Here is a 71,223-nt window from a genome sequence, read left to right on the forward strand (position 1 = left end):
TCGTCCCAGTGGCTTAATTGGGCCACGAGATATGACCGCCATGATACCCAGCGCCTGTAACTTATACCCAGCGCCTGTAACTTTGGCTAAACATGGGCTTGCGGTTTCGTCAAGGCGTTCATGGTTTCGGTTTCATCAAGGCAATAGCGTCTATGGTAGTTGTCTTTGGCTTAGCTGCAAGGCTGCTGGCACAACGCGCCTTCTCCGCCTTTTTTTTTTTTTTTTGCCTTTCTTTGCGTTGCATTTTCGAAGTTTTGTTTTCCGGTGTGGGTCACTGCACCCTAACCAATCGAAAATGCCCAAAAGTAATTTCTGGCTCATAGCAAACAGATACAATAATATTGTGATGAAAAATTGTAGTTTATTGGAGGCGAACATCAATTTATTCGCCCACTTTTGGCGATCCTAGCTTTTCGTCCTGCAACTTTCCGTAGCTGCATGTATTGAACAAACAGGGTCTTGGTCGCTTTGCCCACGCTTTTTAATTCGGTTTGCTTTTGTTGTGTGGTACCTAATTACTCATTTTCGCATGTCAACATCAGTTTGCTTTGCTTAGTGAAAGATAGTCCAACATTAATCATGCCCTCTAATACGCTCTAGGTACGTATTCTACGGCGTATATTAAGCTACGCTCGCAACCCTGTGACGGCCAAAGACAAAACCATGTTCACCTTTGCATGCGCCGAAACCACTGTTCGATAGAAAAAGTTCAAGCAAACATCTTGTTTTACGGAATGCCGCCGTGAGTTCGCAGAAACGCTGCCATTTACCGGACAGGAAGCAAGGCCTGTTATCCGATCTCTTTCGACTATGCGCGTGAGGTTTGACCTTTGAACGATAATAACGCGGTGTGCTCGCTGGAGCCGAAAGTAAATAACTCCGCATTTTGTAAACCTCCAGATATAGCACAAGAACCACTTTCCTGGACCACAGTAGGTTCTAGTGCATGGTAGAACGCCTGATATGGTACATACATAAAACGTAATCGGCAAGGGACTAGGGAGGCGCCATAATGCTGTGAAATGGTGTTACATCTGCTCCAAATAGCATTTCTAGCTGTTCCAAGCCTGCTACAAAAGGCACTTTTGCCTGCTCCCAGGACTGCTCCCAAACTCATGTACCCTGTTCCACCCATGCAACAGGACAAAGCTGGACGAAAACTTGCTGGGCTGTCACCACACATTGCCAGTGACAAACCAAAGATGTGTGCTTGCGCAATTTGTTGCGCGACTGCCTTCGTTGCATCTTCCTTCATCTTTAGCACCAAAAAAAACAGTGACACGAAAAAAACTTCACTTTCTTTTATTGGTGGTGGCAACAGTAACAGTGTAAGACAAGCTGAGCAGCACGAGTACTGATCAAACCAACATAGACATGCACGAAGGTGAGAACAATACATACATGGTAGTGCAAAGCACATTTGTGCTGTAGCAAAGTGTTTTATTAATGTGGAACCAAAATGTAGCGCAGTGCTCTAAAAGCACAATTTCAAGGGTGCATACAATTATGCACAGCTGAGCAGGTAGCTGTGATTAGACTTTGACTTGAGGGGCCTAAAAATATGGGATTTTGGGTGTAAACCAAATGTGAGGAATAAACAGCATTGCAAATAAAATTTCTAAAATTTTGAACCCCAGTTTGAATGGAGCAATGCGCTTGCAGCTTTGGTACATACAGTAGAACCTCGTTGTTAAAAAAAAAGATGTGAGGGAGAAACGTTCTACGGGGAATTTTTAGTGTTCACAATTGGGAGCGTACTAACCGGGAAATTGTATGCACCGAGAACGTATTACTGTGCGAAAAAACTATTGGCAAATGTAGCTATGAAAGAACTTCATTGGGCAGAAGGGTCCTTTTTTAACCTCTTCTTTTCAATATGTTTGTGCTCATTCTTCAAAACAATAACAGTACATGCATCAAATACACACTTTGTAAACTGAACTCTCTTTTAGTTGCAGCTGTAGGTGACGCAAAGCTTAAAACAAGGAAGTCAACGAAACACCGGGACTTTTATACAACAGAATTTAGTGAGGAAACTGCCATTGGCCAGTGAATGACTGGAGTGTATTAAACGGACTCTGCAACACTCTTTGATCAGTGCAAGTAAACCTGCACAACATTTAGATCACACTGCCAGGAATACCTGAGGCAAATATTACACGTGCACGTGAAGCGGCGAGCGCGCAAATCGCTGTGAAAGACGCGGAAAAACCAATCTTGCTCTCTTCAATTTTCTTGATTATTCACCCCTGGCATGGCCTAAACAACATCATTGAGGTCATGGCTGACCTATTGACTGTCACTGGTCAACTTCGCGGCTCATTTATCGCATTTCCTGTGACGATCCACCATCGGCAGTGCTACGTACCAACCTCTTCTATGTCCGAGCCTGTATGTACAGTTTTGGCGTTTCTTTTGTGTTTTGAGTGCACGTGGAGCTTGAGTGATGAACTCAATACTCCCCTTTCAACGAAACCACTTGGCAATAAACGTTTATTGCTTCAAAAACGCCCTACCAGCCTGAGCGCGCGCTTGCGAGCAGGCAGCCATGCCTGCTTTATTGTAGCACCAGACCAGAAATAGACCCCTCCACGTTGCGGAGAAAAAGAGAAAACTCTCCGGCCTGTGATATATCGAAGGCTGCCGAAGACAACACTGCGAGCCGCATCCCTCTCCAGGAGACAGCGTGCAGCTTTCGTCGCGTTGTTCGCGGTCAAGTTGAAAGGGAGCAATTATGCGCGACTTCTCATTGCGCCTAGTTTCGGCGATAGTCAACGGATTTTCATGATTCTTGCGGGATGAGATTGGTTGGACAATAGACTACCTCAAGATACATTCCGAGTAGTCAATGGTAAGTGCTGCAGGGCCCCTTTACGAGCTCACAATGTCTACGTGTGCATGCCTACAGTGTGGGAATGTTTAGGAATGCTAGATGGTTGCAACAAGGAGTGTGCAGCTTGTCTTTCACAGCACTAACTACAAAAACATACAAAACAGACCCAACTCTCCCAAAGCTCGGCTGGATGGGGTAGTGTAAAAGGCACACAAAATTGCAAAGTCATCACGCAACATCACGTGGAATGACAGCACGGCTATGGCGGGGTGCACTTTTAAGACTGTCATTTAGCTGCGATTTGGTGGCCGCGTGATATTTGAACAAAGACGTGATACGTTAACTTCTTCATGGCACCGCTGGTTTGCATACATGCATGGCGACATTGTCAAGCAGAAGCAATTCATAAGTGTTCACCGCTGAATGTCATTTCTTCATAGCACACACTCTTAATCCACCTTCGTAGATTTGCTGACACTTTTTACGTCAGAAACACGTCAGATCAGAGCCACGTCCCCCTTCTTGGTGGTCGGGTATCCTTTTTGGCCGCCACATTGTGTTAGGACAAAAAGAAACGTGCAGTGCAGTTTTAACAATGAATCAAGTGAGCAAACACCTGCCACCTCTACAGCAAGCACACCCTCTTAGAGGCGAGCGGGTGAGGGTGCATGTGGGTGTGGCCTAGGAAGCAGAGCTCTTCGATGTAGGCAGTTGCGAAACTCCGCCTCAAAAAAGGGCCCACACCTGGACCCCTGTTTTGAATTGTATGTATAGTGGCGCCACCGCAGCCACTGCCTGCAGTATTCAAAAAACACAGTAATTACTCAAACTGACAATTTAGCAGTAAACATTATTTTAAAGAAGCATATTTTTTTTTACTTCTGTACTTTTTAAGTTATTCATTGCTTTCCTAACTGCGGTTTCTTTTTGCAATGGTTTCTGCATCTTCTCAACTGCCTGAACTGATTGGTGCTTGTGCGGGCACTCCAGCACAACTTAGGTCCGACCTGAAGTACTAAATTTGCAGTCGTCACTCGGCCTACATCACACTGTATGCCAAAACTATTCCAGTAGCTGATCCAGTGGCTCTAAATAATCCTTTCAAGCTTCCCCGTAAAGCCGTCAAAGCGAATTTTTAACTCTTTTTTTTGCTGTCGGAAGACCGCAAATGACGCGCAGCAGACGACATTGCGCAGGTGAAATGCATCTTGCTGACCACACGGTCCCATCTTTTTACTACTCTTGGTTCGTATGCATATAAAACACTTGCGTGGTTGAACACCTTGGTCTTCTGTGGCACAACAAATTTACGTCAGCACCCAAATACTATTTTCCGCTCAGGTCGTTGAGCGGCAAACCACGTTGTATAGTTTATTTTGTCACCAACAGATGGCGCCACTGTGCGGGAAAATCCAAAACAGTGGACCAATCATGGGACCACTTTTTGATGCATGGGGCCTATTGGGAGTTTCGCAACTCCTATATCAAGTAACTCAGCTAGGAAGGTCACGTAATTGAAAACTTGTTGTTGCAGCAACAACAAGGTAGTAAAGGGCACACTCTACATTTGGAGGCTCAGTTGCGAGAATTGGTGCACCACGTTTTCGGACACACCATCGCAATCACGTCAAACGATGGCTTAAGAGCTGTGCTGTGTAAAAAATGGCAGTTTCAAGGCTTGTGTGACTCAACCAACAACTGGACAGTGCCCAAAAAGACATGGAGACTAGACATGATGGCATAACACTCCATTCGCGGTCAAGAGTGCAAACACAAAGTTTCAACTGGGGTGCATGTTAGCGAGACAATACAGAACTTGTCGTGTGTAAGTTAGTACTAGTCTAGACATGTTTAGCACGAAAGGAATAAGCCAGATAAGAGAAGTACACACACACACTGTACTACATTCTCTTCTTTTCTGCTCCGCCTTTTCACACTAAAGAACACGTCTTTAGACTGTCACTAGGGACTTAAAGCAATCAGTAGCAAAGGGTAATAAAAGAAAGTGCTTACTTTGCACTAGAGACCGGTTTACGTGAGACTTGCCTTCATAACACATGGAAATGCCTGTGCACAACACACAAGCATTAAACTATTCTTCACAATGGGTAAACAGTGCATTATTGCTCTCATGCCTTTGTGTCCACATTCACTTCTCTGTAGTGTGATTTTGCACATGTCACTCACGTTGACTATACATTAGCCAAACTATCTGTTGGAGGCCTTGTTTCTAGACATCTGTTGCAGACATCTGTTGGAGACATCTGTTGCAGACATCTGTTGCAGACATCTGTCAAGGACATCTGTTGAAGGCATCTGTTGCAGACATGTCGGAGACATCTGTTGCAGACATCTGTCAGAGACACCTGTTGGAGACATCTGTTGGAGACATGTTGCACAACATGACAACAGCTCATACCTCCCCCATGTGCACTTAGCTGGCAAGCATTAGTTGTCTCAACAATCTCTCCTTATTGTACCATTGACTCGATCATCACTATCCGATGTTCCACTCGGCCACAGAAACTAACTTCAGGATTCAATGCACTGGAAAGGCAGAGGGATTAACTTACATCTTCCCCGCCCAAAGTCCACCAGTGTCACATTTTTCTCAACACACCCAATACAGGATGCTCACTGCGCATACCTCACTGATTCTCATAACGCGGCTCATTGGCGGGAGCAGTCCTCCTGTTCACACCGGGCGAGTTGTCTTCGAAGGTTGGGTTCTGGTACGTCAGGTCGTCTCTCGAACCGGTCACGCTCGGTAACGGCTCGGGGAATCCGTCGTCGTCAGGGGGTGGGGGTGGTGGTGGAGGCAGTCCGTTGGCGTCGTCGTCGTCGTCCATGGGCGGCGGAAGCTCCGGGTCATACGCGCGTTGCTGGGCGTCATACACGGGAGGTCGTTGGACGAAGCCCGGGTTGCTGTACGTCTCGGAAAAGTCGTCCTGATAGCTGCTGGCTGCCTCTTCCTGGGTAGTGTTTCGCGTCTGCCACAGCTGCTGCACGTTCCCCAAGGCTACCGCGAGGACAAGGAACATGTCTACCACCAGGACCACCACCTGTACATGGAGGAAAATGCACCTTTTGTCCTCGACTAGCCAAGCTTCATCTTGTGTGGAAGGCAGAGCTTTTTGCTCGGCTGACATAACCATCGTCATGTAAAAGTTGTTGAATTATGGTAACTCGTGCCAGTAACTCAACAACCACTGCGAACCCTCCTGGGAAACTACCCAACCCTTTGCAATGCCTTGAAAAGGACATGTTACTTTTTTGATGCCTGGAAACCCAGTTTGAAGCACATGTTAATCATTTATAGTGACCCGCTTCACTATTTTGCGGGGACCCATTGCAAATACCATTGGTAACAAGAAGACAACGGAAGCGCTGTGCTGTCTTACGTTGTCTTCTTGCTGCCTTTTCGTAACTCGCACCGTTTTATGTTGAGCATTTTTTAGCTGCACCTCTGGCTCCTAAATCAGGATTCTTTGACATTATGTGGCAGTAAAAAAAAGTTTAAGACTCAAGCAACGAACACAGTGTGTCGCAATTCTGAAGCACAGTGGATTGCTAGGCTTAGCTAGTGTCACTAGACAAAGTATAAGAGCACCGCCACTCAGGCACACAAGTTGGCAACGGCGGCCATTTTGGCGTTTATCAGTGTTGCGAGCTTCTATGGCCTTGCCGCTAACTTCTACCGGGTCATTTGTTAGCAACACTGCTGAACACTGCTGAACGGCATCTTTAGACACACTTCTTCTGCTGAAATGCCACTACACGCCTTATCTTTGATACGTGTTCGGAACGGCATCAGTCGTACGCAGCCGCAAAGCAGGGGGACAAGCTAAGCCTACCAGAGATGACCAGCTAAAACGCATAAACAAAATGGCACGGGCCCATGAACCTTCGCAGTGTAAACAAATGTCACGTGATCCGAACTGACCAATGATCATGGCGGTGGCATGGAACCACAGGAGAAAAGAGTGCCGATACTCTAACCTTCTCTAGTGACACTAGGCCTAGCTATTAGGCCTAACTGTTATGCCTAGCTATTATATTCTAGTTATTAGGCCTGGCTATTAGGCCTGACTATTAGGCCTGACTATTAGGCCTAACCATCTCAGGCCTGACTACCGTAGGCCTCACTCGGTGGGGTAGAGCAGAAAGTGAGCATTTTAGGGGCAATGCACAATTTCCTGTTGCAGTTCCTACCAGTGTACCCAGTAGGCCACATTAGTGGGCATGTTTTCCCTTGCTTTGCAAACAACTCTCTCCTATCGTAAGAGCTGAGGAAGCAGTTCACCTGAACCCAGAAGGCCCACCCTCGCTGGACTTGGTAGTAGGCCGGCTGGTCCGTACCCATGCATCCCAGGATCACCACGATCACTGCAAGAACCACTGCGGCAACAGTGGCGGAAGCGAGTCCTTCAGCACTCTCATGACCAGTGTGTGTTGCATATGTACAAAGCGATGACCAACATCACAGAAAGTACACCAATGGCAGTACTATGACCTCTGCGCCCATGCAACTTATGAACTAGTGCTGCTAGGCTAGAGTGCATGCCACACCCTCTGCCATTCCCCTTCACTACACTTCGACGACTCACTGTGAACCTGCCCCGCTTTTGGTACTCTTGAGTTAAGTGCTTTATTACTTTTTAACACAGCACGAAGTGCACTAAGAGGGAAGGGCTACACTGTGGACAAAAGAACACAACCAGAAGCTTGGACACAGTAGGGGAAAATTGCACAAGGGTCCTTGGCCTGATGTTTTCATGTCAAGGCCCATCTTCACTGAGTCATTGACGAAGGCAGGTCACCTTGCCGAAACACCGAAACATGGCGGAGGATAAAGCCCTTTCTCTATTTTATCATAGAACGTTGTACACCTAGCTTCAGTAAAAAAAATACGCTGGCATGTATGTACACACGCCCCAAAGTTCCTCCACCAAAACTTTACTTCCGGGAGCTCCAGTGGCACCAGTGGCAAGGAACCATTTCGAATGCCCATTTCAAACACCAACGTTTAATGATCTGTAAAATTAGTTCTGAGCGATGCATAAGAAAACCAATTCTCTTATTGCATTCACCGGGGTTCACAATATTGGAAAATATAAAGATTATATTTTTATGGCTAACACTGTTTTGTTTATTGTTCCTTCAAAAATGGCTAATTATCTCTAATTATCTTGGTAACTAATTTACTTACTAAAAAAATGCCATATTCGAAATCAGTGGGAAAAAGCAGCAAGACTGGCAAGTGTTGCAGAGTTTACTTAAAAATTAAAAAGAAATTGTTTTAAGTGCCTTGTCCCCCCTAAAGTGACATCTTGGTAATCAAAAACACACACAGGCAGTTCAAAAGACAACATTTCTGTCGACCAAACATTGCTTCCACACCGTGCTCCAAAGGGGTCACTCACAAGCCACGACAACAACGGTGATCTTGGCCAGGGAGAGCTGGCGGAGCTCGCCCTGGCTTCCCCGCAGGTCTCGCACGAGGCGCACGGCGATGAGAGGCAGTGCCGCGACGAGGGTGAGGAGGTGGATGATGGCCAGGGAGGCCGCGGCCGTGCTCAGGGGCGTCAGCATCAGGTACGTGATGGGAGACTCGCAGTCCTCGAAGAAGAACGGCACCCGCCGGGAGCACACGTGCCACAGCCCAAAGTGGCCCCGCTCGAGCACCGTCCCTGCGGGCAGGCGCATACACGGGGGCCAACTTTTAAAGGGACCCTGCAACTTTTTTTTGAAATCTTAAATGCCTGCAGAACGTAGTCACCCAACACACCCAGTACTTAGATTAAGGGGTTCACAAAGTACCTCAGCCAAAAATTACTGCTCTATGCCGATCAGATAACTTGTAAACTCGCTCGAAAGATTTTTCTCTCTTTCCCAGTCTTGACGCTCTTCGACGGCTCGAATTACATCACTGAGGCCATGTAGCGGCTGTTGGCCAGTTTTCTTCAGTTGCAGCAATGAACGCTTTTCGATAGCAACTTAAAAAAAAAAAAGCCTCAAAAAACAATGCAGAAACGGAAGGCGTATCTGGTGCGACGAGCAAATCACGCAGTGCTGCTCCGTGCTGGCGATAACTGTAGCTTTCGCAGTGCTTCCAGACACGAAGGAAAGAGTGAAAGTGCTTATCGAAAGTGTTGCAGGGTCCCTTTAAAGCCAAGCTTCTATGGCTCACTGGTGGCGGCCATCCCGTCACCAAAACGCACTGCAGGAAAACCAACTTTACATAATGTGTTTCGTAAAACGATGACAATAATCGAAGGCACATCAAGCGGCTCAAGAAAACGCACGCACCCCTCCGTCTAACGACGACGATGGTTGAGAGCAAATCTTTCTCGCGATGAATTCTTTCTTTGGCCAATCCCACACTGCGAGTATGTGCTACTCTGGAGGTACACACCACTTCCTTAGAGTATTCACAGCAATTCTCAGGTGTGCACTCCGTAGGCCTAAAGTTTGGGTTTGGGATGTACGGCGCGAATTGATACCTCCTGCTTGGCATTCGCTTCGAACATATTGAAATGGAGCAATCGCCAGCTTCATTACGCGGGGGATCCAGATTCGATTCCAGCCACGGGAAGAGTTTTTTAAGTGCGAATGCACTTCTTAAGCGACCCTGAATTCCGGCGACCGCCGTCCGTCCACATAGCAACAGCTGCGGGTGCGCGCGCTCCTCGTCTTCCTTGGCAACGGGGGGAGATGGGAGCGCGCGCTGCCTGGCCGCTGACATGGCACATACCCACGTGGGGGATTGGCCAGGAATCTCCTCGTCTTCCTTGGCAACGGGGGGGAGATGGGCGCGCGCTGCCTGGCCGCTGACATGGCACATACCCACGTGGGGGATTGGCCAGGAATCGGGCGTGAGAAGGGCTAATGCACCTGCTTAAAGGAGTACTGACACGAAATTTCAAAGCTGAGGTCCGCTCTAGCAATCAAGTACAACGACAACACAAATAGGTGTCTGTGAATAAATGCATCTTTCTTTCTTTGTAGTTGTGTGTGTGTGTGTGATCTCTCTTTCGCGAACATTACCGAACCGCGCAAATTCAACTCGTGCATTCGCACTTTCACATTCTTCCCCTCGGGGAAATGCGGGGAAATTTTTTCTTTCACTTCACTGATGATCATTTGATGATGATCATTCAAATCATCATCGTCAGAGAAAGTTGGCTTTCCCCGCAAAGCATATTGGCGTACAATGGCATCACTGAGGGCACTAAAGCTTCGCTTCAAAAAACGCTTCCCGTGGTTGGAATCGAACCTGTGTCCCTGGTGTTATGAAGCCGATGTCTACCTGACTGCGCCATTTTGATACAGTCGAATCAGCTTTGCGCTTCAACCATCTTTCATTTCACAAATAAGGGGCTTTGTTCTTTAATGCGGTAGTGTTATGTGGAAAAAGTTAGTGGATGGCGTCTGTAGCAGCGTAGAACGCATATCTGCAGATGTGTGCACCAGTGGCAAGGAATTATTTCGAGTACCCATTTCAAACACCAAAGTTTAATGAGCTGTAAAATTGGCTCCAAGCGATGCATCAAAAAACTGCTTCAATTATTGCATTCACCAGGATTCATAGTATTGGAAAGTATGAACTTTACCTTTATGACAAACACTGCTTTGTCTATTGTTCCTCCAAAATGACTAATCATCTCTAGTTATACTGGGAACTAATTGACCAACCAAAAAAATAATGCCATATTTGAAATCAGTGGGAAGAAAGCAGCAAGACTGGCAAGTTTCGCTAAGTTTACTTGAAAATTTAAAGAAGTTGTTTTAAGACCAGTGTCTGTGACCTTGATGAGCACATTACGAACCCACCTTGCTCCGTCTTTGCCTCAAAAGTGCCCCAGTGGGAGGGCGGCAGCGAGATCAGCTGCAGGACAATGCTGGCGACGCACAGGACGGCCTGAGATCCCGGCAGCCACGCTGCTCGCAGGTTCATGCTGGACCGGCTGAACATGTTACGCCTGCCCAGCAACAAGAGCGGAGTGAGAATCCGACAGAAAGCGAGGCCTCAACATCTGCACACTAGAAGCCATATGCAGCTACAAAGCATAGCTAATAATAAATACACTAGACTCTTGCTAAGATGAACTCAGTTACAGTCGAACCTTGGTATAACGAAGTAGTATCGGGCCAGCAAACTAGTTCGTTATATCCAATATTCGTTATAAAAGTAGAGGTAAAAATCGGCTCTAACAAATCGACAATCTGGCTCGCACAAAAATACTTGATACAAACGTGCATTTTTTAGGCTTCAAACCCACTGTAAAAGAGGTAACCTTTACCTTTCTCCTTGTTGCATTTCGAGCTCACTGAACCGGAACATCAGTACGTGAAATTATAACAGAGCAAAGTTCACTTGACAAAACAGGCCTGCGTCCTTATTTATTTGATGAAGGATGTGATCTCCATATGGTGGCTACTCCCAGCACTGCACAGGATGAAGTTTTCCACAGTGTCCACGAACAAAGGGGCCTTTTCTACTTCTGTAGTTTTGGACGGCGGTGTTTTTTCCAAGTAGCTTCTCAGCCTCCTGGTGAAATATTTTTTCGTTATATCCGATACAGCGTGTGGTCCTCACGGTTTCAGTTTCGTTATAAAAGAATAGGTGCCATTTAAATAAAGCGTGACCAACCAAAGTCTGTATTTAGTTCGCTACAGCCGATAATTCGCTAATCAGTGTTCGTTATAACGAGGTTTGACTGTATGACAAATCTTACAGTTATGATGAACAACATCTTCTCTTGAGACATGCACAATGAAAGAAACATCCACTTAAGGTAAATTTTTGATAGCATAAATTAATTTTCATGATCCCTTCGAGTTCGTCTTGACGGGAGGTTACTGTAACTGTACATGTGCCTACAAAATTATATTAGCTACATGCATGGGTGTCGGCAGGGGGGTGCGAAGGGACACTTGCACCCCCAAAGCCACCGCAAAACAATTTCCCGGCCCCCTCTCCGTCTATCCCCTAATTACGAGTTTGCCACCCTCAAGACAAAATCCTGCCGACGCCCACGGCTACATATGTGTCTCAGAGTTACCTTTTCTTTTTTTTATATGCCCACATTTTCTTTTCCTTCACGTCTTGCACAGATTTAGGCTGACGACAACGCTTGAATGGTGAGGCCTCACCCTATAGCTAAATGAAAACCTGTTGTGGACACTGCGAGCAAATGCTTTACATAATTACGTAATGCTGCAGCTACACTCAATAAAGGTTAGCGTATTTCAATGGACTAAAAACATTAGCATAGTACAGACACACAGACACATCAAGTAGATATTTCTTGGAGCCATAGTGTCGTACCGCAGTGAAATCGCACCAGAACCAGTTTCATACGAGTGTACTTTTCACTTCCAAAATCCCCCGTTGACACAACGTCGGCCGCGATGCAAATACATTTCACGTGAATAAACTTTTTTTATCGTACAATGTAATAGATGCCTCGGACCAAGAAAGATTTGCATATGCATGGGTCACGACACATTGTCAGAAAAATCATAATCAGGTGGAAGTTGCACTGCATGCCCTTCTCGATTTCTTGTGTTACTCCAACAAAAATAAAATTCTAATTCCTTTTTCTTCAAATTTTCAGCGTTTAACGCACTAAAGCTACACCGGGCTATGAGGCACACCCTACTGGAAGGCTCCGGATTAATTTTGACTACCCTGGGTTCTTTAACGCGTGCAGAAATCTCGACACAAGGGCGTTTGGAATTTTTGCCTCTCAACACCTTAGCCACTGATCCATCGCGTCGTTAAATTTCATTTTGTGATGGCAAGATGCAACATTACTTTCAGCCGCTTTGCAGCAGTCAACCCATGCAGCTTGTGGCCGAAACAACGGCCTGTTCAATGACTAATACCCGTGCCACACGTACACGAAAAATAAAATTAAGTGCTTTATGCCTTAAGTGTTAATGCCATTAATTCGCTGCTACAAGCAAAAATCTAATGCTGTTCACTCTAATGTCATTTTTGGTTTAAGGAGTTCCGCACAACTCATTCGCCTTCAGGAGCGCCTTAAATCTGCCTACTCTCGAACGCGATGGACACGAAATGGAACCAACGAAACTCTCAGCACCAGAGCGTTGATGCGGAAACTCAGCTGAACTTCGAAATAAGGCGCTTTTTTGTGCCCTCTTGGTGACGGCATTCTGAAGAAGACGAAGTTCACTAAAACTGTGGCAAAAGGCAGAACTTCATGTTACTCGTCGTTTTGAATATTTCGGATTTGGCTACCGCTGGCATGGGACGGCAGCTACTGAAGCCACTTTTAGAAACAGCTCGCACCATTTGTTCAGGAAACACTCATTTTCTTTCGCAAAAACATTTCTAACCCTTCTAAAAAGCTTTTCTCTATTTTAAAGACTTCTAAAATAAGAGTGCCTTAATGCCTTTGCATTTTGGCGTGTAGCACGGACTGCCCAAATAATGTAATTCGGTTTCTTAAGGCCTTAAGCACTTAACATCATTTTTCGTGCACTTGTGGCACGCGTATTACACAGTGAATATGTTAAATTTTTCATGCTTTCACAAAACACGGTGCTGGCTTTTATTCATGTGACAAACGAGCGATTATATGCCAACTGGACTCCGAAAAAAACGCAAGTGGGATATTTGTAATCATTTTGCACCTACCAACATACTGTCGTATGTTATAGGAGAGGTGCATTAAAGCTTGGACGTATGTGATCAATTAAGAAATAATGCCTTCCTGAATGTGCTAGTGCAGAAAAAACAATATTTTTTAGTTACTAAGACATGTCGAAATTGATAAAAGTGACAGTGCATTCTAATTTGGATATTTCAAAATGTGCTGCTTGCTACTGTCATCAAGTGAGCAAATTTGTTTCAGTTAAACGCACTTTTTCTTTGGTCACCCGAGGTTCGTGTGAGTAAATTGTGTTTGCACGCAACTATACACTTCAAAATATTTGTAAAATATGTACGTTGTCAGAAGGAAATGCCCATATGGAGAAAAAACCTGGACGCTCAACGTACTTGACTTATTGAAAGGTGAACCAGCTGCTTCTTTCTTTTCCCTGGTGCTTTGGTCATCCTCCGACTACAGCAAGATAGCACGCCAACCTGCACCAAAAACCCTCATGGCATGAACATTTGGGTCTGAAAAAGTGAACAGTATTTGGGGGATCGAAACAGCGGTTTGCTCCGCGGTTTCACTTCTCGTACTACGGCCACAAGCTTCCCCGCGGCGTTAACAAAGCAACATTGCTACTACGTCTCGGAAGTTGCAGTAAGTTCAATCCATCGATCAATCGTTCAATTATCTCATCCAGCGACCTACAGTTCCGTTTCAAACAAGCTAGAAAGGGCCAGCTTTTTCGCGCGCTGAATTGAAATCTTTTCCTTCGCGGCTTTTGAATGAACGAACGAGTATCGAAACGCGCGCGTCCCGCAAGATGATAATACTGCGGCGCTGTGGCCGATCGCTACAGCTGCTACAACCGCGCGATAAGACGAAGTAGCTCTGAATCGGACGAGATCGGAACGGATGCGCGGACTGCCGGCCCCCGTTCGGGCGTTTAAACAGAGTTCAGACGATAAAACCATCCCCATGCACGATGCGAAACTCGCAGAGCGGAGTCTTACCTCATGCGACGATAAATGCGGCAAGTTTCGATGAAAAAGGAAAACATGTGGGCCCCGGGATTCTCGGGCGATCTTTCCGACCCCCACCGGCGAGCGGGCTGCTCCGGCCGGCCTTGACGGAGCTGGCACAATCCGCCCAGTACGCCTACCATCGTCTCGAAGTGTAGGTTACCGCCGGCCCAGATGCATAAACGGCTATTTAAAACGTTACCGTTGATCCCCTCGCGGACAACCCACCGGCGAATGGCACTATGTAGTACTAGTACAGATTCCCTGGATTAGCGCCAACAGTAAAAATGTGAGGAGCTTAAAAAGGTAAAAGGAAAGAAAGGGGAGGCGAAAATGAGAGAAACAATTTTTCTGCCGGGAGATTCGACCGCTCCGAAAACAGCCACCTTAACGTAGCGAACAAGTCCCCAAATGCTACGTCTTTCTGGAAATTTTGGCCCGCCTGTCAGCGATTCAACCGCCCGGCTAAGAAAAGAGTTGTTATTGTAAAGGAAGGAGAAAAAATGTGCCCGGTAAGCTTGACAGACTTTTGAACACAACGAATACATGGACGAACTCTGGGGCATACATGTACACATTAAAGCCAGCGGCCGTGGACGTAATTAAGGGGCTTTAGTACAATTTATTCAGCGCAAAAGCGCGTTATGAACGGTTTGAAGGAAGGCAAGATTAAAAGCCTGAAAGATGCCGGCTCTAGGGCTCTAGCTCTTCAAAGAACAACGAAAAAAGTTCCCAACAGACGGCGCGCGAGCAGCGACAAAGCGGGAAATTTGAATTGAACAAACATGCATTCGTAATTCGAGGATCGTTTTAGAGGGGGGCACGAAGATCGTGCAAGGTGGAAGAGGAGAAAAGAAAGACAATCATGTTAAAGTGAACTAGAATTCAGTTCTCTGTAGTCAAGTGACAGGGCGGCAGCGAAGCAATTGATCGGACACGCGGACTTTTTTTTTTTTTTTTTTTGTACAGTGTGTTCAGTGTGTTGCAGCACTGAATCATCCACCATACAATTTTCATCTGCAAACCACTGGATTTTGCACACTGAAATTTAACACGGCCTCAATTTACGGCACATTTTGTTGCAAATAACACAGGCTGCGCTATGTATGTTACTATACTGGTCTTTTAGTTGAACGCTTGTTCTCGCGTGAGAAATTTAGGCCCGATTATTTTTTGGCCTACAAAAGGCTAAAAAGGCGAAAGTATGTTTTTCTTTAATTGCAAAGGCATAAAATAACATGAGTGAGATGAATGGTGCAATAATTATTCAACGTCTTTAGAAATTTTGGAGAAACCGGGGGTAGCATTTCGGCTGGCGTACCCGCAAAATTTCCCGCCATTTTTCCGCGGGGCTACCATGGTTGCCAGACCAAGACTGCGCTCCCCTTTACGGACTGCCTTTACGGGCCCCATACGTTTGTAGTACCTCCCCTAGGGACGAAGCGAGAAAAAAAAGAAGGATCCCGGGCCCGAGCCCGAGCCACGGCGCGAGCGCGCAGGGGTTTGTTACCAGAGCGGGGCTGACAGATCCGCGGCCTTTACGGGCCCCAATAAGTTTGTAGTACCTCCCGTGGTGACGAAGCGAGAAAAAAAAAAACCCTGGCTCTAGCTCGAGCTCGCATGGTTTTGAACCAGAGCGGGCTGACAGATCCAGCCTAGTGCAGTGAATTTTCGGACAGCTAGCACTGAGGGCGTTAAGCTTGCTGAGCGCGTAGTTTTGAGATGATCTTGCTTTACCGATCCCATTCAACTGTACATAAAAAGATTTTATAGTTCAGCAATACCTTTTTACAGTGTTTATGTCCAAATCGACTCCTTCCTCTGTGCGAAACGTCACGTTTCTGCTATATGTTTAGGTTCCTGAGCGGTTGGTATTTTGAGCGAGAAATCTGGGGTTAACTGTGCATATATTTTGTACTCTACGCTTTGGTACTACTCCGCTTCTTCAAAATATAACTAGGATTGCTCGTCGAGTTTTACCCGATTTTCACACCCCGAACATGTTTCGGAAGAATCGGGTTAAACCCGATTTCTCCCCGAACGAACCTTTTGGGAGTAGCCATCTGCACAATCGTGCGCTGACGGTCCACCGTTCTCAGCCAGTATACTTGCTAGAAGCAAGCCCAAACACACCTTTCGAACTCGTTGAGTATCGGCATGACTCTGCCGGTCGCTATACTTGGCTGGCAAATGCATCACTGACACTGGTGTGCCTAGCTAATTAAATTTGTGATGTTGAGAGATTAACCTTCACCGATCGGAGAGATCTCGAAAGGAAACCGACATGCGCACGCACGCAGATGTAAAAATTGACGATAAAGTTATTATCATCATCATCATTTTGACCAGCTTTTCATCATGGAGGAAGAAAAGTTAGGAGGCGGCACGACGTCACGCAGCCAGCCTTCCCAAGCCCACCTCCGTTGAAGCCGCTCCCTCCGCCGTTTCCCTTTCTCAAGCCGCCGGCGTCGGCCCAGCACGTGACCTCCACGGTCGGCTGGGCCGGCGGCGGCGGCGGTCTCCGACTCAGGCGCATCTCGTGTTTGGTTGGCGGTAGCTTTTCCCCGTCCTTCCTGCATTTGTCTGTTCAACGATGTCATGCCCGCTTGCGGGCAGGAGTGCCGCGTACGTGCGAAAGACAAAAGCCGTGGGAAAAAAAAAAAAGGAAGCAGGCTTCGCGACAACGGGCCGCAGAGCAGTTTCGAGCAGACGAAATTGAAGAGTGCCCGGCCGCCCATACGGCGGCGGCGCGATGGGGTCACGTGGTGCAGTGACGCCTTGGCCGACTTCGATTTTACTTTTAAGTGCGAATGCACTTTATAAGCGACCCCAAACCATCCACCGCCGCCGGCGGCGGCGGCGGCGGCGTCCGCAGTGCTCCTCTATATTTAAAAAAGAAACAGCATCCGGCGCCAGGTTTCGATCCGAGGACTTTGCGGCCGCAGCGCGACGCTCTACCGCCCAAGCCACGGACGCGACGCTGATATCAGTGTTAGTGACGCGCCTTATATCTTTAACGCATTCAAACTACGTCGTCAGCGGCGTGCGTTGGCGACTCAGCGGCGTTATAGCGGCTTGATAACTGCGTGGTGTACACGTGATACTACAAACCCGATGGAAGAGATGGAAGAGAAGGCGGCAAGGCGGTGGGCTGCGGGGGCCGAGCGCAAGCGCCGCAAGCGGGCCGACAACCGTGCATTCGCACTTTCACATTCTCCCCCTCGGGGAAATGCGGGGGAATTTTTTTATGCATAGGCTCCACGTTTCTCCGGTGGCGCCGTCTCCTAACTTTTTACTTCCTCCATGCTTTTCATGGATGAAATGTTTCATTTGTTGGAGGTTATCAATTCTCGTTAATGTCATAATTACTGATTGATTGTAGGGTTTAATGCGCCGACGCAACGCAGGCGATGCGGCGCGCCGTAGTGGAGGGCTCCGGATTAATTTTGACCACCTGGGTTAACGTGCGCCGTAATCTCGTACACACGGGTGTCTTCGATTTTCGCCTCCATCAGAAAAGGGGCCACCGCAGCCGGGAATCGAACCCGCGACCTCGTGCTCAGCAGCGCAACGCCTTAGCCACTGCCACCGTGGCGGGTAGTGTCATCATTACTGATTGATTTCCCAGCAAACGCAGAAAGTACCCCGGAGAGTATTTGCTACAGAAAAGCCTGATGTCCGCCCGTTTTCCAACTTAAAACAAACACCAATTTTAACCTGTCAGAGTTAAGTAGCTCGTGATACCGCGTAAAATAAACAATGTATTACGTACATCATCTGTAGATTTAACCCGAAAAAAAAAAAACAGAATTTCAGAATGGTTTAACAAAAAAAAAAACCCATTTCTCCTCGATTATCAGTTTAAAAAAGAGCACCCGATTTTTACCCCCCGATTTCCAAAAAATATAATACCCGTAAACGAACAACGCTAAATATAACGCTGCAGTGACTTCCTGGTCACTGTGTTCTAGAAAATGAGAAGGCAAATGAAGCTGCATCGCAGGGGCCTGGAAATGCGTAATGTGGGGAAGGTTTTCTTCAATAAGCGCGATGCCACAACTATGACGAAGGCACTTCTTAAAAAAAAATGACAACACCTTCCCGCGAGGGAACCATGAGTTGATGCAAAGCATCTCGGAGGTTTCGAAACGTTCACGAGATTGGGTATCAAAATAACGGAAAATGACGGAACTCCGGACGGCGCAGCGTGACTCAACCGAAGCAGCAGCTGAGGGAGCGGCACGCGGACCGGTTTTATTATATAGAGCAGATGGAGTGGAGAGGAGGAGATGAGAGAGGATACGCGCATGCGCGCTTATCGCGCAGCTGCGGTGATGAGTAGCGCGCGCGCTATCGCATAGCTGGCGTGGAGAGGGGGAGAGGAGGAGCAGCGCGCGCGCTATCGCACAGTTGGCGTGGAGAGAGGGAGAGGAGGAGAAGCGCGCGCGCTATCGCACAGTTGGTGGGGAGAGGGGGAGAGGTGCGGACGGACGACGGACGGACGACAGAGCCGAGATCAAGAGATGCTTTGCATCTAAAAAAGGTCGTGGCACTTACGTGGTCGTGGCAAAGAACACTGACCAGTTACTTGTCCCAGTATAAACTAGGTACGTAGTGGATTTTACTAACTGGCCATGCATTACCTAGTAAAAAGGTATACGCACGACAATGCGTATCGGCTGAGCGTTCAGCGCGGTGTAGACACATTCAACACGCACATATCACACTTGCACAACCAACAAATCAATTGAGCAAGAAAACCAAAGGAATGCACGGGGAAAGCGAGTACAACTTAGTTACCTTAAAAATATATCTGCTCTTGTTGCTTTTATAGCCAGCAGCGCAAAAGCCCTCTGATAGAGTCGGTGGGCTTGACGCAAAAATGAAATATTTTAGCGATAATTCTGGAATTATGCATTTTAATGTGAGCATATACAAGTCAAAATGCGGATTTGCGAAACCTTTTAATCGTGATTTGGAGTAAGAAAAGTGTTGTAGTTATTACGTTCAATAATTCATAGAATTAAATAATTCTGGAATTATGCATTTTAATGTGAGCATATACAAGTCAAAATGCGGATTTGCGAAACCTTTTAATCGTGATTTGGAGTAAGAAAAGTGTTGTAGTTATTACGTTCAATAATTCATAGAATTTTGTTACTGTCAGTGAATCTTGGTTATCAAACAAGCAGCAGTTACTAAGTGCACGGTCTAGACAAGTAACGGTTCCACACTAAGTGGCAGGACCTACGTACCGTTCTGGGGGGTAGTAAAGTTCGTAAGGAGTTAGTAAATACAGCCGTTACTACCCTTTTACAAGCTTTTTTATATAGAACGGAACCGTCTGTGGTTCCTTCCAGAGCACCACCATGCATTCCTATGCCACAAAAACCCTTAGCCCAGGATGAAGCTGCCAGAGGTACCTCCGCGCCGATTAGAGACGTATCAGCGACTACATCTCAACGCAGCGCTCACGAAATAATACCTTCTTCGGCTTGGTGCCACCACAAACCCTTACTGCGACAACTGCGGATATCTGGAAATCGTGGAGCATTTGCTGTTGGAGTGTTCCTCATATATGCAAGCAAGGTGCGGCCTTATGCGAAAGCTAGAACGCTTCAGCCCAGAACCAATGACCTTGAAAGCACTTCTTGGTCCATGGCGATCTCCACCAGAGCTCAACGCAAAGTACTGGCGGCGTTATTCGATTACCCGGACGAGATTGGCGTCATTGAATTGATTTAAAGTTTACAAAAATAGATTCTTCAGAATTCTTCGTTGCACTACTGACTGAAACTGACCGTTCATTTTTAACACGAAAGTGTTTTATTCCCAGATAGACAAAGATTTTAGTGACGTCATATCCGTCACGGAAATGACGCCAGTACAACGAAGCAAGCGGCCTGTAAAGGGTGCACCCCTGCACACAGGGTCTTCTTGCGGTGAAGCAACCTCTAGTACTAAAATGTACGTTACACTTAGGGCTGTTCGTTTTCGGGTTGTATATTTTAACACGAAAGCGTTTTATGCCGGGATACACCAAGATTTCACTGACGTCATTTCCGTCATGGAAATGATGCGAGTACACCTTTGCCGAGCGACCCGCCAGCAGGACGTCGCTCGCCAAGCACACCCACAAGACAGCCGCCGACCCGCAAATCATGCTCAGCTGCAGATTTCGCTGCACATTTCACTTTCGTGTTTTACCGATTCCTATGACAGAGGAATCAACCAGTTTTTTTTTTCTCTTTTATTTCTTCTCTTCCTCTTTCGTCTGCCCTGCAATCTGTCGGGCCTTTTCTTTCGCCCCTTTCCCCTCCTGCCGCCGAGTAGCGTGTAGGCGTCGAAATTCCGGCAAACACCTCGGCTTCCTCTCCTCATTAAGAGCCTTCTCTCTCACTCACTCACTCACTCACTCACTCACTCACTCACTCACTCACTCACTCACTCACTCACTCACTCACTCACTCACTCACTCTCTATCTCTATCTCTCTCTCTATCTCTCTCTCTCTCTCCTTTCCTTTGCGTTTTCGGGATAGGCAAATGTGGAGTTCACAGGAATAAAGGTTCGCTACCAGTAGGCGGTTAGCCCCATTTAAGGGGCGAAGCCCCTTAGGGGCTCGGGCTGACGGCGTCTCATGTCGTCGTTGTCGTCTCATGCTGTCGTAGTTTCGCGTAGTCACGGTGCTAAAACACCGAGATACTCGTTTTCCAACGCCTCGCGCTAGAACGCTTCGTGCTTCAAAGACACGAGACTTACAGCAAAGCTGTATACCTCTACCTCCCAATTAACGGTTTCACCTCCGTGGGCAAAAAAGCCAAGGAGCCAAGAATACACTTATACACTGCATGCTTCGTCCCTCCCCAGGGCAAAAACGTCAAGGCGCCATTGCATGTTTCGCCCCTCCCCAGGGAAAAAAACGTCAAGGCGCCACTGCAGGCTTAGCCCCTCAGCTTCCACGTTAGTGGAGATGGCCCGAGATTCTTTTTATCGCACAACGTTCACGCCTACTTGAAGGGAGAGGGGGTCATAGTTTGTCAAGCGGGATATGCACATGTCCATGGTTCCTGAGACAAACTATCGTCAAAAGAGCGCTACCGTGACTCCAGCGTATGCGCAAGTTTGTCCTTGTTACAAATGAGTCACAAGACTGTGATTGCAGGCTGGCCTCCGCACTCACGGTCTTCCCAATGAGTGACGTCGTCAAGCCTTGGTGAGAATCGACCCTGATTTCACGGACGCCGGCAAGCGTAGAGAGCCGTCACACGCTGCCGTTGAAACCGTCCTCGAACGTTACCGCTCTCGTAGGCAACACTACTGCGAATTTCAATACAGCTTGACACTTGTACTTATGCACTCGCGCACTCTGCTCCCGGAGGTAAAGTTAAAGGGACCCTGAAACACTTTCGATAAACGTTTTCTCTTTTTCTTTCGCTTCTGGAAGCACTGCGAAAGCTATAGTTATCGTCAGCACGGAGCGCCACTGCGTGATTTGCTCGTCGCAGCAGATACGTCTTCCATTTCTGCTTTGTTTTTGTGAATTTTTTCAAAAAGTTGCTATCGAAAAGCATTCATTGCTGCAACTGCAGGAAAACCGGCCAACAGCCGCTACATGGCCTTAGGGACGTAATTCGAGCGTCGAAAAACGTCAAGACTGGGAAAGAGAGCAAAATCTTTTGAGCGAATTTCCAAGTTATCTGATGGGCATAGAGCGTTAATTTTTGGCTGAGGTACTTTGTAAACCCCCTAATCTAAGTACTGGGTGTTTTTGGGGTCTACGTTCTGCAAGCATTTAAGGTTTTAAAAAACTGGAAAAAGTGTTGCAGGGTCCCTTTAAAGTTGTGCCGAATGTTGGCAGGCTTTGTAAAATTACAGAAGAAAACAGGGTTCATTCGGGCTCAAGTTTGACACCAACGCCAGAAGCATCGCTGAGAAACAAAACTGAAGCACGAGTCTGGGCATGCGTCGCTCCGTATATCAGGATACTCCAATGTCTGAGGCTAGGAAAGAGATGAGGATCGTTCGGGTGATACGGTCAGACCCTGTTGGCTAGGCGGGAATGAGTAGGATGAACTGTCTTTTCATCATCATCATCATCATCATCATCAACCTATCTACGCCCACTGAAGGGCAAAGACCTCTCCCATAAATCACCAATTATACCGGTCCTGTGCTTACTGCGACCAATTTATTCCCGCAAACTTCTTGATCTCATCTGCCCATCTAACTTTCTGCCGCCCCATGCCACGCGCTTGCCTTCTCTAGGGATCCACTCTGTTACCCTTAATGACCAACGGATATCTTGCCTTCGCATTACATGCCCTGCCCACGCTCATTTCTTCTTCTTAATTTCTATGTCCTTAAGACGCGTTTGTTCCCTGGCCCACTCCGCTTTCTTCTGGTCCCTTAATGTTACACCTAATCTTCCGTTCCATTGCTCTCTGAGCCGGCCTCAATTTTAGTTGAACCCTCTTTGTTAGCCTCCAAGTTTCTATCCCGTATACGTGAGTACCGGTAAGATTCAGCTGTCATATAGTTTCTTCTTCAGCGACAATGGTAGGCCGCCATTCATTATCTGAGAATGCCTGCCGAATGCACTCCACTTCATTATTATCCTTCTAATTGTCTCTGCCTCCCGGTTGGGATCCGGGGTCACAACTTGGCCTAAGTAGACATGTCTACTTAGAACTGCCCCTTACGTGATCGTAACCCAAGGACCTCACGACGTTTTTCAAGTCAGCCAAGCCCGGGCCAGACCCGGAAAATAATTCACGCTCTACCTGGCCCGGCTCTGCTCGCCACACTTTACTTCAAGCCCGAGAACTAAAATGACCTGAGCGTCAAACTTCGCTACGTGGCCTGTGAAATTTCGCCCTGCAGGCGATTGAGATAAGATGAGCATCCATAAACGTACTGATTATGCTGTTCTTCGTCTTCAGTCTATCGTCAGTGGCATGCGGTCCGCTAACAAATGAAGACGAATAAAAAATCCTGGGCCATCTCCACTAACGTGAAGCCTGGGGAGCGATGAAGCATGCAGTGTATAAGTGTATTCTTGGCTCCATGGCGTTTTTGCCCGCGGAGATGAAACCGTTGGGGGGTAGAGGTGCACAGCTTTGCTGCAAAAGTCTCGTGTATTTAAAGCACGAAGTGTTCTAGGGCGAGGCGTTGGAAAACGAATGTCCCGGTGTGTTCTTCTAGTACGCATTTTTGCCCATGGAGATGAAACCTTCTATATATATATATACAGTCAAACCCGGCTATGACGAACTCGGATAGAGCGAATTATGCTATATATCGAACAAAAATATTTCAGTTACGGAAATACATGGGAAACATATTCCTTATAACGAAGTTCACATCCGATATATCGAACTCTGGGCGCCTAGAATGGCCGCCGAAATGCATGATCTCGGAGTGGCGATTGAGATGTGGATTGGCCGCGACCACTGAGCAAGAGCTGCGACTGAGACGTTGCGCCTCGGACGGAGCGATGTGACGCCCAGTACTTTCCGTAATTATTTCCGACGCGCGGGACTCGCGACGGAACCCACCCAGTCAGCGAGTCCGGACCAAGACAGCAGCATCGGTGAACTTTGGGAAGAGCTCAACAACGTTCCCGATGATGTCGCGAGCGAAATTCGTCCGACGCTTATAATGAAGCGCGTTCGGCAGTCGATGGGCTCCGCCAATGCTTCTTAGATTTTTGAGGACGCGGACTCGAACTGGTGCAAACAATGTTTTGTGTAAAGAATGCTATGCTAGTTGAAGCCGCCAAAACGAAAGTGAAAACAAAAAAGCCGCCCGCATCTTCCCACGGGGGGAACTCGAGTAAATGCGTCGCATCTACTCGAGTCAAGCAAAGCGTCACGTCAAGCGTAAGCCATGCAAAGACGCCCTTGACTGAATTCCGAACGCGTGCTCCGCCGCTTATATACGTTGAGGGGACTGCGTAAGCCGGTCCCAGTCGACGACGTTGGCGTACTTGTAAAGCGGCGTGGACTCTAGGTGTTTGAGCCAACCGCGGATGTTGCTTGGCCGGAGAACGGCACACCGGTTATATGCGCAGCGCGCCCGAAGGAGAGGAAACCGCGGAAGAGAGAGTACTGCACATGCGCCGGCCCAAGCGCGTCTGCCGGCCGCGGCTATGACGCAACGTGCCGCGGCTATGACGCAACACAATCCAACACAATCTACTTTAATCCAATCCAATCCAATCCAAATCCAATCCAAGCCAAGCCAAGCCAATCCAATCCAAGCCAATCCAATCGAATCCAATGCCCCTCGCGAGAGAGTGTTCGAATCCAATCCAATGCCCCTCGCACCCGCCGCGGTGGCTCAGTGGCTAAGGCGTTGCGCTGCTGAGCACGAGGTCGCGGGTTCGATTCCCGGCCGCGGCGGCTGCTTTTCTGATGGAGGCGAAAAGCAAAAACGCCCGTGTGTACGAGATTTCGGCGCACGATAAAGATCCCCAGGTGGTCAAAATTAATCCGGAGCCCTCCACTACGGCGCGCCTCATCGCCTGCGTTGCGTCGGCGCGTTAAACCCCACAATCAATCAATCAATGCCCCTCGCGAGAGATGTGTTCGCTTTCGCCTCGACTCCACGCGCATGCGCAGTGAGCGTGCGGACTACGGACGCCAACGCGGGTGACATCGTGAGTTACTGAAATGCTCTGCATTTAAAATCACCGCTTTTTAGATGCAGAGCATCTGATTCACTCGCCTTGTCCTTCCGGCGTCGTCGTCGTTGTTGGCGTTGTCCACCCCTCTGCCATTCTCCTCGCAGCGCGAGCTGCGCTCTCCGCCGCTCACCCCCTCTCCTCTCCGATAACGAACACTCTCTCGCGAGGGGCATTGGATTGGATTGGATTTGATTTGATTGGATTGACTTGGCTTGGCTTGGATTCGGTTGGATTGGATTTGGATTGGATTGGATTAAAGTGGATTGTGTTGGATTGTGTTGCGTCATAGCCGCGGCAGACGCGCTGGGGCCGGCGCATGTGCAGTACTCTCTCTTCCGCGGTTTCCTCTCCTTCGGGCGCGCTGCGCATATGCCGTTCTCCGGCGAAGCAACATCCACGCTTGGCTCAAACACCTAGAGTCCACGCCGCTTTACAAGTACGCCAACGTCGTCATCGACTGGGACCGGCTTACGCAGTCCCCTCAACGTTATGCGCGCTATAAAACGCGTTCCCTTCGCCGCTCCGCCTATGCGTCGCATCTACACAGGGGTTCCCGCGAGGGGAGGTGGGAGTTTTTTTTCTTTGCAAAGTAGGCAGTTCAGGCGGAAAGTAGGTTTAATACTTGCAATAAATGGATTATTTTGGTATGGTAATGGCTACTGTACTGTGTTCGTTCTGCATAAGCGGATTGCGGAGTTGGGGATGGGGGCGGGGGGCTCCTGCGGATTGCGAACTCGTAACAATAAGCTCGTTATAGGCGGGTTCGGCTATATCGAACTATTGGATATATCGAACTAATCGCTGTGCATTTTGCAGTTCGCTATAAACGGGTTTGACTGTATATAGCGCGAGGCGATGGAAAATGAGCGTCCCGGTGTTTTAGTACCGTGACCACATGCATGAAACGACGATGACGACAGGAGGCGCCGACAGCCCGAGCACCTATTACAAGGGACTTCGCCCCTAAAGAAGTGCGAAGAAAGAGACGCGCACTCCTTCACGATGTACATATCAACGATATTATTAACCAAATGATCAGTAATAACTTTCACACACTCCAGTTAAGACGGAAATTCCTGCGCATGAAGTTTCTTCACCAAATTGTTTTGTTCACCAATAAGCTTCGGTAAGACCGTACTGCCTATCTTACACCCCTTTCAATAAGCAAAAAAACCCCGTCACACCTAGGACCTCTCCTTAGCCCCATTTTTCGTCAGGACTATCACTTTCAAGTTTTCATTGTTTCCTCGCACCATTGAAGAACAGAATTTATGACAGTTGATCCTCGCACCATTGAAGAATGAAGAATAGAATTTATTACAGTCGGACCTCGTCATAACGAACTAGTATCGGGACAGTAAATTAGTCCGTTATATCCGATATTCGTTATAACCGTAGAGGTAAAACTCGGCTCCAAGAAATCGGAAATCTGGTTTGCGCAGCAATTTTAAATAAAAAAAACGCTATGTTCTAGGCTTCGAACCCACTATACGCGAGGTAGTCCTTATCTGTCTCCTTGTGGCATTTCAAACTATAAACAGACCGGAACGTGAGAACTTGAAACTACAGCAGAACAAAGTTCGTTCGGCAAAACCGGCCGGCCTTCTTATTTACAGTGAAGGAGGATGCGGCCTTCGCCTGGTAGCTTTCCACAGTCTGAGCGGAATGAAGTTTTTCACAGTGTCCACGCAATAAAGGGCCTTAAGCTACTAAAAAACGGTTGTTTTGTCTCACTTTTCTTGCATCTTGCTTTTATTATGCTAGCTGTCGAGTCTTGAGCCTCGCAGCAACCAAATGTTTCTTCGTTATATAGCCGATATCGCGCGGCTCTCGAGGTTTCGGTTTCGTTACAAAAAAAAAAAAAAAAGATGTCCTTGAAATGAAGCGTGACCAAACAAACCTCGTATTTAGTTCGCTATATCTGATAACTCGCTATATCAGTATTCGCTATAACGAGGTTCGACTGTACCTGCAGCTGCACTTTCATTTGTAGAAAACTTGGAAGCGTATCTGTACTGAAGTGCCGCTGCTTCGAAGGGAAGTTTGCTGTGTTAATGCTTCATTGTCCTTCGGATTGTCTAGCAATTCTTTCTCTCCTATCGTGTTTTTTTTTTCGCCGTGACGTTGTTATTTACTTGTGTTTGAAATTCGTACGGTTTTTTTTCTTTTTTACCCTGGATTTTTGTTACTTTACATTTCCGCAAAATGACTCGTGTAGAGTTCTACAATTGTCTTGCCACTTCGGCTTTGTAAGCATGCAGTACTTAATAAATAAATAAATAAATAAATAAATAAATAAATAAATAAATAAATAAATAAATAAATAAATAAATAAATAAATAAATAAATAAATAAATAAATAAATAAATAAATAAATAAATAAATAAATAAATAAATAAATAAATAAATAAATAAATAAATAAATAAATAAATAAATAAATAAATAAATAAATAAATAAATAAATAAATAAATAAATATGTCATGTATGTATCAGGAGAGGAAAGAGAGAGATAACAGAGAGTTAAGGAAATCTAGGAAAGACTTCAGGGACGCATTCTCATCGATGCTTTGAGCTCGGGCAGCGTCAGCCCTTTCGTTCAAGCCCTCTGATATCTTCGAGGTCGGGGCTGGCTAAAACTCCTTCCGAAAGCTCTGTGGAAAAATGAAGGTTCAGGGTCTAGGGTAGAGTTGTCGCAGCCATCCACTATGTGTCTGAGGGTCCCAGGCTCTCCACAGAAGCGGAAAAGTGGAGAAAAATGTGTGCGGTCAAAGAGGTGCATTCTGATGTGGTGTGGGGAGGTGTTTACCTGCAGGGTGCGGATTAATATTTCCTGGTCCCTCGATAGCGACTTGTGTGGGGAGGAATACGTTCTACGGGAAAGCATATAGTGCTGCGTGATTTCCTTGATTTGATTGATTGTGGGGTTTAACGCGCCAACGCAACGGAGGCGATGAGGCGCGCCGTAGTGGAGGGCTCCGGATTAATTTTGACCACACGGGGATCTTTATCGTGCGCCGAAATCTCGAAAACTCGTGATTTCCTGGTATGTGACAACAGGATGCATGCGCTCAGGCTCGGCCTCATCCGCGCTGGCTCGGCGGGCCACTTATAGGTTACGAGGTTGATGATCTGGTTTCCGCGGGTGCCGCTGTGAGCTGGTGCACATACAATCCGGACTGGTCTCGTTGGGAGTATCTAATTTATTAGTCGAAGTGTCGTGACGTGCATTCGGTCGTTTGCAAAGTTGCGGCACCCCTGCTGAGGGTCTTTGACGATGACTTTGGCGTCGCTTTAAATAATCGCAAGTGCTGCCGCCGCTTCCTCGGCTTGGAGGGTGCTGTGCGCGGGAATTGACCTGCGTTGCTTATTACAACGACGGTGGCTGTCATAGCTGCCCTTCCCACTGTTTTCGAGCTAAAAGCACATTGAAAGACTTAAGGACTTCTTCTCGCGGAGGGGCTGTTTGTAATATAACTGCGACTGATAGTTATATCTATGATACTTGCTAAGATAAAGCTTCCCGCGGATATGTAGTCGGTTTAGCAGCCGAACATCACACCATTTGTTTCGAGATAGTTCCGATGAAACACGAAGTCGCTTTCTGTAAGTAACCATCCTCTCGTAGAAGCCCGTGTATCGACAGCAAACGAAAATTTCGCATTATTTACAGCTCCACGGGAAAATAACTAGTGATGACACGTAAATGAAAGTCGACTCAAGGATAGAGCGCCTCATCGGCCAATTGCAGTATGATTTCCGCCAAAATGCATTTACAGTGAAGATAGCTTTGCCGCAAAGCTTATTCTGTCTACCTTTGTCTACGGACGCCGAGCACGATTGAACCATCGTACGGTACACCGATATACAGCTTCGCTCTAAAAATGGCGTCTTACCGTCTTGCCAACACGCAGATGGGTAGTCCTGTGATGCGAGCCTTGGAACTAGATTCGCATCTTGGTGCGGGACACTTGGGCGGCCCAGCAGACGGCGACAGGAGAAGCCACAGCCGATGATCTTCTGCCGTTGATAAAGCTCATCTCACTCGCCAGTGGGACGGCGATAAAATATTCGGCACCACCAGCCTCCCCGCATTCAGTGCACGGTTCACGACTCCGGTTTTCCCCTTCTCTTGGACACCGGTGTCACACCGGAGCAACCTTTCGTCCATGCAAGTAACCGAGGCAGAAGAGACTGGAGAAGTGTCGAGCTGCGTCGCAAACTGGCGGGGGAGCCGTTCTTCACGTGAGCTGCGTCGCGCGGCCCTGGACTTGTACGCTTCCGAATGCATCCAGGCGTCGCCTCGCGGTAGCGGCGCGCACATTCCGGCGACACCGGAACTGGCCGACTCACGCCGCGGTCCGCTGGAGAGACGGGAAACAATGCGCGCCCCGTGAAAGACCTTCTTTCGACCTCGCAAGGACTCTCTTTGAAGGTTCCCTTCGCAGATACCACCCCTTTTTGGCGAGTCGAGATGGAAGACAGGGGCGATTCAGCTCCCCTGTGAAAATAGGAAGAGCATTTCTAGCAAGAAATCATAATTTCCGGCTTCATTTCTGACTGGATTGTTAGATTCTAGCTGGAATCGACAGCTTCTAACTAGAAAAAAGTCTTAGTCTAGCTAGAGACGATTATTTCCAGCTTGCGGGTTTTCAGGGGCGAAGCACCTTAGGGCCGAGGCTTGTCCGTCCGGCGTCCGTGCTCACGGCACAGCACCGTGTAAATCGAAACATCCGTGAACAAAAGGTTTACAAAAAGTTAAAAAGAACAAAACAAAAGGTTCACTAAACGTTAGAGAGAGAGGAGGGGAGAGAGAGAGAGAGAGACGCACAGCACCGTGTAAATCGAAACATCCGTGAACAAAAGGTTTACAAAAAGTTAAAAAGAACAAAACAAAAGGTTCACAAAACGTTAGAGAGAGAGGGGGGAGAGAGAGAGAGACGCACAGCACCGTGTAAATCGAAACATCTGTGAACAAAAGGTCCACAAAAGGTTAACAAGAACAAAATAAAAGGTTCACAAAACGTTAGAGAGAGAGGGGAGAGAGAGAGAAAGACGCACAGCACCGTGCAAATCGAAACATCTGCGAACAAAAGGTTCGCAAAAGGTTAACAATAACAAAATAAAAGGTTCACAAAAGGTTAGAGAGAGAGAGAGAGAGAGAGAGAGAGAGAGAGAGAGAGAGAGAGAGAGAGAGCTGCGGCGCGTTCCAGACCACACATTCTCTTTCTACCTTGGATGAAAACGAACGTAAGGCGCGGCATGCGGCGGCTCAACGTCTACGCAGACAACAAGCTACCCCGGAGGCGAGAGCTCGGGAAGCGGCGGCAAAACGGCAAAAACGCCAAGCGGGCCCGGACTTGAGTGCTTGGGAAGCAGCGGCTCAACGGCAACGCCGACAACAAGCTACCCCGGAGTATATATACTGTACACAGGCGTTGTCACTCATTTGCATGCGCGAGTGGGCAATGCCACGGGTGATTTACAGTAAGAACGAACCCCAGTGCTTCGCCCACTCGTCATGATTCACTTCGTGGAGATGCGTGAATTTTTTTTCTCTTCTAGCTGGACTGACAAATGCTAGCTGGAATTCACTAAATCTCAACCCAGCTAGAAATGAACCAGAAACTGAATTTCTAGTTAGAAATTTTGCCTATTTCTAGCGAGAAGAAATTTCTGGTTCAATAATCCAGCCAGAAAAAATGTGCATTTTCACCTGCGCTAGGATAGCGTGAGTTTAGTAAGGGGGCGAGGGGGAGGTTCTAAAGAAAGTTGAGAGAAGCGCGGAAGCTAGACGTGCGCCCAACTTTCCCTGAGAGTGCGTCCAATCGATCGTCAAGCCTTCAAAGCCCCAAATCGGAAACGAAGAACGAACCCATTTGACGATATTTAGCGCACTAAGTAAACGCATCTGCTGAACAATGAACACTGCTGAATACGCATCTGCTGAATACTGCTGAATACGAGTATGCATGAATACAATGAATACGCATCTACTGCTAATAACCGCAACAATGAATTAAACGCTGGTCTTTAATAGTGTATAAACTAATATTCTTTGGATGTATGTCTGCCGGTTTGGTACATTTGTTTGTAAATTGTGTAAATTGCAAAATAAGACTATACCGCTAGTTTTAATCATTATCATATACATTCACTAATACGAGGTCCTGCGTCAGAACGGTGGTTTGGGCTAGTTGGTGGTGCATACTGAAATCCGAAACAGCGTTTCCTTGTCCCGTCTTTTTGCGCTGTTTCGAATTTCAGAATACCAGTTCCCCTCGGCAGAGCTTCACTTCGGGACCTCTTTTTGTACTGCTCCAATGTATTTGCGCACTAAACTGTGATTTGATTTGAACGATCTAAATGTATACCGATGCATGGTTTATGAGATAAGGCACACTATTGCACCCCTTCATGGTCGATGCATGCATTTGTCTTATCAAAAAGCCTTCCTTTCCGCGATTTTCAAGTAACCATTTTTTGACACAATGAAAGCCCGGTTACACGCACGCGCCGTGTGTTTAAAGACCTTATCAGAGCTTTTCGGTCGACCAACCGGTCTATGGGGAAATGCATTAGTTTTTTTTTTGACAGGACACCTTCGGTCCCATTAAGAAAGCCTTCGCTTTAATAACTGTTCCACTGCCTCGCTTCCTAATTTTTGTGCGCAAACGTAAGTGCCCCGTCTGGGGAATTGGCGTGACCGAGAGTTAGAGCAGAGCGGAGAACCGGTCCCCCCGGTAATATTCAAATATGACAAACCCTTGAAAATGAAAAAAAAAAAAAGCGGTAACGGGATTTGAACCCGGGTTAGGACGTTCGCTTCGCAGGAGCGGAATTACTACACTACGAGAATTTTTTTTCTGAGCGATTAAATTGAGGGCCACATGCACGTGGACATAGCTTCAAACACGCCCCTGATGGTGCCATGCGTCGCTTAATTGGCTGTGCTGACTAGGAAACGCCTATATGCGTCCCGGTATACGGTACACAAAAGTCGACCAGCGCATCTGCGCGAGGGGGGAGGAGTATGCAGAGTGGTTGTGCTTATGCGTAGGTACGCCAGTGGAGCACAAACCGGGCGGCGTACCATGACCGCTTCTAACTCACTGGTGTGTGAAGATGCTCTCTGTCGTGTACAGCGCGTTAGGAGATTAGTTACTTTTATTCGAAGACTGCCGCCACGGGAGATGTTTAGCTCCAAGTGGTGATGTTTAGCCACCATGCTTCGTGTAGCATATGTCCGCTTACCCACTTGTGAGTGCCCTCATTTGCACTAAAGCTCACGAGTGAGAACAGACCCAGACAAAAAAAAAAAAAAAAACTGTGGTTGATTCTCTGCCATAGGAGTCGGTAAAACACGAAAGTGAAATGTACAGCGAAATCTGCAGCTGAGCATGGTTTGCGGGTCGGCGGCTGTCTTGGTGTGCTTGGAGAGCGACGTCCTGCTGGCGGGTCGCTTCGGCAAAGGTGTACTGGCGTCATTTCCGTGACGGATTTGACGTCGGTGAAATCTTGGTGTATCCCGGCATAAAACACTTCCGTGTTAAAATATAAAACTCGAAAACGAACAACCGCAAGTATAACGTACTCTTTAGTACTTAAATGGACCCAGAAAAGCTTTGTGAAGGTGGCAATCAAATGCATTCAGGTGGTAGAACACATAACGGGGGATTTTTGAGCCAAGTGTGAGCCCCATACGTTGTACAGATAATTTGTAAACAATTTTTGAAGATCGCCTTTCTCAGCCGATGAGCGCGCCGCCGCAGCGAGCCGACCGCGGCTGACGCAACGGCGAGGCGCCCCCATGATTCGTCCGATCGTCGGTCGCCGGCAACGTCACTGCTATTGGCTTCCGGTTGCTCTTCCTTCTTCCTGCGCGATCCCGAGGCAAAGGCGGGTCTACAGCGATTGACGCGTGCCTAGGCGCAGGAATGTAGCTAGCGGAGAACGGATCGAGCGTCGCGATGTCACATGGCTATTCCCAGTGTTTCCAGCTGCTTTGAAAGAAGCAGAGAGGGAGGAGGGATCGATCGGCAAGGGGGGAAAGGTGCACTGAATTGCTTCTTGCGCAGCTAATACGGAATGTAGATCAATAATTCCAACGGCATTGCATCGCTATATTGGTACTACGCGACAATAAAGGCCTTTTGTAACTTTTACAAAAGGCTTTTCTGAGTCCCTTTAAGGTTGCTTCCCCACAAGAAGACACTGTGTGCAGGGGTGCACCCTTTACAGGCGCCGCTTGCTTTGTTGTGCTGGCGTCACTTCCGTGACGGATATGACGTAAGTGAATCTTCGTGAATCCCGAAATAAAACACTTTCGTGTTAAAAAAAGTGAGTACGATGACGAGTGAGTACAGACGCGAGTACAATCGCAACATTGACTGGGCAGCACAATACTCGCGAGTGCATGTTGATGACGCCTGTAACTCCAGAACGGTGTGTGATTTATTCGTGGTTGTAGCCTGCGCTGCTTGTATGTGAGCATGCCTCGGCTGGCTTCCAATCATTTCTCTCACAAAAGTTTGTGAAGTGGAGGAGACGTGGAAGCAGATTTTACTTTTGTTCAACTCACGATGTCTCAAACAATGCTTGATGTGCTTTTTACTCCGATGATGCACGTTTATAGGTGCGTTAAAAATTCACCACAATCGTCCCAACCCTCCTTAGCAGCCCACTGCTGAGGGTGAGTGCACAAGCTGTAGTGGTGACACGTGTGTTACTCAACTGAGTCCATAGTAGATCAGCGCGCGAATCCAAGTGGTTTATTGCGAGTAAAGATTAGTAGAAACACTTTTGAATAAGAGTAAAAATGAGTGCAGATTCAGTACGAGCACAAGTTAGCACAGCCCAAGCAACCACCGGACGTCCGTCGGCCGGCCACCGTACGTCCAATCCGGCTCTAGCAGACGTCCGCAAGACGCCCGTTTCAGAGCTGATGGACGTACCATGTACGTCCGCGGGACGTCCGGATTTAACACTTGCGTACGTCCAGTCGGACGTCCGAAACAAAAAATGCAGTCATTCTTAGTGACTCCGGGGCCGCCCTCTCCAGACTCGCCCTCCCCTAAAAAGCCTCACCGGACATCAGAAGCCCGATCGACAAGGCAGCTCCTCCTCAAAAAACAACAAGGGAAACACATTGTCTTTCAGTGGGTGCCATACCACATCGACATCCCAGGTAACGAGGCGGCCAATGCCCTGGCTAAAAATTACGCCCACCTCCACTCGCGGGAACCCTGGTGTGATGCGACGCTGAGGGGGGTTCAAGCGCAAGTGGAGAGCAACCGTCGACCGAAAGGCCGCCGGAAAGCGGCAATCCGGTTATATGCGCAGCGCGCCCGAATGAGAGGAGACCGCGGAGAGAGAGAGAGTACTGCACATGCGCAGCACCGCGCGCAGCGCTGCCCACCGGCGGAGTAAGAGCGCGCTGGGCCGCACACCCGCAGATGTTGAGAGAGAGTGTTCGCTCTCACCTGGGCACGCGCCGGCGCCAGTGCGTCTGCCGCGGCTATGACGCAACACAATCCACTTTAATCCAATCCAATCCAATCTAAGCCAATCCAATCCAATCCAATGCCCCTCGCGAGAGAGTGTTAGCTATCGGAGAGGAGAGGGGATGAGCGGAGGAGAGTGCGGACGCCGAAGACGACGGACGCACGCAGGAAGGACAGGGCCGCCGACAAGAAATGCTCTCAGCGTCGCATCTAAAAGGACATATTAACCCCCACGACCCTCTGCACCGATGTCGCCCAGATCGACGAGGCCCGTCTCATCATTCACTGAAAACTCTCATCCCTCCACCCAGACCCCCTTATCGCAGCAGGTCTTGAATTCTACCCCCTCCCACACAAGGGTCTATCCCACCGAGAAATGGGCCTCCTGCTTCGTCTACGAGTCGGCAGCCATAGATCTGCCTCTTGCCTACACAGGCTGGGTCTCTCAGACAGCGCCAGCTGACGCAATTGCACCGCACGAGAGACGCTCCAGCACCTTCTTCTGGGATGCTCGAAAGACTATATCCCTCGACCTAAACTCCTAGCAACATTCGTCTCACTACGCCTGAACCACACGACGACCATCGATCTACTATTTCCCAAGACCCTGCCCTCAGTACAAGAGAAAGCATTCCGGTCCCTCATCACTTTCCTAACGGAAACGTCCCTACGCACATACCGCCCTGCAACCCCCACCCCAACCATCCATCCTCTTCATACCTCTCTAACTATCCTATCCTTTATTTCCCTCATACTCTTTTCCTTTCCTACATTCGCATTTTGTCCTCCCAGTTGAGGTGTCATCCTACGATACACAGTTACCCGGGGTATACTTTCCTCTTTTACTCATAACCACACACACTCACTTTGGCCGGGTGGATGAATCGAGTCACAGACAGACAGACAGACAGACAGACCGAAATTTCTGCGTTTAAGTAGCCCAAGAAAGACTATCGTCTTTAGAATGAAAAAAAAAAGCAGTGCTACCCTGGAAATACTGAAAAAATTAAAAGTCGTTCCACTCAATGTGAAACCTGTCGGAAGTGCAGAGCAGTGATTCGCCATAATGGGCTGTACCGGCGTTATCCGCTTACTGCTACTAACCAACACATTTAGAATTTCCCGCCTTCGCAGTGCTCGCGCGCCCCCTGCCTGAAACTGCGCCAGCGAGAGTTCTGTTCAACAAACTTTGGTTCTGTTCTCTTTGTGCTTTTCTCCTCGCACGTGCCGGCGTTGCACTGACACATTTTGCGTTTGTCATTTTCATTTGTGAAACGTGAAATGTGCAGCGAAATCTGCAGCTGAGCATGATTTGCATGTCGGCGGCTGTCTTGTGGGTGTGCTTGGCGAGCAACGTCCTGCTGGCGGGTCGCTTCGGCAAAGGTGTACTGGCGTCATTTCCGTGACGGGTATGACCTTAGTGAAATCTTGGTGCATCCCGGCATTAAACACCCTTTCGTGTTAAAATATAAAACCCGAAAACGAACAACCCTAAGTATAACGCACTGATGATGATGATGATTTCTATTGGTTTTCCCTTTGTATCGGGTTGATGACATGTCATCTATTCACTATTAAGTTCTAAAGGTTGCTTCCCCGCAAGAATACCCTGTGTGCAGGGGTGCACCCTTTACAGGCCGCTTGCTTCCTCGAACAGATGTCACCTCCTAGACGGATATGACGCCGGTGAAATCTTCGTGCATCCGGGAATAAAACACTTTCGTGTTAAAATGTCCACTGCTGCCTCCTTTTCCATCGTCTCTGGTTATTGCTAAATCCTCCCTTGAATTAACGTGTTGCTTCCCAATGTCGACACAAATGTACATCCTTTTGTACATAAGTTCATCTCTTCATAATGTAACCTGTTAAAAAGAATCCAAGTGCCTTTACAAAGTCAAGAAGCCCAAGCCGGACTTGTGGAATACCGCGGAGCTGACAGCAAATGGCAGCGCAGCTCCGGAATGCAACCTCCTAACCTTCGCTCCAGGCAAGTGCCAACTTGGGCATTTGATTGCCACACCCACTGTAGCTGTGACGACCTGCTTTGCATGGTTCACAGACAGTGACTGAACTTGTAACCATCACTCATGTCCGGTCACGGATAGTTTCTCTCGACACGACCAAGATTCCGCCAAATATATGCTATGAGGTGTCACAAAAATGCTAACCCCTTGAAGTGCAGCATAATTGTTACCGCAGGAGGCACTGGAACGTATCAATAAATACCCCTCAGTTGTAGGCGAACTTTTTAAAGGGACAGACAACCGATTTTCGTCGGGTATATGTTCTCTATCTCAAATGAAAGCCAGCATTTTATATAGTTCAGTAACCACAAGCAATTTATAAACAAACTGGCGGAAATAATTTTAATTTGCCACCAAACTTTCTTAAATCGTACGGGTGGCGGTTCGTAGCGTAGAAACTTGACACTACAATGTGTGTCCCAGTCACGTGACCTGAAAACCTAGCAGCTACTGTGACAGCTGAAACATTTATTCACTAATTGAAAACCTTTGAGCACAAGTATTTGAAGTTTAAATTTTGAAAATATTTAAGACACGCCGCCCGCCGCCGCTGGGTTGCTCTCAGTGTGGCTTTCATGCCCAGAATCAACAGCAGCGTTCAGTAAAGAGAACCAGGTAAGGAGCTTTGACGATTCTGCCTGAGTCAGGGGCGTTTCTTCTGCCGAAATATTCGATTTCAGTTTTCTAAATACGCCAATGTCAGCTTTAAAAAACAAAGCAAAACACGGGATGCGTTTGGGCAGAATCAAACTGCCGACCTCCCAAACATGAAGCCAGCAGCTGGGTGAGACAGCTGAATCAGATTTAGGAGCAGTTTTTGGAGCAGCGAAATCTCGATTTTGGAGCAGAAGAATCTTGATTTGGAGCAGAACGACGACATTTATTATGTCACCTTAGGAGCCTAAAAAAAGTAATTTTTGGCAACTCATGGGGGAATAGTGCCCTTTTTAAGCGGTTTTGAACGTACATAACACCGAAACAGCCTTTCAATAAAGTTTCTTCTACCACAGTATCACAAGGTGGCTCAATGTATAGATAGCGTGGAGTGCCGTTGAGAATATCGAATTGAAAAACTAAGCAATTGTAAGGCATTTTTATTGTCATGTAAATGCCGACATTATTATTTTTGTATTCCCAGACGGGGCTTTACGCAAAAGTGTAGAGCCACGGCAAAAGTTGCGCAAAGCGAGGTGACAGTCGTCGTACCCCAAATTTCAATCCCCAAAGTGCACGTTCACTACGATCGCAATTTGAGTAACGTTGGTATGTTTAGCCTCCTCCCTCTCGGCATTAAGTTTCACTTCAGATAGCTAGCGTGCAATAATAGCCCGTCCCGCTTTCGGACATTGCTTGAAGATTTTGCGGCGATGTAGTCCGCGCCACCACTTCTGCAATGTCGATCATCCCATTCCCACCGCTCGCAAGCTCGCTGTCAAAGGCAGCCATAGCTCACCGTTTTATAACACCGCAATGAGTTCGAAATTTCACTTCAAGCACGCACAGCGCCTCACACTCAAGGCCGAAACACGGCGAATTCGCGCGCACCCCTTCGTTTTTGATGAGTCTTTCGAGTCGCAAAACTTCCCGCAACAGATCAAACGACTAAATGTAAACCCAGCCACCCCCATAACCAAAAAAACGGTAGAAATCGGCGAAGGGCCCTTTGCCTAAACCACGAACTGCTTCGCCCGGCGGCCATGTTTTCCAATCTTCACCACACCAAGACGGCGGCGCCCAGTGATGTCGTTCCGGAGCATAATGCCGGTCATGCTCCGGAGATACGGCGCTCCGAAAATTGCCGTGTTTTCATCAACTTGCACAAGTACCTTGCGCATAAGTACACACAAGTGTTTTTTTACAAGACTTTTCAATAGTTTTCGATGAGAAAACTTAAAAGAACTCCTATAACATTGCCAACCCGACATTGCGACTTTCGAAAAAACTATCTCGGGGTCAATTTTATGCGTTTTTTTTTATTGAATGATCAATCAATTAACTTTACAAACAGCATCACCTTGGGAGTGCTGGAAAAGTATGCCATCAGTAAGCATTTTTCCGCACTGAAACTGACAGGAGCGCTAAAATCCTTGGCTCTCAGACTGTTTCGGAGCAGTTTGGCGCAATTTTTGCAATTTTCAAGCTTTTGGAGCATTCTGGCGCAGGAAAACAGATTTGTATCAAAACTGAGCAATATGCGCAGCTGTCTCACCTTTGATCCAGATTCAACCTATCGTCCATCCCAACTTACGGCGCCTTCGTGCAAAATAGACTAGTGAATTAAAAAAAAACACACAAAGGAATAAGAAAGCCTGCAATTCACTTTTTTTGATGGGGACAAGTTTTAAATGTCGCTTTTTATCTCACATACAGACAAAAATATGTTGCCACACTACTGTATGTCATGGTTGCCAGCATTATTTTTGGGAGGACGCATACGGCTCGTAGGTCTAAAAATTTCGATTGAAAAAGTTCTGGGGCGTTATCAGCAGAACAGTTTCTCGCTAAGGTGCTTTACGGGATGCCCTTTCATTTGGGATAGAGAACATATACTCGACAAAAATCGGTTGTCTGTCCCTTTGGGTAAATTACCAGGCTTTGGGCGGTGCAGACTAGTGTCCACGCCTCACAAAACTCACCCAGAAGCAAGATGAGCAACATTTCAACACACATGTTGGTAACCTAACTTTATTTCCGTAACTTCTTGAAAGGTACAAAGGTGGCACATCAGTCTCAGTGTGGCCCACAAGTTTCCATAGCCCTAAGAAAATGCTGCCACCCATCCCAACATGACCCACACCCCGATACATAGTATAAAACACAGCATCACACCTAAAAAGATTTTGGGCCCTAAGGAGTGAAGTGGAAGCGGTGAAAAACAACTCGCCCGGTCACCACACTCAGCACATCACGCTTCCTTCGCATGGGTTTTCAAAACAGGTCGGTGCCTGCAACTAAAGCCGTCACAAGTCCTGCAGTGACGGTTGTGTCCCTGGCGCACTTTAAAACCTTCAGGAAAAAAACTCTCCGTGTAAAAAATCTGTAGTACTAAAGTAGCTCGACCACCTAGCCATGCCTTTCGTATATAAACACAACTCATAAAAGTGACTCAGAATTCACTTTCCACAGCCCAGCTCTGGACAGGTCAGCGATCATTAGGACCTTCAGTGGTGTATTCAACAAAGTCACAACAGAATGCAAGTCTCGCCCTTCTTTGAGGCAAAGGCTAAGTCATAGTATTTCCTGCATCCTTTCTGACAACATGAATGCAGCAAGGAAAAATCAGGTGTCCACTAGAGTACCGTATTTTCGTGCGTATAACCAGTCCCTGGAGAAGAAAAAAAAATCCTTGCGTATTGCCCGCACATTTGATACAGGAAAGGCTGCACCAAAGCTACTGCTCAAGCAACACATCCCATACTATGTAGACAGAAAAAGCGTATATTTAGCAAGTAGAATACACTGACTGAAAGGCGAAAGTCACAATTCACTGAGTATCACTGCTCTCGTTAGAACTGTCACTTGAACCGCAGTACTCACTGTTGTACACAAGGTCACCTTCCCGGCACAACGAGCATTGCCGTTATGTTGCGCTAAACGAAAAAACCGCGTATTATCCGTACCCCTACTTTGCTACTGAAATTTCCGCATTTTTGGTGCGGGTTATACGCGCGAAAATACGGTACCCCAAGACAATAGGAAAAGAAAGAGAAAAGTTCACAGAATAAACAACAATACTTTGAAAGGTAAGGAACAGGTGTATGTGTAAAAATGCCCACGGAAAGAGTGGTTCTTTTTAAGCAGAAGTTTCATAAGTAAATGCCACGGAAAAGCTTCAGGCAGGTGATAAGATGAGCTTGGCATTGCTAGTGTTTACCAACAATGGCAGAAAAGTGAAAAGTTGTGAGCACTGCATTAGGAAAAAATATGCATGCCAGTGAACAAACAGGGTACTAAACTCTATTTACGGACATTCCATTGGTCATGGCCAGTTTTCTTAGAGGAGTACGGAAACAAAACTTTTATGTCCTTGTTTTACTGCCTGGCATAGCGTACCTGAAGGAGCACTTTAAATACTTCATCAACATCATCATCAGCCTATCTCGCCCACTGCAGGGCAAAGGTCTCTCCCATACATCTCCAATTATCCCGGTCATATTCTAACTGCAACCAATTTGTCCCTGCAAACTTCTTGATCTCATCCACCCATCTAACTTTCTGCCGCCCCCTGCTATTCTTGCCTTCTCTAGGGATCCACTCTGTTACCCTTAATGACCAATGGTTACCTTGCCTTCGCATTACATGCCCACGTCCATTTCTTCTTCTTAATTTCTACTACTACGTCCTTAACACGCGTTTGTTCCCTGACCCACTCCGCTCTCTTCTTGTCACTTAATGTTGCGCCTATCATCTTCCGTTCCATTGCTCGCTAAGTCGTCCTCAATTTAAGTTGACCCCTCTTACTGAGCCTCCAAGTTTCTGCCCTGTAGGAGAGTTACGGTAAGATGCAGCTGTCATAGTACACTTTCTTTTTCAGGGTCAATGGTAGGCTGCCATTCATTATCTGAGAATGCCTGCCGTATGCACTCCACCCCATTCTTATCTTTCTTTAAATACTTCAGCGAATGACAGATAATTAGAATGTAGTGAAATTGCAAATTTCGCTTCCTACTGTATGAAGCCCAAAGGCAGCAAATGACAGAATCACACCGCTACCTCACTGTCTCGTGTGGACGTCCGAACACCGAGCGTGCGCTGTTTTCATTGCCTGACCACCGAACCTCAACCCCACATGTGTCTGATTGGGCGGTCTGCTACACTAGCGTCCGAATGTCATTTGACTCAAATGCGAAGTTGTGCCGCTCCACTGGGTTTTGAAATGCCATTCTACTGAAATCACATTTGAGTCAAATGAGCATGCAGAGAGACTTTTGGGCGATTTTGGCTCTTGAATGTAACTTCTAGCACTCTCGCGCACGGCGTTCCAGGTCAGCATAAACAAATACATTACTGGTGTACTTAAAACAAACAAAATATTCTTAATTGTGGGACTTTGTTGACTTCCCGTTCAGTTAAATCGTTATATCAAGATGTAATATTCCATACTCTCAGCACCAGTGCGACCAAGCGACAAACCAGCGTGGCCAAAAACCGCGTCAAAGCTTACGTTATTGATACAGTGGAATCTCGGTCATACGAATCTCAAGGGGCGGCAAAAATATTCGTATCACCCGAAAATTCGTATCATCAGAAAACGAGAAAAAATGGTAATGTGCCGCGCATGCGGCGGCAACATGGCGTCGGCTCTTGCCGTGAAGAGGTGCAGGTAGCTTCAGCGACCGCTTCTAACTTTTTGTTAAAATGCAGCTCAAGATGTAAACTAAATTGCTCATGCGGTAAAAAGGAGCTGACAGTGTTGGAGAAAACTGCACTATAAAATATCCGCGCCAAATATCCGCCGCGGAGGTGGCCCAGCCAGCTGCTGCGCGTGCTTTTAAACTGCCGCCCTAAAGAGCGCGCCTCCCCATTGGCGCAAGTCGGCAGGCTCCTCCCACTGCCGCGCATCATTTTCCGAGCGAGGTAGAATCTGACACAGGGGCGAAATCGTCGACACGGGCGTCAAAAGAACGCGCGCTCATCGCCGACGCGACGCACGCACAAGAACAAGCGTGAACCGCATACGTGCGGGTCGGCGTTGCGCGTGCGTTCTGCGTCGGCGATTTCGCCCCTGCGTCAGATTCTACCTCGCTCGGAAAATGATGCGCGGCAGTGGGAGGAGCCTGCCGACTTGCTCCATTGGGGAGGCGCGCTTTTCACGGCGGCAGTTTGAAAGCGCTCCGGACAGCCCGCTGGCCCCGCCGGAGATGGTTAGGCTTACCACGGTGGCGAATATTTGATCGGCGCTTCCCCTAACCGCGCGGACGATGCTTTGTAGTGTCGTTTTCGCCCACATTATAAGCTCCTTTACTGTACAAGCGACTTCATTTGTTTCATAAGTGGCATCTTAAAGAGCGATCAGAAGCGGTCGGTCGAGCTACCCGCACCACTTCGCGGCTGGTGACGCCGCCATGTTGCCGCCGCGCGCAGCATGCGGGTGGTATTCGCGGCGGCGTCAGCACGCCTGCGGCGTGTTTTCGCGAGCAGAAAACGCTCTATACGGTGCACACTTCAACATAATCGACGCGCAAGTAGCGCAGGCAACACGGCAAGGCGACAACAGGATAGGTAGAGCGCGGGGCATAGACGGAAGCGAGGAATGCGGAGAAGGCAAAATGGCGAGGGTATTCGCGGTCAGAAATGAAGGAACGCTTGATTGCCGCGGTTTATTCAAGAGGTATAAGACAAAAAAAAAAAAAAAGGAAGCTAGAGGCACCCGAGCTGCAGCCAGCGGAAACGAAAGGTACAGAGAGAAGAGATTGCAGCGGGAGATAAAAGAAGGGAGGGAGAAAACACACCGTCGAGAAGGCGAAACGTTCGGTTCGTTCGTAACAGCACCTCCCCACGAGGAGGATTACCGTCAACGGGGGAGAACGCTTTTGTGCTCGTGCACAACCAAGGCCGCACGGCCGCTCCAACACTCCCGCCTCCCGTCCACGCCGCAGTCGTCTGCTCGCGCGTTCGTATCACCCGCACCGGAGTGATAAATGCGTACGGATCATCCGAATTTTTTTACATTGCACACAATGCATTTTGGCCGGGGAATTTCGAAAATTCGTATCGCAACGAAATTCGTATCAACCGAATTCGTATCACCGAGATTCCACTGTAATTTGATATCATTTTAATGCCAAAGGCTGCCGCTAAATTTGATTGTTGCACTACTGTGTAAAAAAAGAACTCGACAGCAGCAGCGCCATGCAACACGGCGAGCGATTGTTAAACTTTTCAAATGCCATCGACATTGTAGTGCAGCACAACGGATTCGTAATGGAATTCAAAGCACCCCATTTGAGTCAAATGTCACTTAGCATAAATGACATTCGGACCCTAGTATAGCCGGGCTATAAATCCACCATCGCATTGGTTATTTGGTGACCACTTTCACTAGCAATACAGATGACAGCTTCTATCACGATTTTCGCCTATTTTACACCCTCCTTTCCCACAAGTGTATTTTTCACCAAGAGTGCTATTCTGGTGAGTGGTGACAATTGTAGCCCTGGCTACCTACATCAGTGCCAGTGCCATGCTGTTGCTCGCCGAGCTATGCGAGCGAAGTGCCGTCACTAACCCGTGCCATATGTTAGATAAACTGGGCTACGTCACTTTGTTTTCAATTACGAAACGTCACATCATGCGGCCGTTGATTTGCTATGAGCTGCATCCTAAACCCTTGAGTCGGCGTGATAAATAAGATAATATGTGCTCTGTACTTCGTAGGCCCTTTATCCAAGCCGGAAAAAAAAAAAAAGTTGGTGGCCCAATTGATACTGGCGAAAGCACAATTGGTCTGATTGGAATCATTTGCATTTCTAATTGGTTTCAATTGATGCGGCTGTTCAATTGCTATGTGCTGCATCTTAAACCCTTGTGTCGGCGTTGTAAATAAGATAATATATGCTCTGCACTTCATAGGCCTTTTATCCCAGCCCCCCAAAAAACAATTGGTGGCCCATTTGATCCTGCCGAAAACACAATTGGTCCTATTGGAACCAATTGTGTTTTTGGCAGGTCAAAATGGACCTCCATTTGTCTTTTTTTGGCTGGGATACTTCAGCCAGGGTATTTGGTGTGTACAGGGAGTAAAGAATATAACAATATTCCCCTCAAAGACTGGTGTCAATACCCCCATAAGCTAGGCATTAAGCCACGGCTTACGGTTTATGAGTCACTGACATCTCATGAGATCTGTTACTGCTACGCCTGAACTTTGCCACAGCTGATAAAAAGCACAGCAACAAATTAGATCCAGAGTCCAACAGTTACACCCTGGGTCAAACACATGTGCACAATGGCACTGAATTTCAACTCATTTCTAAATAAGCAGTCAGAGAAAGTAACCAAGAGGATTGTCTCAACAAAAAATGTACCAAGCTTCACAAAATAAGCATATCTACAGAGTGCGCGTCTATTGTGTGCGTGTCAGACAATACTTAAATAAGTTCTGCATAGAAACTATCAGGAGCGCATCCTAACTTGGCAACCACTTAAAATAAACACACAATATTTTATTGACCTGATCGCATGATCGTGCAGCGTCAACTTTTCAAAAAGCAAGCGTCTGGAACATTACGTGGTCATGTTAACCATAACTATAGGCAAGGAACAGCCTTTCTTGAAATGAACAACACCAACGTGATGCCTCCGCATTGGTCAATGGTACCTGTGTGCTTTCGCGAGCACTAAAAGCTCGTTTCCCAAACGATATTTACAACCCCAAATGAAAACGCTGCTTCCATTTCCAGACAATCTGAGGGACTAAAAAATTTCCACTTTAACAGACAAACAGAAACATGTCCTCAAGAGTTCCGCATCTCCGCTCGAAAAAGGTGAAAATTTTCAGGTCCGACTACCAACTTTAAAAGAGCCGGCCCAAACTACAGTCCGAGTAAAAAAGATGCCCTTCCAAACATGCTAAAATCGCTCGAAACATGCAGACACCGCTCGTCACACCAAATCAGGCAAACACTATCATACCGGCGGGCAAATGCTAATGCCGGCCCACGAACCGCCGATTTTGGTCAAAAAAAATTTTAAAAATTGGTCACGCGTGCTTTCCCCCTCTCCCTTGGCGCGGAGAGAGTGGCTAGACTTGGAGCACGAGTCCCGCGGCGGAGACATTGTCGCCGCCGCCGCCCGTGTGTCGCACGCGCGTGCACACCAGCACGGGTGCCACACACAGCTCGAAGTGCTCTTCCTGCCAGCAGGCGACGGGCCGGCTGTTGTCGAAGGGAATGCGCCGTGCCCCGCTGCCGCGCGTCGTGGTGAAGGAGTCGTCCATGATGACCCGTGCGTGCGCCGTGTCCACCTCGTGCGAGCCGCACGTGTAGCGATGGGCCGTCAGGGCGGCCTTGGCCGCCGCCGCCAGCGAGTGCCGCCAGGGGGAGTCTCGGGACACCAGGATGGCCTGGAAGGCCAGGGTGTGGATGTGGAGCCGGCTGAGCGGCCGGCCGTCCTCCTTCCGGGGCTTTTGCAGCAGCCTGTCGAGGGGCGATTGTATAGGGATGAGTGAGGTGGCGAGGGAGTAGAAGTGGTAAGCGAATATGTCTACTTAGCCCCCAGGTTGTGACCCCCGATCCCAACCATGAGGTAGAGGTAATTTGAAGGATAAAAATGGGGTGGAGTGCATACGGCAGGCATTCTCAGATAATGAATGGCAGCCTACAATTGTCCCTGAAGAAGAAAGTGTATCAAAGCTGCGTCTTACCGGTACTCACCTATGGGGTGGAAAGTTGGAGGCTCACTAAGAGGGTTCAACTTAAATTGAGAACGACTCAGCGAGCAATAGAACGGAAGATGATAGGTGCAACGTTAAGGGACAAGAAGAGAGCGTAGTGGGTTGGGGAACAAACGCGTGTTAAGGACATATTGGTAGAAATTAAGGAGAAGAAATGGACGTGGGCAGGGCATGCAATGCGAAGGCAAGATAACCGTTGGTCATTAAAGGCAACAGAGTGGATCCCTAGAGAAGGCAAGCGTTGCAGGGGGCGGCAGAAAGTTAGATGGGCAGATGAGATCAAGAAGTTTGCGGAGATAAATTGGCTGCAGTTAGCAGAGGACCCGGAAATTGGAGATTAATGGGAGAGGCCTTAGCCCTGCAGTGTGCATAGATAGGCTGGTGATGATGATGAGGATGAGTGAAGTGGTGCCACTGTGACTGACATGCTGCGACAACGGTAATGTCCTTTATCAAAAGTGCTTGTTCTGATCATGAAGTTTTTTCTAGAAAAGCCTGACTGTCTCCTAACATGAAAAAAAAAAAATTACCATACCTTCGAAAGAAAGTTGCTCACATTAAAACTACGTCAAAAGTGTGTCAAGACGTTTGCTAAAAGTGCGTCCAAATTTCGCTGAAAGTGCATCCAATAAATCGTCAAACCTTCAAAATTACGAAAGAATCCATCTGATAATTTCTCGTGCACTAAGTAAGGAAAAGTGCGTGTGTAGTAAATCATGTATCACCCTTTGTACCGTGCTCTGTGGCTGTTGTTTACAAGATTCCTTTATCTTGCGGAAAAGTGTATGTTGGTCAGACAGGTCGCTGCTTAATAAACGTTAGATTATTGGAGCATCGCAACAAGCTTAAAAAAGATGATTACGCATGTCTGTCCGAACATTGCCGCACGTGTGAGCACCGTTGCTATCTGCTTTTCCGCGACACTGATATCCTGTTTAAGCATACAGACAGGCGTACTAGAGAGTTGATGGAATTATACTACATCAGGAAGTGGGGGAGTGAATGGATCAGTGAAACATCAGTTGTCCTGCCCGAAAAAGAATTTGGCTATTTGGAAAGGTCGTCGCAATAAGGTGTTCCAGTGTTAAGAAAGGTGCGTTGTCAACAGTGGAGTGCTTTGGTTGTTGATAGTATGTCATTGGCTGGTGCGGGCACGTGGCGTGGTGGGGGAGGAGGATTCTGTGTATGTATAAGTAGTTACGTCTTTTCTAATAAATCGAGTTGAAAGTCAGCGCTAGTCCTGTCCACTTCTTTCTTATTGTGTCCCTGTTAGTTCGCGCTGTTCCCCAAGATGAGGACATAGTGTTTTTTCTTCGGACTGCCAAAAACGGGTGTGCGTTACAATCGAGGGCGCGTTAGATTTGAGTAAATACGGTAGGTCGCCATGATAGTTGAAAACTTATCGCTAAAGTCGATGCCTGAAGCACCACCAAACAAACTGCTTGCACGACGCTGTACACCACAAGGAAGGTCGAGGACCTCAAAAGAGAGATGAATCCGCTGGCACGACTCCCAACTGGCCCGCCACTTTACCACTGTGCGCTGCATTAGTTGCGATGGCACAGAAATAACTACAAAACACTGTGTCGTTTTTGTGCTTAAATATTTTGAACTTTATCAAGAAACGACAGTCACCGCGATGCATTTTATAACTTCCAATAATTTCCAAATACCTTTTCACTTCAAATAATCAAGCAACTCCTTCCATTGGATTGCATGTAAAATTTCTTGAACAAGCACCACACTTCTAATCCACCAAAAATTCCGGTTAGGTGATTTCGAATTATCAGAGTAGACTACTAGCTATACCATGAAGCAACGCAGGTGTTGAGCTGTGCACATATGCATGTCCCGTGGACCTACGAAAGTCGCACTGGGCACACTTATTTGTCTTCAGAAGAACTCAAGAGCGCTTCAGAAGCTCCAGTACCATGTATGAAAGAGTGCGCCAACTGAAGGTCAACCATGCACTTTGGAGACGACAAATGATAACCTCCACAATGTTGTCAGCACTTGCCAAACACAAAGCACATTCACTGTGAACAGTGCGCGCTAATCATAAACGCGATGTTTACTTGCACAGATAGTGTGGAATGCGTTCAAGGCACTTGCAAAGCCTTCAGTGCAGATACGTGTCTGGCTGCACTGCATATACAGGTTCAGACTTGCTACTGCAGCAAATAATTACCGTATTTATACGATTGTAGGTTGACCCTTTTTTCTCAAGTTTGACAATCCAATGTTGGGGGGTCGACTTAGAATCGAAATCGAACTTTGTGCTGCTTGTAACGGCAAGAGAAATGAGAAATCAGGGGTGCTACGAGCTGGGGAAAGCGTAACACCCTCGTTTCTATGGTTACGGCCGAAGTGTAGCATTTATCATTGCATACATTCTGGCGTCAATAAAGGTGATACCGACTTTGAAAGTTGGCGTTCCTGATCTGTGCCCTTTGTCCACCGTACCTAGAGTGGCTAACCTTCTACCAGCGCTTTCAGAAGTGTACTGAATGTGATACGACTGTGAGTGCCGTGCATTGATTCAAGGGATTCGGTAATGCTCATTTTGTTTACTAGACATGAACAAAACGCTTCTTGAATGCGAGTGACGTACTTACGAATCGAAGGAAATCGCAAGCGGCCGCTTCTGTCAGCCGCCATGTTGTTTGTTTTGATATCGCGCGGTAATGGCCGCTGCCGGTAGCTTCGATGGTTGTCATCTCGCAGCGAATGTGTTCTCATGATTGGGAATAAAGTTTCCCACTCAACCCACAGCACATGGTTATTCCGCGTGCTTATACAAACGCTTTTCTTTTTTAACACCTCCTGCGCGCGCCACAAGCGTACGGTTCTTGTGGCAGCATCGATCATCGATGGAAGAGCCACCGTATGGGGGGTAGTGGTAGTTGAGGGAAGAGCTTCTCTTTGTGATACGATTTTCTAGGCAGCCGCGTTGCCGCGTGCTTGTGTCACTTCCGTGTTGTGCTGAATCGTCCCGTCTGTCATGAGTGCCCTGGGCCCGAAGAACTCCCTCGGCAACGTTCAAACGGGCCGCTTTCTGCACTCGCTTTTTATTTTTATTTTTTTAGAGAGATGCAATTTCGGGGGGGTCGACCTACATTCGAGTCGACTTACAATCGTGTAAATACGGTAATCACTTTTTGGTTTATATAGCGGAGTGAGTTACAAATTCATACAGCTACGGTTGGCACTGAAATCACCTCCTTTCCTGTACATGCAACTTTATTTTGCCAACAGTTCCATCCTGATGAATAGTGACGAAATGTAGTTGCTGCTGCATGCATAAGTTCCTGATCGTAGCCACAGCCATTTTTCCCTTTCCGCGGACGCCTGATGGGCATGGCTGATAGCGGATGGCTAGCAGCCACAGGAAAAACGAAAAATGAGCCTAAAACACCATCGTGTTATAAAAAAAGAAAGCCGCAAGACACTGAGCAAAACAGGTCGTTTTTAAAACGCCATTGAATTTAACCTCCACCTGCAAGAGATACAAGGAGCCCATCAGCCTGTACTCAACAGAGGCACCGACAGCTACCGTATGAGGCTTCAAGCCCTCCACCGTGCAGCTTCTTACTGGGGTAGATGACAATCAAACTACACGGGTTTGATGTTTGCGGTGTCACCAATTACCACACCCAATATTGCTCGAGGTGCCCCATCCTTTGAAGATCATAAGATATAGGAAGAGAGACAAATTGCAGTTCTTGCACGGGCATCAGAAGTTCCCGGGATCAATATAAATTCAAATGGTGTGTTTACGAACTTTGAATGCACGGTATAAACGGACTATTATCGCTAAGTTTGCATTTTTGCTCTCAAGTCCTCGAAAGTTTGAAGGATGCTTCAATTGTGCTATTCGAACCCCTAGCTTCCATGCAGCACTACCAAATTTAAATTTGATCGGCGTAGCTTTTACGCGGGCATTTACAAATACAAATTCGAACGGTGCATTTTGCAACCTTGACTGGTAGGTGTAAATGCACAATCATTAAGGGGGGACACTGCTCTTAAAACAGCATCTCTTAATTTTTAAGTAAACTCTGTGAAGCTTGCCAGACTTAGTGCTTTTTTCCCACTAATTTCAAATATGCCATTATTTATTTAGTGAGTCAATTAGTTCCCAAGATAATTAGAGTTAGTCATTTTTGGAGGAGCAATGGACAATACAGTGTTAGTCATAGCACTGTAATCTTCACAATTTGCAATAAGAGAATCATTTTTTTGAAGCACCGCTTCGAACTAATTTTACAGCTCATTAAACTTCAGTGTTTGAAATGGGCATTCGAAATGGTTCCTTGCAACCGGTGCCACCAAAGTTTAATGAGCTGTAAAATTAGTTCCAAGTGGTGCATCAAAAAACCGATTCTCTTATTGCATTCACCAGGGTTCACAGTATTGGAAAATGTAAAGGTTACAGTGCTATGACTGACACTGTTTCGTCTATTGTTCCTCCAAAAATGACTAATTATCTCTAATTATCTTGGGGACTAATTGACTCACTAAAGAAATAATGGCATATTTGAAATAGGCGGGAAAAAAGCACCAGGACTGGCAAGTTTCACGGAGTTTACTTAAAAATTAAAAAAATTCTGTTTTAAGAGCATTGTCATCCCTTAAATTTCCAGCTTCTCTCTCAAGAAGTTGATGCGAGCTTGAAGAATGCTTCGATTCCACAGGAGCGTCCCACTGCCACTTGGCATTACCAAATTTAAATCTTGCCAGTGCTGATACTTCCCCGCGACCCTAGTGTCTGTGGGAAAGACGGCCCACTCACGCGTAGAGGTCGCGCATGTCGTCCAGCACGGTGGCGACCCGCGGGTAGGAGTCGGCGACGTAGGAGATGTTGCCGTAGCGCAGGATGCTGAGCAGGTTGGGCAGCTCTTGCTCATTCATGCCCAGGGAGTCTGCGTAGGGCAGCACATGCTCGGCCAGCTCCAGAAGTAGGCTCGCATCGGTGAACGAGGCCATCTCAAAGTGCAGCCCCACCGAGGGCTCCACCTGCCGCATCAGGGACGCCACCTCCCGCACGTGTTGCTCCCGCTGCCCTGCACGCAGGTAACAAGTGCCGGTGAAGTAATCAATCTCACCCGGGCCGTTCGTCGGACATTCCCTGAACGATGGCGGTAAGCATGTCCAAAAGAAGATCGGGGATTTGGAACTGTTCCCGCTGAAACAACTGCTGGCGCTGCCCTGCACACAAGTACGAAGTTCCAATTGGGTAATCAATCCCACCCGGGACATTTGCCGGACGTTTCCTGGACGATGGTTGTAAACATGTCAAAAAGAAGATCAGGGGTTTACAACTATTCCCGCTGAAACAACTGCTGGCGCTGCCCTGCACACAAGTACCAAGTTCCGATTGGGTAATTAATTTCACCCAGGACGTTTCCTGAATGATGGTTGTAAACATGTCCCAAAGAAGATCGTGGGTACAACTGCTTCCGATTCCCTGCATGCAGCATCGCGTAACAAGTGGCAGTATGGAATACCATCTGGTGCATTCACTGGACATTTCTTAGATGACAGCGGTAAAAGAAACCAAATGAAGATTGTGCGTTTGCAGCTGCTCCCACTGCCCTGCACACACAGAGCGACTTGCAGCCTGCATCAGGTAACACATGCCAATATGGTAATCCCACCCGGGACTTTCTTCGGACATTTCCTGGATGATGGCGGTGAAAGAAACTGAAAGGAGGTTGACGGTTTGCAACTGCTTTCACTGCTCTGCATTCACAGGGTGCCATCCTGCCTGCATGCAGGTAATGAGTGCCAATAGGGTAATCTCATCCCAGACATTCTCCGGACGTTTTCTGGACAATGGCGGTAAAAGAAACGAAAGACTGTGGGTTTGCAACTGTTATCAGTTCAATAACTGCTCTGCCTGCACTGCATGCAGCATCAGATAGCACATGCTGATAAGGTAATGCCTCCTGAAACATTCATCGGACGTTTCCTGGACGATGGAAGTGAAAGCATCCAAAGGAAGACTGAGTTTGCAACTGCTCCCACTGGAATAAATGATCCAATTGCCCTGCATGCAACATAATGTAACAAGTGCCAATAAGGCGATTCCCCCAGGGATACCCTCAAGACGTTTCCCGGACATTACCAGTAAGAGCAACCAAAAGATGAATATGGGTTTTCAACTCGCCGTGGGCCTTAATTTAAAACAACACTTCCTCCTGATTACAGGGCTGGCAACAGTACGAAAATTAACACGAGACCAATGATTTCATAACAACTGCCTTGAATGAATGCCAAATTAACAATTTTCTTTGAATGAATGCATGCTAAATAGTAAAACAAAGTTGCTCTACATCAGTAAATTACAGAGGTGGGGATACGACCTCATCACTCACCACAGAAGCAGTTGTTTGAGAATGAAGATTACAGTCACATACGCCGTTATGCACTACAATTTGCGACATTACACGTCATGAACGTGGAAAGAGATTGGCAGACCTTGCCTAAGTGTTTCTATGAAAAAAAAAAGGCATGTGTGCCATATGGCAAAGCCCCCCACTGCCCCTCCTTTTTTTTTGCATTGTCATAAGTTTCAACCCGAAAGAAAAAAGCTTCATGGAGGACTCTGGGATTCCTGAAATGCTCTTGCAGAACCCTTGAGGTACACGGACCATATATGGGAACAAACCATTGGGCTACAGTCACACTGTGTGAAACTGCACTCTCAGCTGTGGCTACCCAGGCAGAACATACAAGGTCCTCCACACTGATTTTGCAAATCAACTAAGCTTTCAGTGGTCACATTGTGCAGACAGTTTTCACAGTTCAAAAAAAAAAAAGACTGCGCAGTTGCGGCATACACAAAAGGAAGGTTTGACACGCACACGAGCGCTGGACCTGTGTTCAGCGTTCATGTGTGTGTCAAGCCTTCCTTTTGTCCGTGTGTCCCATGTCTAATCAGCATGCCCAAATAGCCACTTAAGTAGTTCTCACATGCAAATCTAATTTGCTTTTGAGTGGAATAAAAAAAAAAAACCTAAGCGGTGAACACATAAAAAAATAAATAAAAAATTAAAGCAGTGCCACTCAATCTGAAAGCTGTTGGAAGTGCAGAGCAGTGATTCACCATAATGGGCTCAGCACTGTTATACACTCACTGCTGCCACCCAATGCATTTCAAATTTCCCGCCTTCGCAATGCTCGCGCGCCCCCTGCCTGAAACTGCACCAGCGGGAGTGTTTTTTTTTTGGTGCTTGCTTTAATTTTGTGTGCTGGAGCTGTTTTGCTACATTTCGAATGTGTAATTTTTTTCTTGTGCAGCTGGAGCCTTTCTGCGTCATTTCAAACGCGCAATTTTTTTCTTGTGCGGCTGGAACCTTTCTGCGTCATTTCGAACGCGCCATTTCTTTCTTGCGTGGCCGCTTTTTTTCCGTACTATCGTAAAAACTAACCCAACTAGCGTTCCTAACTAAATAAACGCGAGGGCTCCGTGTTATATACACACATTTTGCCTGAAATGTACCTCAAGTTTTCTTTGCGCTAAACAACGGGGAGATGTATGACAAGCGCCACCGGCTCATGAGGTTCGAACGGTTATGACTATTTAAACCATGTGGTTTTTCGAAGTCTCAACGTAACTCCTTGACCCCGGTACAGAAGGCTCTACTTGGGTCCGTTATCTCGCTGCACTGCCTGATTCCGGCAGTCGCATCGACCGTTAGCGAGCTAAGACGACAAGGCGAGACCATAAAGTTCTCTGCACTTACAAGGCCGCGAGACTGTGCACACTGAAGACAGCCCACCGGCACTGTCACAGGAATGCGCAAGCACAGCTCTACGACAAGAAAAGAGCGTCGAAGAGCACAGGTGCTGACCTTTGTCAAATGGGAAGTTGTCCATCATCTGGAGGCCAGACACAACCAGTAGCTTGGGTTTGAACTTCTCCAGTTCCGGCACAAAGCTCTCGATGGAGGCCATCTTGGGATTGATGTGGTCATTGTGGATTATGAACCTGTGACACAGAAAGAGAGAAAAAAAAGAAGCAACTCGCACTGGAAGCTACTTATGCAATCTTTGCAAACGGATTCTCGGTTAAAGCGGCCACACCCTGGCAAAAGCCAGTGAAGAGCGGCGCAACTGGTGTAAAATGGTGCAACCGTGTTAATAGGCCCTGAGAGCAGTTTTAAGGCCAGTCTGGAGGAGACGTGGTGTGGCAGGCAAATGCTGCCACTGGTGCGTCTGCAGTTCATTAATGAGGATTGAGGCTGTGGACTGCAGGAAAGACACACAGCCCTGAGGTCGATCTCACCGTGTGTAAGAGGCGTGGTATCACACTAGCTTCCGTTTGCAACCCTAATACCCGTGCCACATGTACACGAAAAATGACATCAAGTGCTTAATGCCTAAGTTCTAATGCCATTAGTTCGCTGCTACACCCAAAAATCTATTGCCATTTCCTCTAATGTCATTTTTGGTTTAAGGAGTTCCGCACAACTCATTCACCTTCCCGAAACCCACCACTTTCCTTTCGGGCTGTGCATAATGATTTCCGTGTTCTTTCCTTATTAAATGTTTGAAAAACGGTGCACTGTCAAAATTAAACAAAGAACTCTGGAACATATTACCACCATCGACTCAACCTTTAACAAACAGCAGTCCCTGTTGTTCTTTTAAACACGCTGCAACACTACAATTTCAAGCTTTTGCGGCAGATCACAGACTCTTAGCAAAGGCGATCAATACGCATGTGCGGCTGCATAATACATTTCTGAACATGAACAAGGTGGCTCAAAAAAAAAGCTGAGAATAGATTGTCATCGAAAACCATAAAAGCTGGTTGAAAAAGTGGAAAAACCATGCAGAACTGACATCAACGAGAAAAGTAGTAGTAATAGTAGTAAGATGGACTTATTAGTGCAGCAGCCATATTTGGCTATAATGCGCCAGACAACAGACTAAAATATTTTAAATGCGGTGAATGCTGTAAGGTTGAATCCCACAGGTTAAAGCGCTAAAATTAAGAAGAATCACAGTCAGTGTGCCGTATTTTCCGGTGTATAAGTCGCGTTTTTTTCTGAAATTTTCGTTGGTCCGTCTTATCCACCGGTGCGATGTATGTATGGAATAAATTTGGTACGTGGTCCGCGCTCGAAAAGGTGCCTGTGTGCTGCGTGATGTCAGTGCATGTTAAGAGGCACGGCCCTATGGTCTAAATGAATGAATTGTTTGTTAGTGAGTCGGAGGAAAAAGGCTTCGATGGTTTTGCTTAAATGCTGTCTGTAGGTGCCGTATTTTCGCATGTTTAACCCACCCCTGCATATAATCTGCACCCCCCCTTTCAGCCCACCGGGAAAGAAAAAAAAATCCTCGCGTATGGCCCGCACATTTGATACAGTAAAGGCTGAACTAAACCTACTGCTGAAGCAACTCATCACATATTACGTAGACAGAAGAAGCGTATATTTAGCAAGTAGAATACACTGACTGAAAGGTAGAAGTCACAATTCACTAATAAAATTCAGTTGTTAGAGTGCGCTCGTCCTTGTTTTTTCTTCCTTGTCTTTGTATGTTTTGCGCAATCGCTGCCATGGAAGGCTTAGTCAGTGTTACTGCGTAGGAGCTTCACAGCACTGCGTGCATAGCCGTGAAGCTGCACTAAAGGGAAAACTCCACGTATTATCCGCACCCCTACTTTGCCACTGAAATTTTCGAATTTCTCACACGGGTTATACGTGCGAAAATACGGTACATGCCATCTGTGCGTATCAATAAACCATTTTTGAGAAGTTAGTTCTGTCTAGACTTTGGATGGTAGATGCACGTGTCTAGCACTGCTTGCCGGGGGATGCGTTTAGAGGCGGCAGCCACCGCAACCATGTACTTTCACCGCACTTTCTAGCGAACTGATCCTCTATGAGTTTACTTGATTAACAAGTGTTTTTTGTACACCGGTGCGTCTTATACACCGGTACGGCTTATATAGATTTTTTTTCGGAAAAACTCCCGTTTCGAGGGGTGTGCGACTTACACAAAAGTGCGACTTATGGACTGGAAAATACGTTATTAGTTTGATTGCACTAAAAAATTTAAAAACCTTCTCATAAGAAACTAATGAAGGGAACTTTTTTTCTACACTGTCTTCGGCCCTGTTTTTCAGTCTTCACGACAACGCACCAGCCACCCCAGGACACTGGAAAAGGCACTTGTCGATAACAGTAATTTCTACTTCAACTGGTTACACACAACAAGCGCTGATGCCTAAACAAACTCTGACATCAAAGTGCCGACTCTTTTAAAACAAATTTAGGAACTGAAGTAGTCGGCCGCAGCTCTGGAACAGATTAGTGCTCTCTGAATTACCTCAAACCAAGGCTGAAAAAAGCCAGAAGTGTGAAAAGCTGTGTTGTAGACAAGTGCAGTGCGCACTGACAGAAGCGCACACTCAGGTGCACACCAGGTGGACATCGCGTGCCCACCCAGTGTAGTGCGCACCCTCCCGAGGTGTCAAGCCGGCTTCCCCTCAACACCACAGCAGCCCCAAACTAAGCTCTTTGTAGTGCGCACCCTCCGGAGCGCACCCTGGGGTGCACATTCTGGAGGGTGCACATCGGGTGTGCACCCAGTGTAGTGTGCACCCTCCCAAGGTGTCAAGCCGGCTTCCCCTCAACACCACAGCAGCCCCAAACTAAGCTCTTTGTAGTGCGCACCCTCTGGAGCGCACCCTCGGGTGCACACCGGGTGCACACCTGGTGTAGTGGGCACCCTGCTGAGGTGTCAAGCTGGCTTCACCTAACACCACAGCAGCCCCAAATTAAGCTCTTTGGATACAACTCTCGAAGTTCTAAGCACTGGAACGAAAACTGCAGGCAGACATCCCCTTCCCTCTTCAGGAGCCACAAGAAGCGACGCGCCGACTCGCCTGTTGGCCCTGGGCGAGTGCAGGTGCCCCCAGCGCTCCCCGGCGGGGTACTCCAGGAGCAGGTGCACCTCGTCGTGGGCCACCTCGGGACCCGCCACGGTGATGCCCGGGGGCAGCTCGGAGCGCAGCTTGGCGGACATGTGCGCCCCGAGCAGCACCTCGCAGCCCTCGAGGGCGAACCGGCGTGCCATGAGGGGCGCGTTGCCCCCCATGTGCAGCTCCGCACTGTCCGCACTACGGGCCGCCTGCACCAGCTCCGCAAATAGCGTGGCGTTGGACACGAGCCGCCTGCACACGTGGAGGAGGAGCAAAGGGAGGAGTGGGTTGAGATTAATCGAACGTAGCATCAGGCATCTGGGACTGTGCAACTCATTCTTTTTTTTTGCTACAGTTAGGAGTTAAGTCATCATCGCCATCATCACCAGCCTATATACGCCCACTGCAGGGCAAAGGTCTCTCCCATTAATCTCCAATAATCCAGGTCTTGTACTAACTGTGACCCATTTATCCCCGCAAACTTCTTCATCTCATCTGCCCATCTAACTTTCTGCTGCCCCCTGCCACGCTTGCCTTCTCTAGGGATCCACTCTGTTACCCTTAATGACCAATGCTTGTCTTGACTTCGCATTACATGCCCTGCCCACACCCATTTCTTAACACGCGTTTGTTCCCTGGCCCACACCGCTCTCTTCTTGTCCCGGAATGTTACACCTATCATTTACCGTTCCATTGCTCACTGAGTCGTCCTCAATTTAAGTTGAACCCTCTTAGTGAGCCTCCAAGTTTCTGCCCCGTAGGCGAGTACCGGTAAGAGTACAGGTAAGAGCTAAGTAAGCCAATCCAATCCAGGGTGTCCAAATGGGGAGAAACTTGCCACTAGGCATTCAGGACTGAGCATTTAATTTTTTTTTGCTACAGTTAAGCAAACCAATCCAATCCAAGTGGATTGAGCATCTTGAACTTACTATCAGGCATCCAGCACTGTGCACTCTTTGGCTATGGTTAAACAAGTTGATACAATCCAGGGTGTCCAAGTGGACTGAGCTTTCTAAACTTGCCACCAGGCACGTGGGACTGTGCATTTCTACACTCAAGCAAGCCGATCCAATCCAAGTGGATCGAGCATCTTGAACTTACCCCTGGCATCTGGTACAGTGCACTCTTTTGCTACAGTCAAGAAAGCCAATCTAATCTAGGCTGTCCAAATGGATCGGGATTCCTGAACTTATCCCCAGGCATCCAGGATTGTGAATTTTTAAAGACGATAGTCTTTCTTGGGCTACTTAAACGCAGAAATTTTGGTCTGTCTGTCTGTCTGTCTGTGACTCAATTCAGCCACCCGGCCAAAGTGAAACGAAAGCTGCGCAACAGTCTTACATACTCACTGCCAAATATAAAAGTCAGTCCGGTGTCAGTGTTCATACTTGTCAACATTGTTGGAGAAGAAAAAGACATTAGACAAGTATAAGGCAGAAAATCAATACACAAGTGATATTTGCAGGGTTCCTTTATTAAAAAATTCATGGATACTCGGTTTTTACGATAGCAAATGAAATACTACATCAACGCCAGAAAACCATTGCCTGCTGTGACAGTGTTACCTCCTGGCGGCATTTTAAGAAATCAAACGGCAATAGCAACGAAAGGTTCCACTAAATGGGATCCACGTTCGTTTGGAATGCTTGTGGAGTAGGGCAACGTGGCTCTATAAACATTGTAGTAGTGTGTCTCAATTTGCGCGTCTCCGTTGTACGGCAGCCCTGCCATTGAGACATCCGATTTGGAGCAGCAAATTTAAGTTAACTTGAGCAAACCCCGAGCGTGTTACCTTGGGAGGAACGAGACGGGAGAGGAACAGCGTGAGAGGTGAGCGGCAAAGAGAAGGGAGGCCTTCACTTGGCAGGGGTGCCAGTCCACTATCGTCTTTCGGCGACATTTTCAACGAAAGGAGAAGATACGCAGCCTTTTTTTTTTTTTTTTGCAACAATTAATGATCCAACCAGTCGAAGGTGTTGGATTAGAAATAAACCGGAACAGGAACTCAAACCAGGAGAAGAAATGATTACCAGTTATTCAAAAAAATCAGCGGCACCCATTGCATTTCTCTTCAGCAAGTTGACCCACCGATTATTCAATTAAGTTAACCCACTCATTGGTAGAGAAGGGCCTTTGATATTAGATTAACAGTTGATACACTGTGACAATAAGTGGCTGTATGTCCTGACATGTCCTGACATGTCCTGACATGCTCTTAGCAGCCAGTGAGCTGTTCTACGTGTGCATTGACTCTGTACCGAGGTTGCAAACAAGTACGTATCGCATTGCTGCAGAAACGTGACAGCGCTTGCAGGACACAGTAGCAACCGAATATTTTTTTGGCACTGGCAATGAGATTGTCAAAGGATGCGTCCCTGGCTCACAACATAAGGGGGCTCATGAACTTGTCATCTGCTGTGTTCTCGTCAAGTGTAACTGCCTTTAAGCAGATGAAGGGAGGACACTGGTCTTAAAACAACTTCTTTTAATTTTCGAGGAAACTTTGTGGAACTTGTCAGTCTTGCAGCTTTTTCCCCACTGATTTTGAGTATGCCCTTATTTTTCCAGCTGGTCAATTAGTTCCCTAGATAATTAGAGATACTTAGCCCTTTTTTGGAGGAACAATACACAAAACAGTGTTGGTGGCAAAACTGTAATCTTTATATTTTCCAATACTATGAACCCTGATGAATGCAGTAATCAAAGCAGTTTTTTGATGCGCCACTTGGAACTAATTTCACAGCTCATTAAACTTCGGTGTTTGAAATGGGCACTCAAAGTGATTCCTTGCCACTGGTGCCATCAGAGTTTAATGAGCTGTAAAATTAGTTCCAAGTGGCGCATCAAAAAACTGCTTCGATTACTGCATTCATCAGGGTTCATAGTATTGGAAAATATAAAGATTACAGTATTGCCACCAACACTGTTTTGTGTATTGTTCCTCCAAAAAAAGGCTAAGTATCTCTAATTATCTAGGGAACTAATTGACCAGCTGGAAAAATAATTGCATATTTGAAATCAGTGGGAAAAAAGCAGCAAGACTGACACGTTTCTCAAAGTTTACTAGAAAATTAAAAGAAGCTGTTTTAAGACCAGTGTCCCTCCCCCCTTAAATTCACCAATTTGATGTTTGACAACGTTGAACAGCAGTTGGCAAAAGCTCTACTGTGTTGTAAGCTTCAGAAGCGTGAAAAACATCCCGACATTGTGGCCCCTAACCTTTAACACATCTGGACACGCCACCCTTGATAACTTGTATGTGCCGGCCAATGCTCAGCACTGCCTAGTCGCTATCTATGCTGCTGTGTTGGCTGCACTCCTTTCGCGAAGTCATAAGGAATGCTCAAGAGGCCTGTGCCAACTGCCCTCACAGCAAGCAATGAGAGCCAGCAGTCGCACAGCACAGCAGGAAATAAAACAACAGTTTAAAACTTATTCTGAAACAGTTGTACCAGGTTACCACTCTTTCTGGGTTCACCACTTTTATTTTCAAATACCATCACCAGTGCTACTAGCTAGAGGTTTAGACGTGTTTACAGAAGCTCCCAGCATACTTGTATGGATACCTGCTTTAAGCATTCTTTCATATGAACCAGCTTCTCACATGGTTTGCCACAGATTGTACGCACAAAAGGTTTATGTGCAAGTACAGGAATGTGACGCACTCGCAAATAAATGTATCCGGTGTGCAAAGTCAACATGAAAGATTTGCTTAGACTACTCAAAGGTGTTTTTCGTGCGCTGAATTTCTCTGGTAGACATCATTCCCACAACAGGTGTTCTTTTTGAAGCCACACGACAACTATAACCTGCTTAAGATTGAATAAAAAATTAAATCGTGGACACTGGTAATTACTGCAAACTCGTGTGCCGGTCAGTTGCCCGATTAACCTCTCCAAGCCCAAGATGTGGCTTTGGCAATCGTTGCACAAGGCTGAAGTCTAAAAGCCTCAAAAGAAAGGCTGAAACACTTAACCTCTCAAAATCGAGTCCGAAACTGGTTTGCACTGTCTTCACACGCCGACTCTGAATATCAGGTTGAAATTTGTCACAGCCGAGTCTACGTGCCGTTTCTCTTTCGAAACACATGCCCTCCACTTAAGGAGATAAGGAGAGACACACCCCACGTCACACATCCGATTGTTCGTGCTCTTCATTATACCCCCAGAGGAGACACTCCCCGATGGCGCTATCTACTGGAAGCACTGCACATTACTAGCGATGCATGCAGTTCGCTGCAACCCATTTTTCAAGTGACTTGAGTTCGGAGTATCTTGGAGCCTGGATCCGTTTCAGATGAGAGGACTGCAACGAAATCAGTACCTTCAGTTGGCGGGTTGCATGGTGCAGAGCGTACCACTTGGAATACCGCCCCATTTCTCATTCGTAACTCTAGCCTAAGCGACCATCGATGTTTGTGTGACCTGGTCACACTCACGAACATATCGTGTACCTAAGCTGTTGACATCACTGAATTAGAGCCTTAGTGTTGAATTGATACATAAACCAAAGAATGAATACTTCATCCAGATTTGATGAGTTCATTAGCTCCTACAACAGTTCATCTTCTCCCAGCTCCGTCCCTTCTCACAATCGTTCAATCCTGATTGATTGATTGATTGACTGTAGGGTTTAACATGCCGATGCAACGCAGGCAATGAGGCGCGCCGTAGTGGAAGGCTCCGGATTAATTTTGACCACCCGGGGATCTTTAACGTGCACTGAAATCTTGTACACATGGGCGTTTTTTCGCCTCCATCAGAAAAGCGGCCGCCGTGGCTGGGAATCGAACCCGCGTCCTCGTGCTCAGCAGCAGAACGCCTTAGCCAGTGAGCCACCACAATGGGTAATCGTTCACTCCTGATTGTCCATTCAGTAATGATGGCCCAGTATGCATTGCTTTTATTCGGTTGTTGGAGCATGCCAACGTTCCAACATCTACAACATTAGAGATGCTAGTATCTTTTCTAGTGCATTACACGATCCATACTTCCACATTCCAGTAGAGCTTTGTTATAGTATAAATGTTGGGGACGCAGCGTAATTTTCCTGTGCCAGCAGGAGATACATAGGTAGGTGTCGCTAGAAACATGTGCAAGGACTTAAAATTCGCTTAAAATGCCCTGTTTTGGTGAAATCAGGTAGGAATTACAATCATTAGCCATCTGATCGAAGAAGTGTGCAATTGAGATCGGAACTTTGCTTCATGTAAACTTTCTGTTGTTTAACTGGAAGTTGGCCTGATTTGAAGCTTGATTTTTTTATTTCAACCAAAACAAAGCTTTTTCCTGTGGGTTTTCTTAAATTTTCAGGTCCCTTAAGCCCCCACAGAAAAAATACCGCTGGAAGTGCAAGTATTAACAGATTTATTGATAAAATTAGGACACCTGGCAATCAAAAATTTTATGTCGAGCAGAGACATCACTTTGGCCTATTTTCCTAAACTTTATGACTACATGAACCTACAAATAAAAAATTAACATTGTGATGCACGCATTTATAGATTTACAAGCTTGTGAATAAAACTCAGCCCGCCATTTTTTTGCAGCCACAATGTCTTAATTTTGTCTTTACCGGGGCTTCTTCCTTGTAGCATGCAGCTCCACTAAAATGAAACAAAAGTGGTATCTATCGCAATAGGCATCAATAAAGAACAATTCCCCAAAAAACTACCAGTTTTGGTTTTGTTCTCCATTGATGTGATGGTGTCAATTGACACCACCAGGGCCGAAAGGGTCCTTCAAAAGGTCCTTTGAAGGGCCTTGCAAGGCCCTTCAAAGGAAATAAATTCGCGGAAATAAAACCGCACCGAAACAAAAGATTTGGATAGCATTCCTGTGTGGTGAGTCTCTTGAGGAAACAAGCAGGAAAAGCGGAACACAGGTCGGTGCCGGAAGTCCCCATTTACTACATTCTCGGTCTTTCGCCGTGCACCTTTCCAACATTCCAGATGTGTATATGGTGTAGAGCACTTGCACATCGCGTCACTTCTGCTACAGGTGCCACGAAAAACCTTATTTCACCCAAACTGTTCGACGGACATTTGAAACATTACAATATTTGTTTTAATTTTAAAACCTTTCACCTTCACTTTAATTGTATGTGGGCAGGAAGGAAGCTACACTGAAGGAAGAAGCTACTTTGAAAGATATAACGGTTACAACAACTTCTACATTAGTTTTTAAGATATGTCATAAAACCTTATTTTGGACTAGGGTGGCAATCGCGCAAAAGATGTGGTACTGCTTTCAAAGCCACGAGGTGCAGGAGCCACGAGATTACAGTTTTCTGGAGTTTTACAGTTGTACAGTTTATAGTTTATGAAATTTTATAGTTTTATGCTATCAGGAAAAATCTTGTTGGAGCATTTTAAGTGTCACTCCAACAAGGGTGATACTAAGCAGCCTACAATGAACAGCGCAGCTAATTTTCGCTTTCCATCTGGACGTCTTCATATAACTGAATCCTCAGAATGCCCAATTTCACCTCCCATAGGCATGGTTTCGTTGCAAGTAAAGGGTTTTTCACATCACTAAGGTTGGAAACCCGCACGCCAACCCCCTCGCACCTTGCAATTTAGGAAGCTGGCTTTCACAGACTGGTAGTTCCGCTGCTTCTAACGTCGGGGCGAGAGTTTTGGTTGGCATTTCTTGGTTGTATCGGCTAATATTGATTGTTTAAAATGCAGAGTCACCTGGACGCCAAAAAACCTTTGGAGATTTCACAATTTCTAAACTGGGTTAGTTTTCCTTCGGCGACGGTATTTCTAATCCTGTCTATCATTAAGTGATGTGTCTGTATACCCTCAGATTTGCCCAATAAACAAGGAAGACATTTAATGATTTGTTGATACCCAAAAGGGTACTTTGTGTTGATATACATCCTAGCCATGTTTTAGTTTGCCAGTGTGTCGAGCGGTGCTTCAACGGCTGACTTATACCCGTGCCACACGTACACGAAAAATGACATTAAGTGTTTAAGGCCTTAAGATACTGAATGACATCATTCGGGAAGGCTGTGCTACACATGAAAACGCAAAGGCATTAAATGTGTTAGGCATGATGGTGCTAATGACCAAAAAGAGAAATGCACTCATATTTTAGAAGTTTTGACCGTAGAGAAAAACATTTACAGGGGTTGAAAATGTTTTTGCGAAAGAAAACGTTATGAGAAATAGTGCTCTCTAAAAAAAAATGTTGTGAGCCGTTTCTAAAAGTGGCTTTGGCAGCTGTCGTCGCCTGCCAGCGGTAGCCGAAACCTGAAAAATTCAAAACGAGTAACACAATGTAACGCCTCTTGTCGCTGTTTTAGTAAACTTCATCTTCTTCAGAACTTCACCGCCAACAGTGCACAAAAAATCGTCTTATTTCCAAGTTCAGCTACGTTTCCACGTCAACACTCTAGTGCTGAGTTTCGTTGGGGCTCATCGCGTTAGAGAGTAGGCAGATTTAAGGCGTTCGTGAGGGCAAATGAGTTGTGCAGAACTCATTAAACCAAAAATGACATTAGAATGAATGGCATTAGATTTTCGCGTGTAGCAGCGAATTAATGGCATTAAAGCTTAAGGCACAAATCACTTAGTGGCCATTTTTCATGTACGTGTGGCACAGGTGTTACTTCGATATTCCTCTGCGTGCGCGTAACTGCCAATACAGTTAGTCAGCTTCCTTTCCGTTTAAAATGTCGTATCTTTTGACATTTCGCGTGCTTCCAACAAAACAAACTCGCTGAGCATTTGCCCCAATCCTGCTGTCTCCCTCTCCGGCTCATACATTTTAGCACTGCGGTATATATGTCACGGGTCACCCGCTGCCTTTTCAGAGTCTACATACACGTCACAACAGCTACAATAGCATAAATCAATCCAGACTTTTTATTTTTTGTTTTTGTTACTCGTTTCATCGACAAAGCAATGGTTTGGCCATGACAGCTAGAGCGCAAGCGCACATGTCACTGACACCATGTTGACGTCCCATAATGCAATGCAACGAACTTACGAAAAATAAACACATGCGGGTATATGCACGTGGCAACAGCCTATTTCAAGCTAGAGGAGACATTCACTAAACGGAGCAACCGTACTGTAGACGTCACACCTTTTTATCACAGAAACAAAGAGGCCGGGTTTGATTGCGAACGAGTGCACTGGACTACAAAGCCCCCGCGTGCATACAGGTGCAATTTTTGATCAGTAAACAGGTTGATAACCTCTACAGCCACTACAGTGATATGACAAGCCCCCAGTCCCCGCGGAGGAAATGTGCCAACCGCCGATAACGCGCGGCTTGTGCGTCAGACCGACGCAGCAGCCGATAGTGGTTAACCCCAAATGCTGATAACGGCTCGTTCGCTGGACGGACGATTGACACACCTCCATTTTAACTCGCGATAATGCGGCCGTCAGGCCTGATTTGTAACGGAACTAGAAGCGACAAAAACGTAATGTACAATCGATAACGTCGCTTTTTTTCTGCGGAAAATTCATGTAAAATAACCTGTCCATTGCTAAAAAAATGGGCTGCACTAATCCCCTCTTCAACGGCCTTTGGGCCATGATGGTGAACGAACAAATAAAAGTAACGAGTGATAACCTGCGGGTTAAGAAAAACGAATAAACGAAAAAAAAAAGCAGACGACCTCGCTAACTGCGACGCGCAATTTTACGGGAAATGAACGAAGAATCACCGTACATCTTGTGATGCTTGCAAAAAAACAGTACGAGTTGCACGAAATGTGCCACGCCAGCTTTCAGTTACTGGAAAAATGAAAACGACGCTCTTATAGTTTGAACGGCAGTGCAAGCTCTCCAAGACAACTTACTCGGCCGCCGCTCCATGCCGGAAGTAATACGCGAAGACGCTCTGGAGATCACGTTCGGTGTCGATGACATCGATGTGTTTCGGATCACTCGGCGGCTCGATGTGGGCGAACAGTTCGGAGCTCTGAACTATCAGGTCTTGACAAGAGCCGAAACCGATGGCTATGCGTGTCTTGGGGGCTACGGACACTTGACGCTCCGCTTCGAGTAGGCCGTCGAGGATTAACTGGAGTCTCTCGCGCAAAACGTCGTCTGTTTGTTTCTTGTAGTATATGGCGTAGAAAATGACTAGAGCGGATAACAGGGTGCTTACGGAAACGGTCCACTTCGATGCCATGATGCGGCGTGACAGCGAGTGTCGGGTGCGAATTTTTAGGAGGAAAAAAGGCGAGTTTTTGGACGGAGGCGAAGCTAGCACCAGCCTCCTGCGGCCATGTCTGATTACGTGATGCCTACAATAATGGAAGGAAGACGGGAAGATGCCTCCATGCCTACAAAGCACACAAACCGATGCGCCACTTAAAGTAACAAAAATACAGTGTTCATTTTTTATTTTGCTAGTGTAAATAATTTATTCATTCCTAATTCTTTCTTACAGAGCCTAGGTTGATATTTGCCTTCTCGGGGCGCGCCGGCGTTTGTTTTTTACCTCACGTTTGACTGTGGCAGTTTGCGTCTAAAGCCGCTAGGTGGGCAGTTGCTCCATTTCCTATAAGTTGGCGCGCGGTTTAAAAAACGCTGTTTTGCTGAGGTTCTGTCGCAGCACTTTGACGATTGTACAGCGCACGCCAAGGTTAAGAAAAGAACAAAACAAAACAAAAACGCACGGAAGGCCACAGCTAGCATAACAAAAGTCTCAGCAGTAAAACGTAGATGGTAAGGGGTGCTCATAATTGAAACGTGGCCAACAAGATACGCAATGTATACCTACCTGACGTTCGATGAAAATCGCCGTTACATTTTGAAAACCTTTTAATGCCAACATCAGCTGCAATTTAGGGCATTTTTTGTAGCGTAAGCTGTAGTGGCCGAGGTTGAGCAGTTTCGCGTGGACCTTGATGGGTCGTGCTGCGCAAGTGCGAGGAGCATTGGATTGGATTGGATTGGATTAAATTGGATTGTATTGCATTGGATTGAAAATCCAATTCAATTGGAATACGGGTGTGTAGAGAATTGGGCCTGCACATTGGCCGGTCTGTGTATTCCAGAGGAGTGACGTCATAGCCGCGGCAGACGCCCTCGCGCCGGCGCGTGCCCAGCTGTGCGCCTCCGTTGCGCAGTAGCCAAGTCTGACGCTGCGCCGGAGCCGCTTGATAGCCGTTTCGCGTGGCTCCTGGAGAGCCGTGCTGTGCATGCGCGAGGAGCAGTGACTGGACTGGACTGGACTGGACTGGATTGGATTGGATTGGATTGGAAATCGTTTTAGCAGCAGTAAGCATGATAATAAGCTAATCCTAGACAACCGGGAAACCTAAGAATAACCAGCTGAAGCTTAGCTCACGCTACGTACATCCTGGCATGGCCGAGATAAGCCACTGCTATTTTTTTTTCATTTGAGACTCTGCGCGTGCTTTAGAAGGTAAGAACTTATGGCTATAGGATCCATGTCAAGCTTTGTTCACGCGGTGACGTACACGTTCATCAACTGTTGTCACGTGCCCTGACTCGTTGATTCGACGAGCCAAAGAAGCGGGGTTTTAAGCTTTACAGCAAACTAGCTTACCAAATTGTAAACACCTTTTATCAAATGGCAGAATTTCCCGCACCACGTTCCTTTCCGTAAGCTTGTCGTGTAATACAGCTTGGTCGCGTAACTGACCACGTAAGCTTGAAACTCTTTACCGCCGGTTACGTCTCAATGCTGCACTCACGAACTCTTACCGCCATCGCCTCGGTCTAACTGCAAATCCCTATTGTGATAATTGTGGATTACCGAAAACAGTAGAGCACGTCCTTCTAGAGTGTCCGGCATACATCCGGGAAAGAAATCACCTCGCACAAAAGATTGAGTGCCTCAACTACGGATCTATATCTTTGAAAGGTCTCCTTGGACCACGGAGGTTTAAAAAAAAACTTCGAAGTTTTTTTTAAACCTCCTTGCCTTGGACCCTGGTCCTCTCCATAATCTCAGAGAAAAGGGTTGGTTGCCTTATTTGACTATTTACACAAAATCGGCCTCGCAGAGACAATCTAAAAATTCACCTGTGAGATCGTGTGGACTTTTACATCACCACGCAAAGCTTCATGTTAACTTTTTCTTTTAACTTTTCCCTTTTCCCCCTGTCTTCTGCCCTACTTCTCTTAGGGCCTTTACTCTCCCTTCTCCCCATCCCCTCAGAGTAGCGTGCAGGCGGGAACGTGCCGGCAAACCTCTCTGCTTTCATCTAATAAAGAGCTGTCTGTCTGTCTGTCTGTCTGTCTGTCTGTCTGTCTGTCTGTCTGTCTGTCTGTCTGTCTGTCTGTCTGTCTGTCTGTCTGTCTGTCTGTCTGTCTGTCTGTCTGTCTGTCTGTCTGTCTGTCTGTCTGTCTGTCTGTCTGTCTGTCTGTCTGTCTGTCTGTCTGTCAAGCTATCTTTCGGGGAGCGAACCTCTGCCAAAGGAAGTTGTGCGTCACGTCTGTGCAGTGAAATGCAAAATTGTAGGCAGTCCGTTTGTAGAAAATTGTAGAATTTGGCTATTTGGTAGATTTTAAACGAGAGGGAAACTTTGCAAGAACGCAAGACTAGAAAATAAGGCAAACAAACACGGGGCTGACTAGCGAAGGACGGAATTTTCTTCTAAGGCAGAAATACACAGCTTTACGAATGCGAACAGCGCAAGTGTAGATCATGAAAGTGCGGGAAAACTGTAAAACGACAAGAAGGTTGTACAGAAATTACGAGAATTAACTATTTTGCGCTACGTTTCCCCCCTGCATTAGCATCTACGTAGCGGTCTTCCACACTTCGCTCAAATGAAGGTTCAACTGCTACTACGGTTAAACCTGAATATAACCAAATTGTCGAAAATTCACAATTTTTCGTTACATGCAGGTTTTGAGTTAAGCCTCGAGAAAGTGACGCAGAAACAAAACCAAAATTAGACATCAGTGACGGTGAACTAACCATTCAAGAATTTATTTAACTGTGAAAACTGGGTTATTTGCGCCAGCTGCTTTCCCACGAACGCATACTCACTACACGGCACTCGAAAAAAAAAATCAAGGTCACTTTCGTGTTCACAAACGTAACTTTACTTAACGTAAGTATACCTTTGGCCTTTTGACGCTTTTTGGTGCCTTAGCGCGTTTCAAGGACAAAATTTATGCCGCTGAAACCGCGCCTTTTCGTGAATTTTGTGAAAGCGAGAGAGAGAGAGAGAAAGAGAGAGAGAGACTTTAATTAGAGTTGAAGTGAGCATATATTTGTGAACTTGGTGCTTTTTTCGCACTCAAAATTGCTGTGGGGGTGCTAGCTGCTATACTGTACCGGGCGGCGACGTTCTTCTTTCTCGCCTGCTGAGACGGCATTTCAAATTGCGAGCTTGTCATGAAAAGACAAAACTTTTCGTTTTCTGGCCGCAGAACTCATCACCGACGAACCGACACCACACGATGGCAGTGGAGACACGCGACTACATGCCGACAGGCAGGCCTATCCCCTAACAGACGCCGTACTCACACGTGGAAACGCACGGTAGATTGCGGTGCGGGCGAAATTAGCTAAAGGAGGGCATTTATCCGTCCGATTTTTCAGAAAAGGTGCCAAAAACAATGGCTCATCAGCGTATCGAATTCGTTACATCACGGTTAACCGTCGCAACGCCTTCGTTACATGGAGGTCACAAACACATAGGCTTCAATGGGGCTGGCAATGGGGAATTGAAAAACTTCGTCAAATCCAGGAATTCGTTGCATAGAGGTTCGTTACATCCAGGTTTGCCTGTACGAGTTTGGTCAAAATATTTGCAGTCTAACGTACCGTGTAATAGATATGATATGAACTCCATCCAGTTGCCGTTGTTTGACAAGCACTCCTACGTGCGTAGCATTCAGCTTCTCAAACATCCCTTGCTTCGCCACCATTTGTGAAAGATTCTTTTACGAGCTAAAATTTCTCGCAGTCACAAGTAGTTTGGGAAGCGCCGGTTAGGTGTGTCCGTTCTGCTTCGTAAGCACGGGAGGTCTGGGATGGCGTCGCTGTAAAATCGGCAGTGGGAACAATGCTGAGCTGTTTGTGCAAAGTGAATGATATTCGCACAGCGATAACTAAGACGCTCTCACTAATTTACTGCAGGAGCACTAAAATACCTCGAAGTACAGACGGAATACGCTGGGGCAAAGGACCCACGCTACCGTCATTTTGTAGCGTGAGCTACACTTGCTGAAGTTGAGCAGTTTCGCGTGGCTCCTGGAGAGTCATGCTGGGGTTGGGGGTGTTCTTTCGCACAAGCCGGAAATAACTATATAACATTAGGCAACCACGATATCGGTTTCATTTGGGTTGTTCATAAATGGTGGCTATGTCTGTTTAGCAACCATTTTACAATCATTGCCCATCACCGTGCACTTGACTAAGTTTGAAGATTGTTTAGCGACACATCCTCCCCTACATTCATTTTCTTTCGAAAATATGACCTATAGTGGTGGGTCGAGCAAGAAAGATCTCGATGCGGACGCCCTGTCACGTCCCGCTGTAGTAGCTTTTATATGATTACCGTCCTACTACGGGTGAAAACACTTTGCCGTCGAGGCTATTGACTCCGTCTAGGTCGATGTACGCCCCGAACCAGAGAAACTCCACTAAGAAGGCCACTACTGGCCTGATGTACTTAACGCAGCGTCCAAGCAGTACTTACGTGGCATTCGAAGAAAAGTTACAAGCGCTTAGATGTATCGTGTCGCTACCATTACTAACTACAGTCGAATAATGCGTTTATTATGCACATTTGCAACAAACAAACAAACAAACACCAAACAAACAAACAAACAAACAAACAAACAAACAAAAAAACAAACAAACAAACAAACAAGCAAGCAATCAAACAAACAAACAAACAAACAAACAAACAAACAAACAAACAAACAAACAAACAAACAAACAAACAAACAAACAAACAAACAAACAAACAAACAAACAAAATAATAAACAAACAAACAAACAAAATAACAAACCAACAAACAGACAGACAGACAAACAAGCAAGCAAGCAAGCAAACAAACAAACGAAACAAACAAAAAATACCGAAATAACAAACAAACAAACAAGCAAACAGACCGACAGACAGACAGACAGAGATACAGACAGACAACCAGACAGACAGACAGACAGACAGACAGACAGACAAACATACAAACGAACAAGCAAACAAACAAATAAACAAACAACAACTCACACGACCGCCTC

At 46.8% G+C, this 71,223-nt stretch overlaps 2 protein-coding genes across 4 annotated transcripts; both read right to left on the reverse strand.

Annotated features, from left to right (window-relative positions):
- Window positions 1-1,286: 1,286 nt before the first annotated feature.
- On the reverse strand, window positions 1,287-29,456 carry LOC144142545 (uncharacterized). Of its 3 annotated transcripts, XR_013317005.1 has the most exons (7): window positions 14,472-15,068; window positions 13,863-13,949; window positions 10,667-10,815; window positions 8,257-8,523; window positions 7,137-7,231; window positions 5,200-5,895; window positions 1,287-5,097 (listed from the first exon to the last, which is right to left on the reverse strand). XR_013317005.1 is itself a non-coding variant. In XM_077674129.1 (6 exons), exons 3-6 carry the CDS (start codon window positions 10,806-10,808, stop codon window positions 5,482-5,484), a joined length of 918 nt encoding a protein of 305 aa, XP_077530255.1. In that variant the 5' UTR covers window positions 10,809-10,815; window positions 13,863-13,949; window positions 29,062-29,456; the 3' UTR covers window positions 1,287-5,481. The 3 variants fall into 3 exon arrangements, 2 of the variants coding, with proteins under 2 accessions (XP_077530255.1, XP_077530254.1); XM_077674129.1 differs by lacking the exon at window positions 14,472-15,068 and adding an exon at window positions 29,062-29,456 and having other exon boundaries at window positions 1,287-5,895; XM_077674128.1 differs by having other exon boundaries at window positions 1,287-5,895.
- A 14,047-nt stretch (window positions 29,457-43,503) lies between these two features.
- On the reverse strand, window positions 43,504-66,300 carry LOC144142546 (ADP-dependent glucokinase). Its single transcript, XM_077674131.1, has 5 exons — window positions 65,843-66,300; window positions 56,987-57,274; window positions 53,943-54,079; window positions 50,879-51,149; window positions 43,504-45,829 (listed from the first exon to the last, which is right to left on the reverse strand). Exons 1-5 carry the CDS (start codon window positions 66,175-66,177, stop codon window positions 45,436-45,438), a joined length of 1,425 nt encoding a protein of 474 aa, XP_077530257.1. The 5' UTR covers window positions 66,178-66,300; the 3' UTR covers window positions 43,504-45,435.
- Window positions 66,301-71,223: the final 4,923 nt, after the last annotated feature.

Source organism: Haemaphysalis longicornis, unplaced genomic scaffold (genome assembly GCF_048455015.1).
Source record: "Haemaphysalis longicornis isolate Haplotype H1 unplaced genomic scaffold, Haemaphysalis longicornis Haplotype H1 scaffold_6, whole genome shotgun sequence".
NCBI lineage: Eukaryota > Metazoa > Arthropoda > Arachnida > Ixodida > Ixodidae > Haemaphysalis > Haemaphysalis longicornis.

What these genes read in the sequence shown, in the direction of transcription:
- LOC144142545 (XM_077674129.1), bottom strand. Translation starts at nt 10,808, where the DNA reads ATGTTCAGCCGGTCCAGCATGAACCTGCGAGCAGCGTGGCTGCCGGGA. An exon ending in CACCGTTGTTGTCGTGGCTT is followed by an intron (nt 7,232 to 8,256) that starts GTGAGTGACCCC and finishes CTGTTGCCGCAG; the next exon opens with TGGTTCTTGCAGTGATCGTG. An exon ending in GGTGGGCCTTCTGGGTTCAG is followed by an intron (nt 5,896 to 7,136) that starts GTGAACTGCTTC and finishes CTCCATGTACAG; the next exon opens with GTGGTGGTCCTGGTGGTAGA.
- LOC144142546 (XM_077674131.1), bottom strand. Translation starts at nt 66,177, where the DNA reads ATGGCATCGAAGTGGACCGTTTCCGTAAGCACCCTGTTATCCGCTCTA. An exon ending in CGGCATGGAGCGGCGGCCGA is followed by an intron (nt 57,275 to 65,842) that starts GTAAGTTGTCTT and finishes CCACGTGTGCAG; the next exon opens with GCGGCTCGTGTCCAACGCCA. An exon ending in GACATGCGCGACCTCTACGC is followed by an intron (nt 45,830 to 50,878) that starts GTGAGTGGGCCG and finishes GCCCCTCGACAG; the next exon opens with GCTGCTGCAAAAGCCCCGGA.